Raw genomic sequence first — 72,089 nt, 5'->3', positions numbered from 1 at the left:
CTTTGAAAGTCCAATTAATAAAACACCACTTCAGTGGCATATCTGGTGTCCTTGGACTTATGCATGACCAAGTGATCACTTTGGTTACGACCATATGTAATCAGTGTAACAGAAAGGGAGATCACATGGATTAGCTGTCAATATCTGAATATGCAGTTGCACATACTACACATGTAATTGAGGGTAGAAAAGCTCAGATACTTTATATGTTGAGATATAAGAGCATAATTTTTACTGCAGAAGTTAAATGTTGCAATAATGGTTAGTTGGGGCCATAGTTTGACGTATAAAACTATTATTTTAAAATCTTAAAAAAGGAAAAGAAATTGAAAGTTAATACATATATATTTTTTTCTTTTAAGATTTTATTTATTTATTCGACAGAGAGAAAGTGAGAGGGGGAGTGGAGGAGGGAGAAGTGGACTCCCCGCAGAGCAGGGAGCCCAATGTGGGGCTCAATCCCAGGACCCTGGGATCATGACCTGAGCCAAAGGCAGACACTTAACGACTGAGCCACCCAGGTGTCCCGAAAGTTAATACATATACTAAAGAGAGAATAAATTTGCTAAGTAGTTTATGAAGAATATTTTATCTTTTGGCAGTTTACAACTATTTATTAAATTAAAAAGTAATTAACTTACAAAGTTAAGAAGGTATCACTTCTGTGCTTTATAAAATTGTTTGATATATCAGCATTCATAATACTAAATAAAATAATCTTTAAAAATTGTAAAAAAGACAATAAAAATAAAATAAAAACACTTTTATTGGTAAATAAATGTCATATAAAACATATGCATGCTAAGAGTACAGTTCAGGGATTTTTGATTTCAGAACATTTTCATGATCCCAGACAGTTCCTAAATGTTCCCTTGTGGCTAATCTTTGCTCCTACTCCCCAGCCCTCCCTAGCCAGTCCTGGGCCAGGAATGTGCTTGCTCCATCAGGACCTCAACCTCAGGCAGTAGAGCGACTGCTTCCCTGATCCCCAATTCATTCAGTCACCTCTTTCATCAGTTTCATCAACAATGCCATTGGGCCTGCGGCGCCTGGGTGGCTTCAGCTCAGGCCATGGTCCTGGGGTCCTGGGAAGGAACCTTTTATAGAGCCCCCCAAGGTGTCTTGCACTGAGCTCCCTGCTCAGCAGAGACTCTGCTTCTCCTTCTCCCTTTCCCTGCTGCTTGTGCTCTCTCTCTCTCAAATAAGTAAAATCTTAAAAAAATAAAACAAAAAACAAAATCCAATGCCATTGGGTATGGGGGTCACCATCACCCCAAATGGACTGAACCATCTTCCCTGGAAGCACAGCATGCCCCTTTCTTGGCAGAGCCTCATGCCTACAGAACTGGAACAAGCCGGGGGGAGTGACTGGGGCTGGTCTCATGCAGTCTCCCATTATTCCTTCCTGAAGTTCAGCTGTTTTTTAAGCATAAATACTTGACAGATTATTGTTTACAGTTGTCCAACTGATTCAGATCTCTGTGCTCTGTGATCTACTGCTTTCTGTTTATCTAATCATGTTCATCTCTTTTTCCTTCTGGAGCTTTCCTAGTTGGTCTTTGATCCCACTTATTCTGTTTTGTAGTTGGTGCCATCACACTAGTTCCATTTTCTGCTTTGTGCTGCGCCTCAGCTGTGTTTTAGTTAGCTACTACCATATCCCTTCCTCTATATTTCTTACATGTCCTTGTGATTTACCTTTCTACAGGAGCCTTGTGTCTCAGTGAATTCTTTTTTTAATCATTTTTTCTTAATTTTTAAAGTTTTTTCTTCTGTGGTTTTGAAAATAAAAGGGCTTTCTAAAATTTGTATCTGATTCTTCAGTACTAATAAGAATAAATTTTCCTGAAACACCTGGGTGGCTCAGTCGGTTAAGTGACCACCTTCAGCTCAGGTCATGATCTCAGGGTCCTGGGATCAAGTTTTGCATTGGTCTCCTTGCTCAGCAGGGAGTCTTTTCTCCCTCTGCCTGCCGCTCCTCCTGCTTGTGCTCTCTCTCTCTCTCTGTTTAATAAAAAAATAAAATCTTTAAAAAAAAGAATAATTTTCCCCTGCCCATGTGGAGAAATAATTAATCCTTCTTTGATCTTCAAAAACTACATTTTACATACTTTTATTTTCTGATTTCTGAACTTTGAGTGAGGAAGATTGCTTCCAGTCTGATGTTTGGTAGCCGATAGGACTCCCATATTTTATTTGGATTCTCTGTGTACCAACATCAGTCAGAATTCTCTTTCAAGATGTAAGCCAGAGGTCAAACAGAAGACATTTATCCTGCTCAGTATTACTTTACTGAGGCAGGCCATTTTGTTCCTATTGCTTGGTTTTCTATGAGGTTGTGTATTTACTACTGAAAAATTTCAATCAGTGTGTAGCTCCTGCTTTGTTAGAGGTAGAACATGGGTAAGTTCGGTCTCCCAGTGGACCGCTTCCTTTTTATGCCCCCAGTTACTCATCACGTGACAAGACAGGATGCAATGCCCTACTGCTGGACTCATGACCTCATGGCCAAGTTGAATTACTGGGCATTATAGACTCTAAAGTGAACCCAACAATGAGGGACTGAAGAATTCTCAGGAATAATTCTCTTAGGGAGGAAGAACTTTTCAGGAATTAGGTGTCTAGTATAATAATGAATTTTTATGGCTGTGTTGCATTCATACATGAGCTCCCTGGCCATCATGTTTCAGTATGACTATCTACACCACACTTAGGACTAATTCCTCCCAGTGACTGAAAAACATCATTAATATTGTTGATTTATATCTTTAGTTTCCACCGCTGTTATAATTTCCCCAATATGTTGGTATTTTAAAGTGTGAAGAGGAAATTAGCAGCCTGTTACCATATGCTAAAAATATCCTTATGTTGACTACACTAATGAGATGCTTTCATATTAAGTGGGGCTTTCATTTCCAGGACCCTTAAGATTTTTAGCCCAAATCCATTTATAAACTCTACATTTTCTATTATTAGTCCATACAGTTTCTGTTCCAGTTTATATACCAAGAAATATTTTGGAAGGGTGTGTTCTAGAGTAGTAAATCTTTCTATTTTTTTTTTTTTTTATTAATATACAGTGCTTCTAAAACTTGAACATGCACATAAATCCCCTGGGGATCCAGTTAAAATGCAGGTTCGGCACTTGTAACAAGGTCCCGGGTAATGTCGACACTGCCGTTCAGAGCAGTAAGGTGCCAGACGAGCTGGTCTGCTCGTGATTTGGAGCCCCCATCACTCGTATTTTGATTACCATTCAGGAAGACACAAACAGGGACAATTCTGCAATGTCACATTTCCAGACTCACTGAGGGCCTGGTGCTCTGTGACATTTGCCCCCCAAACGGAGGTTGTTCCCAAGTAGTTGCTCTGTTAATAACTGTGTTCCATTTCATGTTCAAATATTCATGGCCTCTCCGCCTACTTGTGATCTCTGCCTGTCAAATAAATAAATAAAATCATTAACAATAAATAAGTAATTTTTTAAAAAGCTTCTAAGAGTTTGAAGTAGGGTTTGTTTGCAACAGTTGATGTCATAAAAATTCAGACCTTTCTTCCAGGCATGGATAGAGGTCACATAGACCGAGAGGTCACATAGCTCCACAGGGGATTTTTGAAAGGAACGCAGTCTTCCTAGTAAAATAGCCCAGGGTGTATTTGGCACAATGGGAAAAAGAGCCATGCTGAAAAAGTTGGCTCTAGTCTAGAAGAACTGAGCTGTTCATCACGTTTAATGACAACAGCAGCTCCTATTGATCTAGAAGAAATATTGTGGGAGAACCTCCAAACAGATTCCACTGTGGTCCTTTCTCTGCTCCTTTGGACCTTTTTAGGGTGTCAAACCTAAATCAGAGTTAATTTTCAGGACATGACTGCTTTTTTCCCTACTGCCTGCTTCACATCTATTATTTTCCAGGCTTCTCCTCCAACATTAAGTACTTCCTTATTCTTACATTTTCCTTAAAGGACCATCTTCACCATTGGCAGTTTATGAGTAATGCCGACTCTAAGAACTGCGAGGCACATATCTATAAAGGCTTAACTGGCCAACTTGAGACCTAACGGAAAGGACCGATAGTGGTAGCATTTTCTAAGGTGGTGCCTTCTGAAACTAGCCTGCTGGGAGTGTTTGGTCAACAGACGCAGGTAAGAAAACAATGTGCCTGGGAAGCTTTGAGGGTCTTAGATGTTTGGAAAAACAGGTTAATGCAAGTACCACTGACCCAGGTTCTGTAGCTTTGGATAAATCACTGCTGGTACTATTTAACTTTTTATGCTGTGTGGTCTTTGTAAAGTAACTAAAAATTAAATTGCATTTATATTTTCAAATAGGGCAGCTCCTTCCATGGATAATGTTCAAGACAGTCTTTTAAGTATCTTTTATCTTTCTTTTTAAGAAATGCAGCAGCGTGTTGCCAGTTTAACCTGCATCCGTCCATCTGGCCCTTCCTTCCGCCTCCCTGGCCTCCCTCCCTGCCTCTGAGCATTTTTTCTGCTCCACGTGCATTCCTTTTTATTCTCTTCATACATAAAAATCCCTTGTAGCTGCTCCATGGCTGCCTCCTGAATTTCCATCCTTCTCACCCTGCCTGGCTGCAAACTGTGCTTAAATAAACTTTTCCTGCCTTTCCATAGCATTCAAATCAAGTGACATGCACTGGCCCCTGCCCCAGCTGATCTAGCTTCTGACTTCAGTCAGCAAGCTTTGCAGTATCTATCTGGACCACTTGCCTTTTCTTCCCAGCGTGAGCCCATCTGTTACTGTCTTGCTGCCTCTAGCTCTTTAATCCTTCTCGACATTCACCATTGTCCTGTCCTGTCCTGTCTACTGAGTGGTGTCCCACTATTACAGGAAATGTCACTTCGAGACAGACCGAGCAGTAATATTTCTCAAGATTGACTTTTTAATATGAATGTTTCACCACACTTAACTTCCAACTCCAATTGGTTCCATCTTTATGATTATAATCTTCATTATGTACTTACTAGCTTATTAATTTTGCATCCAGGGACTATGTTCTTTTATCATGTGTACTATCAGGCTTAGTCCATAAACCAACAATTCCCCAGACAGTATTTTGCTACAATGAAAACGGGACTACCAATGAACACAACAGATTAGAGAGCAACATAAGGTGATAGATACATGAAGATATATGTACCAAACTGTGCATGTGTTTGAAAAGGTTAAGGAAGTGTTGTTTAATAGAGGGTATTATAGAAAACAGGATAACATTTCAGTAAAATTAAGGTGAAGCCCTGCTTTATCGTGTTTCAAAATCAATCCATTCAGAATAAAAATATAAAAGTCATATCAGTTTATAATAAAAAGTGGCAAAGACTAGGACCTTTAGTCAATAATATACAGCAGGGAACAACTTCATTTTTTAGGAGATAAATTGTAAAGGGATGATTGACAACTTCAACACTATTTAAAATTTCTATACCATTAAAAAAATCCCCAAAGGTGCTGATATATACAATATTTTTAAGAACTCATATTTATGAAGCTGACATTCAAACTTCGAAGGTTCACTAAAGAGGATATGGATGCATTTCACTAGACTTTGAAGTCTGTAAGGAAAGGGACATTTCCATATATTACATTACACACCTAATACATATGTCTTAAATATTGAATGAATAGTTAATTAAAGGGGAACATATGAAATAGAAGAGCTCATCACTCCAGAAATAAATTCATGAAATAAACAACTCTGGAAAACTAAAATAGGCCAACTGAAATGTTTTGTTTTGTTTTAATTTTTTTTCAGCATAACAGTATTCATTATTTTTGCATCACACCCAGTGCTCCATGCAATCCGTGCCCTCCCCAATACCCACCACCTGTTTCCCCCAACTTCCCACCCCCCGCCTTTTCAAAACCCTCAGATTGTTTTTCAGAGTCCATAGTCTCTCAGGGTTCACCTCCCCTTCCAATTTCCCTCAACTCCCTTCTCCTCCCCATCCTGGGTGGCTCAGTGGGTTAAGCCTCTGCCTTTGGCTCAGGTCATGATCTCAGGGTCCTGGGATTGAGTCCTGTATCAGGTTCTCTGCACAGTGGGGAGCCTGCGTCCCCCCCTCTCTGCCTGCATCTCTGCCTACTTGTGATCTCTGTTGAATAAATAAAGAAAAATCTTTAAAAAAAATTATACCTTATAATATAAGCAATGTTATAGTAGAATTGGTACATATTCCTTGTAGTGGCTCTATAAATTGGTTACCTTGTGAAAGGAAAATGATAATTTGCAATGAGAGCTAATCATCCACCATGCAGAAATTTATCTTAATGAAGTACTCAAGGTTAAATAAATCATATGTGTATATTAAATAGATACAACTATTTAGTATTTCCTTATTCATATGTATTTCTATATTAAAGGTGTTCACTTTAACTGTGTTATATTTAATATTTGGGATATGGAATTCTCACTTTGCACAAGTGTATGTTATAAAACCATGCAAATAATAGTAAAGCTAAAGATGCATAGAGACTGTTTAAATAAAAAAGAAGGCATGTTATTATTATATTATGATTGCAATTATAAAACATGCTGTTAGCCGATAGAAGACAATAGACATATATGCATAAATAAAAGCAATTTCACGAGGGTGATGAACTTATGGTCTTACTATTATTGTTTTAATGTATTTTTAATATTATAGCTTTAATTAAAATATATAAGATGATGTCTCTACTATTTATATTATATATGTAACATACATACAATTTACATTCTCATGAATTTAGGGAAGCTGTTGGTCTTCTAGGGAAATTATAATAATTACATATTGACCAAGGACTCTCCACTGAGTATTGATATACTCTGATGAGCCAGGTATAGGGCAGTTTCAACTAAGGGTTGAGGGATACCTTGGAAGAAATATTCTTGAATCACTGTCTACCTTAACACGTCTGTGAAATACAAATACAGGTAATGTTTCCTGCCTATAGAGAAAAAAGGCTTAGAGGCATTTGGGCTGTGTCTGCATTGACAACAGGGTTATTTTGGAGTGAACTCACTGGTGGATACTCACCAGGACATAACTTGCAACACTGAAAATATTAATTGTACTTATTTTTATGTCTTGGACTTATGGTTGGATTTTAAAGGAATAACTGGTTTATTGAGAGATGATTTAAAAACCACCATAAAATTCCCACCTTTAAAGCATACAATTCAACCGTTTTTAGTATATTCACTGAGTTGTACAACCATCACTGCTATCTTTCAGTACCCCAAAAAGAAATCCTGGGCCCACTAGCAATCAATCCCCATCCCCCCTCCTCCAGCCTAGATCTAGCCATACTCATCTATCTTCCATGTCTATGAATTTCACTGTTCAGGATGTTTCAAATAAATGGAATTAGAGGTGTCTTTTGCGTCTGGCTTCTTTCGTGTAACATGTTTTCAAGGTTTGTCTACATTACAGCATGCATCGTTATTTCATTCTTGTTTTATGGCTGAATAATTCCATTTTATTGATATATCACATTTTGTTTATCCACGGACATTTGGTTTTTTTCCACTTTTTTGCTACTATGAACAATGCTGCTATAAGCATTCATGTACAAGTTGTTGTGTGGACATATATTTATTTCCAATCCTCTTGTCTACATACCTAGGAAGGAAATTGCTGGGTCACATGGTAACTACATATTGGACATTTTGAGGTGTTGCCAAATGGTTTTCCAAAGCAGTTATAGTATTTTACAATCTTATTTTCAGGTTGCTTTTACTTTCTTCCTTCATTTACTTAGTCTTTTATAATGGGCATATATCACTTTAATAATAATAAAAAGAGAGGTTTTTTTTTTAAATCTGAGTGCCAATCTGTGTACCACAGTCATTTTGCAACTTCAAATCCATTTGAGTACCATCTTTGTCCTTAAATTTAACAAAGACCTTATCTCCTATCTGTCTATCCATCTATCCAAAGCTACTATGATCAAAGAGGAACAAATTTTTTTAAGATTTTATTTATTTATTTTTAAAGATTTTATTTATTTATTTGAGAGAGAGCATAAGCGAGGAGAAGGTCAGAGGGAGAAGCAGACTCCCCGTGGAGCTGGGAGCCCCACGTGGGACTCAGTCCCGGGACTCTGGGAACATGACCTGAGCCAAAGGCAGTAGTCTAACCAACTGAGCCACCCAGGTGTCCCAAAGATTTTATTTATTTGACAGAGAGAGATCATAAGTAGGCAGAGAGGCAGGCAGAGAGAGAGAGGGAAGCAGGCCCCCTGCTGAGCAGAGAGCTCAATGGGGGCTCCATCCGAGGACCCTGAGATCATGACCTGAGCCGCAGGCAGAGGCTTAATGCACTGAGCCATGCAGGCATCCCGAAAAGGAACAAATTCTTTGTTGGATGAAAGAATCTTCTCCCAATCAGTCTGACCAAAGTGAGGGACTCTTCCCACTAGGAAGAGAGGCAAACTGCATGTTCTTCACAGGATTTCTCTGTGTAAGTCCTTGAGTTCCTATCCCATATGTTCTCTGTTACACTTACCTGTGAAAGTACAGTCAAGCTACCTTAGTTGATCAGGGGACTGAGAATAGGGAGGGGAGAAGAGAGATGAGAAAGCCTGTGTGTGATGGAAAAATCCATTTCAGTACATTAGGAATACAGAGCTGTATCTATATATCTGTATCTATATGTCTGTCTCTATATCCATATCTGTATCTACAGCTATTAAGTTTGGCTATCAGAGTTTTGACTAGCACAGAGACCCAAAGTAATTTGCTTAAATAAATAATACGCTCTGTATGTAAAATAGTGTTTCTCAGTTGCAGAGGGGAACCCAAAACAATGTAAGTATTGATCACTAGTCTGTCATACTAATCATGTGTGATGAATCGGTGTTCAATTTACCTTACTCTTAAGGGCTTCATAATAGCACTGTATCTTGCCATATTGGAACTTGAGGCAAAAAGAAAAATCAGTAATATCAATCCTGCTTTTTTATTGGAAATTTTGACATCAGTTCATTATAGATTTCATTTGCATTAATTTTGATGAAAAAAACTATTGCAGTAAATATTTTATGTGTCGATAACTGAAATTTTGAACACCATCTTCAATATTACATCCAAAGGGACTGTCTCGTTGGCCTCATCTTTGTCCCAGTTGTAACTTTGACTCTATTTAGAGTTCCTTAGGTAAAAGAGCTTGAAAACTGAGTCTGGTGAGTCTTGCCCAGTGTGGGGACCAGAGGGCACTGAAGTCCAGGCATGAACAACTCCTGGATAAACAGGATTTTTATCATGACCACTCCTGTGGAGAGAACCTGCTGCCTTTTCTTCAAGTTTTTATTTGCTTTTTAAACAGTTTCCCATACACATTTAATATTAAAGTAGGTTGTTCTCTGGAGTTTAATAAAGAATTGTAGCTGGAAAATAAAATGGGAGGAAAAATCAAAATAAGAACAATTTATTGAGATACATGCATATTTTATTAAATTTGTATTTCAGTGTCCATAAAAAAAAAATAAAATTTCCCAATGTTACCAGCCTGGGGAAGTCTAATTGAATAGTACTTCGATATGATAATGTGTTAAAAACATGGCAGATGAGGAGTGCGATGTTAATTGGGAGTTTGATATTTTCTCAAGGATCTGTTTGAAACATCATCACTTCAATTCACTCTCTTATAATTTCATAAACCACAAGGCATAGGAATCAGTTTAATATTGTGTTTTGGAAAAGAGTGACTGAGAAACTAGGTATTTGCTTAATTAAAACTGCGGTTGTTTTTGGTACCTTAGCCTTTCTACTTTATAAGAATCTACTAAATTGACTCCAGTCACTGATCAAATTATTGTGAGGAGGGAGTATTAGATGGATTATCATTTATTTACAGAATATCTATCCTTTTACATATTGACATGTTATTCCTTTTTTTCCCCCTCAAAACTTTCTCTGTGAAGTGTTCTTTAAGTAGCAGGACAAAAAATGGAATCATATAAGCCTGCTCATTAGTTATGTGGATTTAGGAAAGTTATATATATTTTCTGAACCCCAGTTACCTTACTTATAAAATATGGGTCATAATGATTATCAGAGAGAGTTGTTATGAAAATTAAGAGAAAGTGTATTTAAAGAAAAAAAAAAACACAACTCTCAGTAACTGGTATTTAGTATGTGCTCAATAAATGCCCCTTTGTTTCAGCCTACACCGATTATCCCCTTCTCTGAATGCCTGTAGCATACACTGTTTATTTCCCAGTATTTCTACAATGATAACCTTGTCTCCATAAACAACTTTTAAAGCAAGACTACCTTTTGCACTTGCAGGATCTGGCACAATACACAGAATAATTTGGGGGAATACCCTGAATCCTCCCAAGGTCAATAGGCTATGAATTGTGTAATAGATTGGTAGAAAAACACACCAAGGAGCATGGCCCTCTGTGATTATAAAAACAAACAAACAAATCAAATCAAAACAAAACAAAGACAGTTACAGCTGGCTAATAAAAACCTCATCAAATTGAAGGCCAACATTTCTTGAGTAAGGTGGCAGCAGGCTGTGGTTTCTCTGAATTATCTCGTTTTTTGAGTCCTTGCCCTTGGATAATCTTGATATATGTCAACTTTAAATGGAGAGATAAAACTAGAAATGAAGTCTTGGCAGGGATTTCCAAAATGTTCCCTGATGGTTTTGAATTTTACCTTCACTCACTCTATAATATTAATCCTTCGGTTTAGAAAAATTCCAGTGTATTTTCCTTGTTTCTTTGTTTTAGGTTTTACTATTTGCATTTATTTACTTCTAACTGTTTTTAATACACAGGTTTGTTTTTTAATAGTTTTAACTTTCTTGCCTTTAACATTTTAGAAAACACTTTCCTACATTATTGAAAACTTGTGATTAAAATCAGTTTAGTGTTTCCAAAATTTATTATCCATCTCTCAAATGTTGAATAGTTAACAGTTTCTAATATTTGAAAGTAAATACAGTCCCAGTGATGTTTCTGCATGGAGATTCCTACCTCTCCTTTTATGACTATGTATTTAGATTAGAATATCCAAAGGGAGATTTCTGGGTCTAACCTCAGGAAAATACTGTAAAATCTTGATTCACATTTCCAGATGATTTCAAGGATTCCATCAAGTTATACTCCATCAATGGTAGAACAGAATGCGAGCTCTTAATACTCTGGCCAGTCACTCTGTTGTTTGGGATGGGGTGGAGAGTTGAGGGCTGAGGACAAATTGAGCATCACGGATATGTTAGGGAGAAAAAGATGTTGCCTGATTCCTTTAATACTCCTGTTTTTCATTACTTGGTTTTATCTTGATTCATATGTTAGCTCTTTGCATTTCTTCATGTGTACATTTTCCATTCAAGTTCTCCTGAAGGCATAGTGTTTTTTAATAACAAAGATTTTGTTCTTTTAAGATAACACAGTTCTTTTCTCTGTAGATATTAGGTTATTATATCTATATTTTATTTTATTTCTTCTATATTTGTTGAAAATTGACTCTTAAATCCAGAGGGATTTTTAAATATAACACTTATTTTTATTTTATTTGTAAAAGGTTTTATTTATTTATTTGAGAGACAGAGAAAGCAAGAGCAGTGGGGGGAGGGAGAGGGACAAGAAGACTCCACATTGAACATGGAGTCCAATGCAGGGTTCAATCTCAGGACCGTGAGTTCACAACCTGAGCTGAAACCAAGAATCAGATGTTTAACAGACTGTGCCACCCAAGTGCCCCGCAATTCTTATTTTTAAAATATAAAACAATGTATATTTTTTAAAAAATTAAAACATATAGAATTAGATTTAAAAAAATTAAAATGGCCCTTAATTCTACTACCCTGTGAGGAGCACTGTTCACATGTGATCTATTTCTTTCAGTCTTTTTTCTACATATTAAAAAAATAATTTAAATAGAACCATGATCACTAGGATAGTTTTGTAGTTTTTATTTTCATTGACTGCATTGAAAGAATATTCTCAATTCATTAAATATTCCGTGAAAGAATTACTTTTAATGGTTTCATAAAATTTATGGACAAACTCACTAACAGATATTTGGATGATTTCTGGATGTTTGTTATTGTATGTAATATGATGAAAAATCTTAGGATAGAGACTTAGAGGTGGAATTACTGGATCAAGGGCATGAACATAAATATTGCAAAATAGCTTTCTAGAAAGTGGTAACAGTATGTATTTCAGCAGAATGTAAAAATGTCAATCAAACCTCATTTTACTGGCATTGAACATTATTATAATTTTAAATAAATTTTTTTGCTTCTTAGATAGAATTAGGTTATATTTAACCATTTTTTAAAGATTTTATTTATTTATTTGACAGAGATCACAAGTAGGCAGAGAGGCAGACAGAGAGAGAGGAGGAAGCAGGCTCTATGCTGAGCAGAAAGCCCGATGTGGGGCCTGATCCCAGGATACAGGGATCATGACCTGAGCTGAAGGCAGAGGCCTTAACACATTGAGCCACCTAGGCACCCCATATTTCACCATTTTTATTTGCTTCTCTTTGATAGCAGAGTTAAAAATTTAATAGAATTTTTTTTTAAGATTTTATTTACTTATTCAAGAGAGTGAGAGCATGAGCATAGGGAAGGGCAGAGGGAGAGAAGCAGGCTTCCTGCTGAGTAGGGAGCCTAAAGCAGGGCCCGATCCCAGGACCCCAGGATCATGACTTTAGCTGAAGGCTAAGCCTTCAGACTGACCCACACAGGGGCCCCAATAGAACACTTGTTTATCCCAAGTTTATTATTTGCTTCTCTTCTGTGAAATATATGTTCATATTTTAGAGGTTTTATTTCTTTTTAAGAGCTCTCGATATAGGGGTACTAACTTTCCATTACAGCTATTTTTCTAGATTGTCACTTACATTGGAAAACTCCCATGTTCAGATTTATAAAAACTCTTTAATTATATTAATCTCCTTTATGTTTTCTTCCATTGTTTTTAGTTTAAAAAAAGTGTCAAAAACATGAAAAAATGTTCATCATCACTAGCCCTCAGGGAGATTCCAATTAAAACCACATTGAGATACCACCGTACACCAGTTAGAATGGCCAAAATTAGCAAGACAGGAAACAACATGTGTTGGAGGGGATGTGGAGAAAGGGGAACCCTCTTCCACTGTTGGTGGGAATGCAAGTTGGTGCAGCCTCTTTGGAGAACAGTGTGGAGATTCCTCAAGAAATTAAACATAGAGCTTCCCTATGACCCTGCCATTGCACTCCTGGGTATTTACACCCAAGATACAGATGTAGTAAAAAGAAGGGCCATCTGTACCCCAATGTTTATAGCAGCAATGGCCATGGTCGCCAAACTGTGGAAAGAACCAAGATGCCCTTCAATGAACAAATGGATAAGGAAGATGCAGTCCATATACACTATGGAGTATTATGCCTCCATCAGAAAAGATGAATACCCAACTTTTGTAGCAACATGGACGGGACGGGAAGAGATTATGCTGAGTGAAATAAGTCAAGCAGAGAGAGTCAATTGTCATATGGTTTCACTTATTTGTGGAGCATAACAAATAGCATGGAGGACATGGGGAGTTAGGAGAAGGGAGTTGGGGGAAATTGGAAGGGGAGTGAATCATGAGAGACTATGGACTCTGAAAAACAATCTGAGGGTTTTGAAGGGGCGGGGGTGAGAGGCTGGGGTACCAGGTGGTGGCTATTATAGAGGGCACAGATTGCATGGAGCACTGGGTGTGGTGAAAAAATAATGAATACTGTTATGCTGAAAATAAATATTAAAAAAATGAAAAAAAAAGCATCAAAAGCCCTGAACTTAATATTTGTCCACTTTTTCTATTTTAAAATGTGTTTTCTCAATTAACTCATTATTTATATTTATATTTATTTATATATATATTTATAAATATTTACATATATATTCATATTGATTTATATTGATTTTATTCTTTGGAAACTAAAAATGTACTAAGAAAATACAATTACCTGTATTCTTAACACCCCAAACTATCTTCTCTTAGTATTTATTTTTTTGCCTTCCTTTTTCTTATCTTTTCAAAGAAAAAGTTGTCTTATTTGCAAACTCATTGTGCAGAAATCATTTTGCTCCTCAGATTTTCAGGAATTGCTGCTAATTTCAGCATTTTGTTGCCAGCACCAATCGTGGGGCTGCAGGTGGGACTGGGAACCAAGTCATACTGACCCTTCTTGGCTCCAGAATCTATTTATTTCCTTTTAAAGGTGTTTTATGTGTATTACATTCAATGACCTTTGCTTTTGGGGGGTTTGTTGTTGAAGAGCTGTGGATGTTTTCACTTTTCTCAGGTTTTGGTCATTCATTTCATTGGTTACTAGGAGAAGAGATTCAATGTTAAAGATGCAAGAAGGAAAAATCCATTCTTACTTATATCAGTCACTAGTGTAAAGTGATCATTTGGAATGACTTCTGTGAGTGGGGCCAGTCTTCTAATACCATTTGCTAGATAGTATTAGGTATGTTTCTAAATAGTATCTTGTTGGGTTAGAAGCTTTATTAGATAGTAAGCTTTACTCCTCATCAGAATGCATAGAAAGTCTACCCATTCTATTACATTAATGTGTCTGCCAATTCTTGTGTTAACCTCACATTTCTCTATTATATTTCTATTACATAAAAAGAGAATGCTTCATTTTATTTTAAAAATTTAATTCTCCATCCTTTCCTGTTCCATTTTTCTCGATTATATTTAGAATGTTTTCTCAATTTCCTCCAAAAATTCTCTCTGAAATTTTCTTATAAAAATTTTTTTAAGTGTTATGTTAACTGGGAAGATCAGTGTCTTGTCAAATTTGAAAACGTTTGCATTCTGCATATAACCTTCAGCTCAATTTCTAGCTCCTTAACTCTCCCACTGCATGCCCTTTAATCCATCAATTGAATTCTACATTTTTAAGAAAGATTTTATTATTTATATCCAGAGGGAAAGAGAGAGAGAGCACAAGCAGGGGGTGCAGCAAGCAGAGGGAGAAGCAGGCTCCCCATTGAGCAAGGAGCTAGATGAGGGGCTGGATGCCAGGACCCTGGGATCATGACCTGAGCTGAAGGCACACACTTAACCTACTGAGCCACCCAGGCATCCCTCAATTCTACATTTTAATTATTACGTTTTCATGCTTGAATTTCTTTCCTTCCTTCCTTTTTTTTCTTTTTTCTTTCTCTTCCTCCTTCTCTCTTTTCTTCTTTTCTTTTCTCTCTTCAAATCTTCAGATTTGAAGAGAATTTCTTTGGAAATATCATCATATACTCTTATTTTATATTCTGTAACTAAAAATTCCAGTATCTTCAGCTTCTGTGCATCTGACTTTGCCACTTGTTGTTTCTGGCAATTCTTGCTCATGATGCTTTTTTTCTCATGTGGCTTCTGAGTTTTTAATGTGAGCTCATGTTTCAAGCTCCTTTCAGAACACCAGGAGGACAGGGCAAATGTACATTTCTCCAGTAAGAATTTGCCTTTTTTCCTTCCTGGTTCTAAATCAGAATCACCTTAAAAAAATCTGGACTTGGACGTGGGGTTTTTTCAGATCAAACAAGTGGTACAAATTTAGGGCACCATGCAGTGTGAGGACCAACTTGTGATTATAAACTGAAGGGTAGATGGGCACTTTCTGTGGTGTCTCCTTTTTTGGGGTGGGCCCAGTTTATTCTTTCACTGAAGGTAGAGACATTTAAGATCCTGGTTCTATGTGCACATTTCTGTTCTGACTCCCTTCTTCTTGCATCTGCTAGGGTGTTAGATCCTGTCCTCTGTGTTGCCATTAAAATACAAGGTTTGAGAAAATACCCCCATTTTCATTCTAAATTAAGATGCCAGACCACCCATAGAGGACATGCTAAGAGAGTGTAAGGTTAGTTTTGCAGGATTGGCAGTTACCCTCAGTCTGTAGGAGACGTAAATGTTGTAGAGCTGGAGAAGGGAATTTGAGGAGTAAGTTAGCAGTATTCTCTAAGAGGGAAGTGTACCTTGACTTCAAGTCATGGGGGAAGGGGTGGAGAGCCACTTTGAGAGTTTGGCCCATGTTCCCTGTGCCTTAGGAGCCATAGGGACTAGTGTCAGTCTTAAAGAAGCCATTTTGGCTTCTAAATATGGTTGCTCTGATAGTCATCATTTGTCCACACTGAGATGGCCACTTTGCATAGGCTGATCTATGCCAATTGCTCTGAAGCCTTAACAATTCTAACGACCACAAATGAACTGTCATTTTAATTTGAACTGACATTTAATTTTCTTTAAAAATATAATTGCTATGCTGGAAAGAAATTAATTTAAAAAATGAAAAAAGGAACGAAAATAAAGTAAAGATGAATAGCAATATTAAAAAAAGGTAACATAAATATATCTTGTATAAGTCATATATATCACTGTATCATATAAATATATTGTATATACCTGCATATTATACATGAATTTTGTGCTAAATCTCTATCATTCATTTATTAATTATAGTTATTAATCACAGAAATAAACAGTCACAAAAAACTTGTGAAAAAAATATAATTGCGTGGGTAATGCTTTTATGATAAACTTAGGAGGTCCGTGTCAGCACAGATCTGTGGATTGTTATTGACCTGATACCAAAATTAGCAAATGTATTCAGAAATATATTCCTTCCACTTTGGTGTTTGATTCACTGGAATTAGAGCGATTTACCCTCCTGATGAACCCATAAAACCTTTTTACTGTCAGGAAAAAAGCATTCAATCTCATTGAAGGGAGAATATATAACATGGCATTTGAGAAGAAAATAAGATAGGCTAAAGCCTTGCACAATGATAGAAATGACAATTTTTTGATTAGCAAATTGTCAGCATGGGGCACATTCCTTCAATTTTCAACAATTTGAGATCCTAGCATTAATCATCTTGTGTAGAATGCTGCCCACTGTTCGTACAGCAGCTAGGAAGGCAGTAATGAAAAACTGTAAACTAGCATTAGATCAGAGATCATGTTGACTAGAGTGTTTTTATTTTGTGTGAAGATTCTTTCTTATTATTCTTCTTATTATAATCATTATTATTATTATTATTTAGGAATTGCTCAAAACATGCCATGTCCTTCTTAAATGACTCTGTGAGTGCTTTCTTTTAGGACAATAAGTGGTATTAATAAGTTGGCAGAGCTCCCACAACTAGACCTTTGATTTATGTTGTGTGAGCCCATTAATATGAAATAAGCATTACAGAAACACAAGGGGTGTTCCTCACTCATAATTGTCTTTTTATGTAATGCAAAATGAATTAAACTATCGTGTTGCTCCCGGAAGACTGAAACACATAAAATAATGACTTTTGTTTTTATAAATTAGTTTAATTTATCCATTTCTTTATTGCCTATGAGTTTTCTACAACGTTCAAGGTGCTGCAGGAGCTGAACAGATGTGTGGGGATGACCCTGCTGTGCAAGAGCTCAGGGTATCCACATACACGCCATCATTTGGTCCCCATGTTTTTCCTTCCTCTCCATTCTTGGTCTATTGACTAAACATTACAATATCTTCACATGTGAATGTGACATTGCTCACCCCTGTCTGTAAGCTATCGCTTTGTGCTTTTTTTCTAGTATTGAGGCTAAGGACCATCAGTTCATCACTTCTGGTGTTCTTGGTCTACCTTGGTACCAAACTAGACATTTTTAGAAAAAATTCTAAGGTTAATTAGTATATAGACTGTCACCTAGAAAGAGAACAAAATATGCTGACTGATGCAGGACTAGACATGGCAATTTAATTTTTTTATTGGCTATACCCTGAGTAGTTACATGGAGAGAATGAGAATGTGAAGAGGAAGTTCAATCATTTGTGGTTCATAGAGCCAACGTGTGGACTCTTCTCAGTACAGTGGTTTAGTAGATGGTGGTGGAAAACTCAAACAGGAGGTCTCAAGTTGGGGATGATGACTGTGCTTCTGAGGGTAGAACTTCCTGAAATTATAAGGAGCATTTTATATTTAAGAACCTGTATATTTTCTTGAGGAAATGATCTATAGCTTTCACTGGATTCTCTGAGACAAATGTGAATCCCCCAGAAGTTACAAACTATTGCCCCAGGTCAGTACTTGGCAATTTTTTTTTAAAGATTATTTATTTATTTGACAGAGAGATCACTAGTAGTCAGAGAGGCAGGCAGAGAGTGGGGGGAAGGAGGCTCCCTGCCAAGCAGAGAGCCTGACGCGGGGCTTGATCCCAGGACTGGGCTCAATCCCAGAACCCTGAGATTATGATATGAGCCAAAGGCAAAGGTTTAACCCCCTGAGCCACCAGGTGCCCCACTGGCAAATTTTTTATGGAAAACACTAGATAGCAAATATTTTAGGCTTGGAAGAACATATAGTCTCTATAAACAAACTGGTGTGTCTGTGTTCCAAATCAACTTTTTTGTTGTTGTTTTTGAAATAAATATGGTGAGTGTAGGCTCTGGTTCTCTGACCTCTGGCTTAAGCCATGACTTGGTAGTGTGAACATTCAAAATACTGTGCTGAAGTAAGTTTATTCAAGTTTTCCCTTTTATGAAACTCAGATTTAATGCAATGATTTTTATTTATTTATTTTTGTCTTAGTGAAGTATAATTTACATGGAGTAAAATGAACAACGCTTTAAGTGTACTACTCAAAGAATGGGTCTACATCCACATAAGCATCAGTCACATTAAGATATATTCCAGCACTCCAGAAAGCTCCCTAATATTTCTCTTTAGCTATCATCTCTCTCCCTGGAAGTAATCATTCTTTATTCTTCTATCACCATAGCTTAGTTTTACATTTTCTTGAACTTCATTTAAATACAATTATAGAGCAGTGTATATTTCTCGTGTGAGTTTGGCTTCTTTCCCTTAACCTAATGTTTTGAGGTTCACCTGTGTTTTTGAACACACAGATTTTTAATATAGATATTTGGTTCTTTATAGTGTTGTTGCTCAAGATCCCACTTGGTTCACTAGCAAGACTCTGTTGGTCCTTTTGGTTTTTATAGTGTTAGATTAGGGGTCACAAGGAGATCTAGGAGAATTCCTGTCTCTACCCTCCCACCACCTGGAGTCAAATCACAAACACAGAAACTGCAATTCAAGAACTCTTAGTTACAAATAACATCAACAAATTGAAGCACGAACTGAGTACTCTTCCTCATTGAAGAATTTAAGGATTTAAATGTATTCTTAACAAGTGAGGGCTCTTGGGGTGCCTGCGTGGCTCAGTGGGTTACACCTCTGCTTTTGGCTCAGGTCATGATCTCAGGATCCTGGGATCAAGCCCTGAATTGGGCTCTCTGCTCAGTGGGGAGACTGCTTCCCCCTCTCTGTGCCTGCCTCTCTGCCAAGTTGTGATCTCTGTCAAATAAATAAATAAAATCTTAAAAAATAAAACAAAACAAGTGAGGGCTCTTCTTTCCTTTACCTTTAGATCATAACAAGCTAATTTGGTTTACGATACCACTGGCCCATAAAATTGCAAGAAAGTTTCCAATGTCCTTTGGTCCAGTGCTTCTTAGACTTGTATGTGCATAATTTAATCACATGGTTGGTCCTTCTGGCAACTATCCACCTCTTGGGGCGGGGGGCATCTAAAAATCACCTTCATTAATAAAGAGAGTCCCATTATAGCCTTATGGCTTTGAAAGTTTTAAGGAATTGTGGATGAAGACCATATATGTCTAAGAAATGCATTTTGGGTCATCTGAATGATATATGTTTCATAAATCATACTATCACACCCTTGGATTGTGAGCTTCGAGGACTGACCTCAGCCATGACCCAATTTTCATTTCTCAGTTTTCCCTGCACTGTCTCCCGTAAGACAACATTTCTGTCCATGAAGTTTCCACACCACGCTGCTTTCTCCCTTTTGGCTCTTTCCCCAAAACACAACCCAGAGATACACAGGAGATAAATACCTACTTCTTTCTAACTCATTAAGGCAGAGAAGTCAAGAGCATTAACAGATCGTGATGATGGCCAACATTTATCAGTTCCCTGCAGTGTGCCTGGATTGTGTGTGCTTCGGTCCAGGTGAATTACGTTATGTGGAAGCTTCTATCACTTTCCTCACTTTATGTCTGAGGAAACTGAATGAAGCACAGGAGGCTAAGTGTTTTGCCCTGGTTCGCAAAGCCAAGATGTGAGGAGGAAGCATTTGATCTAGCCAGGCCATTACACTTCCCCCAGGCATTATTCACTCCTGACTGAAGCAGCCCTCAGCGGGCTCAGTGTGCCCTCCCCAAACCTCTAGCACCATGTCTCTTGCTGTTTCTGTCTTCCTCCCTCCATTGGCAAACTCCCAGTAACTAAATGTCAGTGATTTCAAACAGGAAGCAATTTGCAATTTGAAATGTTGCTAGACTTTGAATCATCTTCCAGGGAGTTTCCATTTTAAAATCTTGGCAGGAATGCTACCCATCTAAGTACTTCGGGAAGTAAAATACGTCTCAAGGCCATGGGAATCCCGAAAGAATGTTACCTGTGGGAGATGTATTTGGGCAGGGGGCCTGGGTGCAGCACTGGTGGTTGAACACCTGGGCTGGACCATCTTCTGAGCAGCAGCATAGCAGAGCCAAGGAGGGCCCGGGCCACTGAACTGGCTTGTCTCTGTGGGATGGTGGAACCAAGCTGAAGAGACCATTATTTTCTCTAGAAGGGAGAGTCAGGTAATCACTTTGTGACTGAGTTAATGACAAGCAAGAGCTTTTGTGAGAACACAGACCAGAATCACTTCCAGTTAGAGGTGGCTGGCGTCAGGCCAATGGTGGGCAGAGAGGCACACACAACACACCGTGTCTGGAAGGAAAGATGAGAACTTCACAAAGAGAGCTACTGCCGCCCTGTTGTAGGGGCAGAGCTAGATTTAGTTGTTGGCAATTATTTTCCAGTTAGTTGGGGGTTGGTCCTGAAAGTATGTAATAAAAGTATGTTTTGAAGTCAGGACTTTTATCTAACTTGTGTGAGAGTAAAAGGATAAGCCTTTCCACTTAATGACAAATGACCATATCATTGGCTCAGGGCATCTAAAAAGATCAGCTGGTGTCACCTAAGTAGGAATATATCCATTTTTCTCACCCCAAAAGAGAAATAAACTGTCAGGTAAAAAAAAAAAAAAAAAAGATTTATTTTTTAGAGTAGTTTGAGGTTTGTAAAAGAATTAAGAGGAAAGTATAGAGATTTCCCATATAATTCCTTCCCCCATACCTTCACAGCCTCCCCCATCATCAGCAAACCCTTATCAGAATGATATATTTGGGGGTACCTGGGTGGCTCAGTGGGTTAAAGCCTCTGCCTTTGGCTCATGTCATGTTTCCAGGGTCCTGGGATCGAACCCCACATCAGGCTCCCTTCTCAGCATGGAGTCTGCTTCCTCCTTTCTCTCTGCCTGCCTCTCTGCCTACTTGTGATTTATGTCTGTCAAATAAATAAATAAAATCTTTTTAAAAAAGAATGATATATTTGTTACAATTGATAAACCTACATTTACACATTATAACCATCCAAATTCCTTATTTTACATTAGGGTTCACTCATGTACATTATATGGGTTTAGGCAAAGGTACAGTGATACATACCCATTATCATATTATCTTACAGAGTATCTTCATTGCCCTAAAAATCCTCTGTGTTTCACCTATTCATCCTATCCCCTCCCTTCCAATCCCTGGAAACCACTGATCTCTTACTGTCCCCAAGTTTTGCATTTTCCAGAATGTCATAGAGTTGGAATAATGTAGTATGTAATCTTTTCAGATTGGTTTCTTTTGCATAGCAATATGCATTTAAAGTTCCTCTATATCTTCTCATGGCTTGGTAGCTTATTTTTCAAGTGTTGGTTAATATTTCCTCATCTGGATGTACCATAGTTTAACCACTCACCCCACTGAAGAACATCTTGGTTGCTTCCCAGTTTGGGTGGTAATGACCGAAATGGCTGTACTGGTTCATATGCTGACCTAAGTTTTCAACTCCTTTGGATAAACACCAAGAAGCACTGATTGCTGGACTGTGTTGTTAAGAGTGAGTTTGGTCTCTTAAGTAATTGTCACGCTGTCCTCCCAACTGACTACCATTTTGTATTCCTGACAGCAATGAATGAGAGTTCCAGTTGCTCCACAACCTCACCAGCATTTGACGTGGTCATGTTCTGGAATTTGGCCATTATAATAGGTATGTGGTGCTATCTCATTGTTTTAATTTTCATTTCCCTGATGCCATATAATGTGGAACATTTTTTCATATGCTTGTCATATGTATTATCTTCTAGAAGTTTTATAGTTTTACATTTTATGTTTAGGTCTATGATCCATTTTGACTTCATTTTGATGAATGACTTAATGCTTGTGTCTAGATTTGTTCTTTTACAAGAGAAAGCCCAGTTGTTCTAGCACCATTTGTTGAAAAGACTGTCTTTGCTCCTGTGTTACCTTTGCTCCTCTGTCAAATATCTGTTGACTGTATTCAGGCAGTTCTCTTTATGGGCTCTCCATTCTGTTCAGGTGATCTGTTTATATGATCAGATTCTAATTGTCTATAATTTTACACATTCTCTAGCAAAGAAAAGTCAAAGTTCATGAAAACTTCTGAAGTGTTACATCTCTGGATTCAATGACACTGGGTTTAGATTTAGTTTTATCCCCCACAGACTTGTTGCAAAATCCTGTGCTTATTTCTCTGCTTCAGCCAAAATTTTATGAAGATGGGAGTAGTTAAGATGCAGACTTGATCAAGTCATTGTTTCCATGTAACACTCCCAGTGGCCTCCCACCCTCTCAATAACTGTCTCCTCCCATGTCTTTGCTGTGCCTTCTGGCTCCTGCTGACTTCTCACCCCACGTCCACGTCTGATGCTGTTTCTGCCTCCCCTGCTCCTGGCTGTCCAGCCCCACCAGCTTCTTCTGGTTATAGGAGCAGCTGTCTTACCCCTGCCACCCGCCCCCTGTCCTGGCACTTCAGCCTGTGGTTATTGGTGCCTCAGATTGGCCACCACGCCCTCACCCCTTTCCCACTGGCTGCCTAATTGACATCTACTCATCCCTCAGCTTATCCCCCAAGTGCTAGTCATGTTCTCCTGTCTGTGCTTCCAGCATATCTTGTACTTAATCTTCATGGTGGGTCTAATGGGGAAAAAAACCCAGTCTGTTTCTTAGCATTTTACTTCCAGGATCTAGCATCCATGCCTTAGGTGGCATGGATATTTTAATTTCCTGCACTCAGATGGTGGGGTCATAATGTCAGTTTTCTTATGCCAGATGCTGGTGTAGGATGATTCAGACATTGGGTACTTTATACTGTTAGCTTTTGTTCATAGAAAACTGTCTTGAGTTTTAGATCTACTTGACTTATGCTTGAATGACTACTTTAGCCCCCTATTTTAATGCTTAATGCAGTGAGACTTGGGATCTAAGAGACAGTTTTCCTAATGATCTTACTGGGTCACCGTGTTACTTAGTGTGCAGTGGGGTTATCTGTGCTTGACTATTGCCCAGAGGTGTCTGTAGAGCTGAGGTGTCCAGGCATTCTCAGTACACTACTCCGGTGTATACACGTTGATGTAGGTATATCTGTACGAAGTAAGTCAAGTGTCAATCCTGTGAAAATGTGTCACCCTTTTATAATTTGTACACATCCTAAGTGGACCTGGTTTTCTTCTAAGTTTGTGTAATAGCCTTTTCAGCCTCAGTAGGAATATTTGTGACTTAAAATGCTTATTCCCCCCGGACCATTGTAAAATTCTAAGTTGTGAATTGTTCATCAGTAATTACCCACCACCAATGTGTTACTGTCTTTCTTTTTTTTTTAACAAATCATCTTGTAATTTATCAATTGAGAAGCATAGGCTCAGATTTTTTTAATATAATTTTTTTATTTAAATGCCATTAATTAACACATAATGTATTATTGTTTCAGAGGTACAGGCCTGTGATTCATCAGTCTTATACAACACCCAGTGCTCATTACATCACATGTCCTCCTTAATGTCCAGCACCCTGTTACCCCAGCCCTCCAGCAACCCTCAGTTTGTTTTCTATGATTAAGATTCTCTTATGGTTTTTCTCCCTCTCTGGTTTTGTCTTTTATTTTTTCTTTTCTTCCCCTATGACCCTGTTTTGTTTCTTAAATTCCACATATGTGTGAGAACATAGGATAATTGTCTCTGATTGACTTATTTCGCTTAACACAATACCCTCCACTTCCATCCACATTATTTCAAATGGATAGATTTCTTTCTTTCTTTCTTTCTTTCTTTCTTTCTTTCATTCTTTCTTTTTGATGGCTGTGTAATATTATAGGCCCAGGTTTTAAATATCCAAAGCTAATTGGTGATTCAGGGTGTGTTTTTCTCTGATCTGCATTTTTCCAATGTCTTTCTCTGCCTTTTGTTCTCTCTTTTCCTTCAGACATAAATTAGATTATTTTTAGTATTAGAGACTCTCTTGGCACAGAAGGGTAGAGAATATGTGTTGTCTTGATAGACTAAAGCCTATGGCTTGACCCTTAATTTTTACCGAGTGTTTGTCAAATGCACCTGTAAGCCTCTCTGGGTGGTATTTGTGACCAAATGTAACTGCGTGAGATGAGGCCCCAGACTCAATTAGTCAAAAGCGTTTTGGTCCTTGTCACCACAAGCCATGATTCTCAGTCCTCACATGTGCCATCTGGAGTCAGGCCAGAAGGAAACAGAGCTGTATGTGGCATTGTGCATTCTCTGCTTGCTTAACCTTTGACATGGGGAGCAAGGACACCGGGGGGAGGCTGGTGCCTGCAGCACTCTTAGGAGCAGGTCTGTTGAGCGGAAGGACCCGCATGTGTTTAGCTGCCTGGGCAAGGCATAGCATTTAAAGCTCACAGAGAGGGACCAGGTATCATCTCTTGCTGCAGTAAGGGTTGTTTTTTTTTTTAAATTTTGGGGTTTTTTTTCTCCATTAGATGTCAGAATAGCCAAGTGTGTTCTGTTGGCTGTCTCTTGGCATAATCCACATGGTTCTCTAGTTTCACGGAAACAGACCAAATGAAATACACAGATATATGGGGGCTGGGAGGGTGGGAGGAAACCTCATTGTTTTCAATAGTGCTTCCCAAACAAATAGCTGTAGGTAAACCAAATTTTACAAGATTACCTCATTTTAATCCTCATCATGCTATCATCTTTTAAAGGAGACCCTTTGTAACGTGGACTGTCCTTGCAGCAATAATGCATAGCCTCCTCCAAAGCAATTTTTAAAAAATCTTGTTATTTTAAGTTTTCTTTAGTGGAGACCTGCCCTTGGGGCCCCTTAAGACCAGTTCAGCATTTAGTTCCGGCACAAAGAGCTAGTTCTTCTGTGGGAAGCTGGACTCTGGAGCCAGATGGGCTGAGTTGGAATCCTGACTCTGCTACCAGGATAGTACTTAACTGTCTCTGCCTCAGTTTCCTCTTTGGTAAACAGAATGCTGCTGATAACTTCTTTGTAGGGTTGCCGTGAGGATTAAGCGACTAGTGCATGTGACTTCTGGATCACTGCCTGGACTACATATGTAAGGTGCCTAATAAGTGTCCACCTCAGTATACGATGCTTCTGAGTAGTCTTTTGTTCCCTGAGAGAGAGCTGGTGGTGGTGCTAAAGATTTATCCTGGTCATAGAAGCTTTTACGTAGTTAAGAAGCTATCAAGGAAAAAGATGAGGAAGTAATTTAATCTGGAAGAGGATAATTAAAAACCCCCCAAACAAAATAGGAAACTATTATGCCAACCTTATAAGTTCAAACTGACTATAACAAAGAAGTTCCAAGTCCTAGTAGCTTTAAAAATACAAACATTTCTTTCTTGTATGTCATTCAGATTGAGGCGACCAGACAACCCTGCAGAGCAGTTAAGCTCAGGGTGGTGATTCAGGAAGCCAAGCACATTCTCTCCCATGGCTTTGCCATATTGGAATTCTTCACTTCAGCTGTGGGGATGAGGAAGAGAGATGCAGGGAGGTAGAGAAGGAGCGGGAAGGGGGATGGAGGGAGAGATGCTGAGAGAGAGAGAAAGAGGGAGACTATGAATGAAGAGAAGCTCAGAATCTAATGAAGGATTTTAGGGAACAAGTGTGGAAGTGGCCAACATACCATTTCTGTTTCTGTTCCATTTACCAGAACTAGTCACATGACCCTCGTCTACCTGCCTGAGGTTCTGGGAAGTGTGCCCTGTAATAGGAAGCAGGATAGATGAGTATTCATGTAGTCTATAGCACGATGATTAACCATATCACATATTTTCTGCTAATGGCAGACATTTTTCATAATACCATTTCTGAAACTATAATGTCAAGACCAGCAAAAGTTTTATAAATTATTGTGTTTCTTTCTTATTTTTGAAACTTGCAGAAAGTCCTGAAATCTGGTGACCTGTACTTGTGAACATTTTGTTGTGCTGTTAGTCGAGAAGCAAGGACTCTAGGTGACAGTATCTTAATAGTCATCTCTGACAGGCAGGTTCCTATTAAGGAGAAAGTTTTTATGTTTTGTATCTTGCTGGTGATCAGTAACTGACAAAAGGCAAGAAGTTAATGATCCTGTTATGCATAGAAATTGCATGGGACAGTCCAAGAGTATTTTTGTTTTGTTTTGTTTACTGCTCCAGTAAATCTAGCTCACTATTGCAACTAGTGTTTGTATTCGGCTCTGATGGGAAGGATGATGGCCGCTTCCTGCATCTTATATCAAATGAAGTGACTTAATCCTGCAGCTTTATTAATAATATTTCACTTGAGCAGCTCTTTTCAATCATAATTGGCCTCTGCACAGATGGAGAAGTTTATTTATAAGCGTAAACCTGGGGGAGTTTACAGCTCATGGACACACCTTGAGGCCATGCTTAACTAAGCCTCTAGGTTAATATGTAACTCACATTATTCAGGGTTTTGTAGTTCTGTGAATTGATTTTGGATCCCATTTCTTCTGCCACGGCTCAGATGCTTTAACACAATTGGGAAGCAAAATAACGTTCTGGCGAATCATGTGGTCTTTAGCATCAGATGGGGGGTGGAAACCCACCTCTGCCACTAAGTCACTCTGGGACCTTGGACCTTTTGTTGTTTGTTGTGATTGCCTAGGAATTTCTAGTAACAAATACCAGACTGGTGGCTTAAACAGCTGAAATTTATTTTCATACGGTTCTGGAGGCTAGAAGTCTCAGATCAAGGTGCCTGTGGGGTTTGTTCTTGATGAGGCCTGTCTCCTTGGCTTTTTGATGGCCACCTTCCTGTGTCTTCACAGGAAACAACAACAGTGCCGCAGCATCACTGCCTGCCTGCTCTTCTTTCCTGTATGGTCCTTCTGTGATTGTTGCTTTTTTTGGTTCTTATGTGTCTCATTCCTGAAAGTATTCTGAAAATTTTCCTTTTTATTTTTTATTTTGTTTAATTTAGGTTTTAATTTTAATTAATTAATTAATTTTTTTTTTTTGGCAGAAAAGAGCAAGTTAGTACTTTGTATCTGAACATCAACCTTGTGGAGCCAAGACTAACTCAGTCGTACGAGCATGTTATAAGGAACTTTATCCGTGAGATCAAACTGCAGAGCACAGAAATGGAAAACCTGGCCATTGCAGTGAAGAGGTATTAAAGCCCTTCCTGTCTTTCTTCCTCTTCTTCTTCTTTTTTTGTTAAAGATTTCTTTACTTGTTTGACAGAGAGAGACAGTGAGAGAGGGAACACAAGGAGAAGTGGGAGAAGAAGAAGCAGGTTTCTCGCTGAGCAGGGAGCCTGACATGGGGCTCGACCCCAGGACCTTGGGATCCTAACCTGAGCTGAAAGCAGACGCTTAACCGACTGAGCCACCCAGGCACCCCTCTTCTTCTTCTTCTTCTTCTTTTATTTTAATAGAGAGAGATAGAATGTGAGTGGGGGTGTGGCAAAGTGGCAGAGGGAGAGAGAATCCTAAGTGGGCTCATATGTGGACGTAGAGTCCAACACAGGGCTCAAGTTGATGACCCTGAGATCATGAGCTGCACCAAAATGCAAAGTTAGATGCTTAACCGACTGCACCACCCAGGTGCCCCAAAGCCCTTCCTTTCTGAATGGTATGGGGAGGTCCTTTAACTGACTCTGTGTCCAGGAGGCACGTGGACTGAACTGCACAATTCCATTATGATGTGCATGGACTTCCCGAACATCAGGCATCTGGAGCTTCCTAAGCTGGGCCAGTACGAAGGCTGAGCGGGGCAGGACGCTGTAAGGACCACTAGCAGTCCATCAGTAGGTCGCCGTGATCCTATCCTATAAACTTTTCAAGACCAATGATTCCATACAGAACAGTTCTGACAGGTTTCTTACTGTATATCCATCCTCTTGAAGCCTACCGGAAAGTCTCATCTGGAGAGGCAGGACAGCCCTTGAAGCCTGGCCTGGTCATGGGCCAGTGTGTGACTTTGGGCAGGTTCCTGCATCTACAGAACGAGACTGTAAACGTTCACATTCTCAGGGTGTGGAGGCCCAGGAGATGATGTCCCGGATGGAGCCCCCCGCCCCAGGCTGACCACATGGTGGGTGCTCAGTGGTGGGGTTCTTCCTGTCTCTGGCCCTCCTCACCTCCTCTCTGGAAGACAGAAAGCTGTAAGCCCGTACTGTCCTATGGCTTATGTAAGCCGTAGCTGGTTTTCACAGGATATCTTACTGGTCTGACCAGTAGCTCAGGGCAGAGGAAGGGATTCCGTGTGTTACAGTCCAAACGTCAGCCTCTTTGTTCCCCAGAAGGACCACAGTCCTCTGGCTTTAGTGGGAAAGAGTGCATTTTGTTTGTTGTAATTTCCTGCTGTTATGTTTGGTAGTGGCTTCTCATGGTGGCCATCTCACCAGTGTCTCTGAGTGTGAGGCGTGTCCCTGCTGGCCTCTGCCCAGAACTTGTAAAGGCCCCTTTGATAGGATGCACCTCATCTTCAAGGGGGCAGGAGAGAGTATGCCTCGGTCTCTTTATTTTTTCCTTCCACATGATGATCAAGCTATCTAGTTAACCTTTTGGAGTTTAAGTGAAGGGAGTTAAAATATAGGAGTGTTTTCAAACATTGATGCTACATACGACTTTTTATAGTTCTGGAGTCATTTGAGAGTAGAGGTATCATGAACATTTCAGTTCCTCACTCTGAAATTTTCTCTCAAATTTCTCTTCTAGGGGTTTTCAGTAGGAGAGTAGGGCGGTCCTATGAACTCCAAATTCTGTAAACTAGGGATGATTCACAGACCCTCTTATTGAGTTTTTAGAGTGTCCAGGAATATCTTAAAACAGACAAAGTTCCATGCACACGCATGTGCACACAAACACACACGAATTTATATGTGACCTTTAAGGATAGTACCATATAAACCTACAAGAGAAAAAGAATGTCATTCTTCATGTTGTCCTCACCAGCTAGGCTGCTGTCCCTCTGTGGAGGGAATGTCTTCCCTGTGCTGAGCTGTGTTCCTGCTTGTCTCCTCCCTGCTGCTCAGCTGTTGGAGTGGGAGCCAAAGTCAGGCTCTGTCCCAACTACCAGAGACCTCACTGAAGTGTTTCCGTGATGACTGTGAAGTTCTCCTGTGTTCTTAGCTGAGGACCCTCACCCTCACCTGGGTTGTGGACGGGGGCGGATCTCTATCTTTTCACTCTGCACTTGGACCTGAAGAATGGGCAGTGTCCGGAGGGGAGCCCTGGACCAGGATAGAGTGGACAGTCTTCATCACACCAGACATTTCACTATGAGCTAGGAATTGCTGGGGCAAACATGGTGTCATGATAGACTTATACCTGACTTATTAAAAAAAAATGTTGCTCAGAAGTGAGGAAGGCAGAAAGAACACATTCAGGAGTACCTCGATATTGAGAAGGAGTGGTTGGAAAAACGGTAATGGGGGAAAGGGGATGTGGGACTTGGCTGTTTTATAGTCCCAGAGTTGAGCAAACCAAACATACTTTCTGTGGAAATATGTAGTTCTTAGATGTCATATAGCAGGTATTTATAAACAAACCAGAAATAGCTAACTTTTGAAATGAGGTTAACATCTCTTTAGGCGGGCTGTCAGGTAAGAATGAAGAAAACACAAGGGGAAAATAGCAGTAAGTCACTCAGAATTTTATTATGGGGTCTTCTCCCCATCCCTCAGGACTCACTTGGCACTTTACATAGATATTAAAGTAATGTATGCACAGACCGTGTTAACAAGGGAGCCAGCAAGTGGAAAGCAGGAAAAATGGTGTCCCAGATCCATCAAACTGGAAGACAAGAGATCTTCTGTTATGTTCTTTTCTTTTTTTTTTTTTTAATATTTTTAAGGTTTTATTTATTTATTTGACAGAGATCACAAGTAGGCAGAGAGGCAGGCAGAGAGAGAGGAAGGGAAACAGGCTCCCCGCCAAGCAGAGAGCACCATGCAGGTCTCTATCCCAGGAGCCTGGGATGATGACCTGAGCTGAAGGCAGAGGCTTTAAACCACTGAGCCACCCAGGCACCCCATATTAGGTTCTGTTGTCTATGGCGGCTCTTGTCATCTGGTTGAATAGGCAAGATTTATGAATGAGAAACTTTAGAGATGATTAGAAATAATTGTTGAGGGGCACCTGGGTGACTCAGCAGGTTAAAGCCTCTGCCTTCGGCTCAGGTCATGATCCCAGGATCCTGGGATCGAGCCCCACATTGGGCTCTTGGCTCAGCGGGGAGCCTGCTTCCTTCTCTCTCTCTACCTGCCTCTCTACCTCCTTGTGATCTCTCTCTGTCAAATAAATAAATAAAATCCTAAAAAAAAAAAAAAAGAGTTGAGATTCCTTTTATCACCTTCTCTTTTTTGTTTTTGTTTTTTAATTTTTTTTATTTTTTATAAACATATATTTTTATTCCCAGGGGTACAGGTCTGTGAATAGCCAGGTTTACACACTTCACAGCACTCACCAAAGCACATACCCTCCCCAATGTCCATAACCCCACCCCCCTTCTCCCAACCCCACTCCCCCCAGCAACCCTCAGTTTGTTTTGTGAGATTAAGAGTCACTTATGGTTTGTCTCACTCCCAATCCCATCCTGTTTCATTGATTCTTCTCCTACCCACTTAAGCCCCCATGTTGCATCACCACTTCCTCATATCAGGGAGATCATATGATAGTTGTCTTTCTCTGCTTGACTTATTTCACTAAGCATGATACGCTCTAGTTCCAACTATGTTGTCGCAAATGGCAAGATTTCATTTCATTTGAAAGCTGCATAGTATTCCATTGTGTATATATACCACATCTTCTTGATCCATTCATCTGTTAATGGACATCTAGGTTCTTTCCATAGTTTGCCTATTGTGGACATTGCTGCTATAAACATTTGGGTGCACGTGCCCCTTCGGATTAGTACATTTGTATCTTTAAGGTAAATACCCAGTAGTGCAATTGCTGGGTCCTAGGGCAGTTCTATTTTCAACATTTTGAGGAACCTCCATGCTGTTTTCCACAGTGGCTGCACCAGCTTGCATTCCCACCAACAGTGTAGGAGGGTTCCCCTTTCTCCACATCCTCGCCAGCATCTGTCATTTCCTGACTTGTTGATTTTAGCCATTCTGACTGGTGTGAGGTGATATCTCATTGTGGTTTTGATTTGTATTTCCCTGATGCCGAGTGATATGGAGCACTTTTTCATGTGTCTGTTGGCCATCTGGATGTCTTCTTTGCAGAAATGTCTGTTCATGTGCTCTGCCCATTTCTTGATTGGATTATTTGTTCTTTGAGTGTTGAGTTTGCTAAGCTCTTTATAGATTTTGGACACTAGTCCTTTATCTGATATGTCGTTTGCAAATATCGTCTCCCATTCTGTCAGTTGTCTTTTGGTTTTGTTAACTGTTTCCTTTGCTGTGCAAAAGCTTTAGATCTTGATGAAATCCCAGTAGTTCATTTTTGCCATTGCTTCCCATGCCTTTGGCAATGTTTCTAGGAAGATGTTGCTGCGGCTGAGGTCGAAGAGGTTGCTGCCTGTGTTCTCCTCAAGGATTTTGATGGATTCCTTTCTCACATTGAGGTCCTTCATCCATTTTGAGTCTATTTTTGTGTGTGGTGTAAGGAAATGGTCCAATTTCATTTTTCTACATGTGCCTGTCCAATTTCCCTAACACCATTTATTAAAGAAGCTTTCTTTTTTCCATTGGACCTTCTTTCCTGCTTTGTCAAAGATTAGTTGACCATAGAGTTGAGGGTCAATTTCTGGGCTCTCTATTCTGTTCCATTGATCTATGTGTCTGTTTTTGTGCCAATACCATGCTGTCTTGATGATGACAGCTTTGTAATAGAGCTTGAAGTCCGGAATTGTGATGCGACCAACGTTGGCTTTCTTTTTCAATATCCCTTTAACTATTCAAGGTATTTTCTGGTTCCATATAAATTTAAGGATTATTTGTTCCATTTCTTTAAAAAAGATGGATGGTACTTTGATAGGAATTGAATTAAATGTATAGATTGCTTTAGGTAGCATAGACATTTTCACAATATTTATTCTTCCAATCCAGGATTATGGAACATTTTTCCATTTCTTTGTGTCTTCCTCAATTTATTTCATGAGTACTTCATAGTTTTCTGAGTATAGATTCTGTGTCTCTTTGGTTAGGTTTATTCCTAGGTATCTTATGGTTTGGGGTGCAATTGTAAATGGGATTAATTTCTCTTTCTTCTGTCTTGTTGTTGGTGTAGAGAAATGCAACTGATTTCTGTGCATTGATTTTATATCCTGACACTTTACTGAATTCCTGTACAAGTTCTAGCAGTTTTGGAGTGGAGTCTTTTTGGTTTTCCACATTTAGTATCATATCATCTGCGAAGTGTGATAATTTGACTTCTTCTTTGCCGATTTGGATGCCTTTAATTTCCTTTTGCTGTCTGATTGCTGAGGCTAGGACTTCTAGTACTATGTTGAATAGCAGTGGTGATAATGGAAATCCCTGCCATGTTCCTGACCTTAGCGGAAAAGCGTTCAGGTTTCTCCATTGAGAATGATATTTGCGGTGGGTTTTTCATAGATGGCTTTGATGATATTGAGGTATGTGCCCTCTATCCCTACACTTTGAAGAGTTTTGATCAGGAAGGGATGCTGTACTTTGTCAAATGCTTTTTCAGCATCTATTGAGAGTATCATATGGTTCTTGTTCTTTCTTTTATTGATGTGTTGTATCACATTGACAGATTTGCGGATGTTGAACCAACCTAGCAGCCCTGGAATAAATCCCACTTGGTCGTGGTGAATAATCCTTTTAATGTACTGTTGAATCCTATTGGCTAGTATTTTGCTGAGAATTTTTGCATCTGTGTTCATCAAGGATATTGGTCTATAGCTCTCTTTTTTGATGGGATCCTTGTCTGGTTTTGGGATCAAGGTGATGCTGGCCTCATAAAATGAGTTTGGACGTTTTCCTTCCATTTCTATTTTTTGGAACAGTTTCAGGAGAATAGGAATTAGTTCTTCTTTAAATGTTTGGTAGAATTCCCCCGGGAAGCCGTCTGGCCCTGGGCTTTTGTTTGTTTGGAGATTTTTAATGACTGTTTCAATCTCCTTACTGGTTATGGGTCTGTTCAGGCTCTCTATTTCTTCCTGGTTCAGTTGTGGTGGTTTTTATGTCTCTAGGAATGCATCCATTTCTTCCAGATTGTTAAATTTGTTGGCGTAGAGTTGCTCATAGCATGTTATTATAATTGTTTGTATTTCTTTGGTGTTAGTTGTGATCTCTCCTCTTTCATTCATGATTTTATTTATTTGGGTCCTTTCTCTTTTCTTTTTGATAAGTCTAGCCAGGGGTTTATCAATTTTATTAATTCTTTCAAAGAACCAGCTCCTAGTTTCATTGATTTGTTCTATTATTTTTTTGGTTTCTATTTCATTGATTTCTCCTCTGATCTTTATGATTTCTCTTCTCCTGCTGGGTTTACGGTTTCTTTCTTGTTCTATCTCCAGCTCCTTTAGGTGGAGGGTTAGGTTGTGTACCTGAGACCTTTCTTGTTTCTTGAGAAAGGCTTGTACCATTATATATTTTCCTCTCAGGACTGCCTTTGTTGTGTCCCACAGATTTTGAACCGTTGTATTTTCATTATCATTTGTTTCCATGATTTTTTTTAATTCTTCTTTAGTTTCCCGGTTGACCCATTCATTCTTTAGAAGGATGCTGTTTAGTCTCCATGTATTTGGGTTCGTTCCAAACTTCCTCTTGTGGTTGAGTTCTAGCTTCATAGCATTGTGGACTGAAAATATGCAGGGAATGATCCCAATCTTTTCATACTGGTTGAGTCCTGATTTAGGACCAAGGATGTGATCTATTCTGGAGAATGTTCCATGTGCACTAGAGAAGAATGTGTATTCTGTTGCTTTGGGATGAAATGTTCTGAATATATCTGTGATTTCCATCTGGTCCAGTGTGTCGTTTAAGGCCTTTATTTCCTTGCTGATCTTTTGCTTGGATGATCTGTCCATTTCAGTGAGGGGAGTGTTAAAGTCCCCTACTATTATTGTATTATTGTTGATGTGTTTCTTTGATTTTGTTATTAATTGGTTTATATAGTTGGCTGCTCCCATGTTGGGGGCATAGATATTTAAAATTGTTAGATCTTCTTGTTGGACAGACCCTTTGAGTATGATATAGTGTCCTTCCTCATCTCTTATTATAGTCTTTGGCTTAAAATCTAATTGATCTGATATAAGGATTGCCACTCCTGCTTTCTTCTGATGTCCATTAGCATGGTAAATTCTTTTCCACCCCCTCACTTTAAATCTGGAGGTGTCTTCAGGCTTAAAATGAGTTTCTTGGAGGCAACATATAGATGGGTTTAGTTTTTTTATCCATTCAAATACCCTGTGTCTTTTGATTGGGGCTTTTATCCCATTAACATTCAGGGTAACTATTGAGAGATATGAACTTAGTGCCATTCTATTGCCTGTAAGGTGACTGTTACTGTACATTGTCTCTGTTCCTTTCTGATCTACCACTTGTAGGCTCTCTCTTTGCTTAGAGGACCCCTTTCATTATTTCCTGTAGAGATGGTTTGGTGTTTGCAAATTCTTTCAGTTTTTGTTTGTTCTGGAAGCTTTTTATCTCTCCTTCTATTTTCAATGATAGCCTAGCTGGATATAGTATTCTTGGCTGCATGTTTTTTTTCATTTAGTGCTCTGAAAATATCATGCCAGCTCTTTCTGGCTTCTCCGGTCTCTGTGGATAAGTCAGCTGCCAATCTAATATTTTTACCATTTTTTGTTACAGACTTCTTTTCCCAGGCTGCTTTCAGGATTTTCTCTTTGTCCCTAAGACTTGTAAATTTTACTATTAGGTGACGGGGTGTGGGCCTATTCTTATTGATTTTGAGGGGCGTTCTCTGCACCTCCTGAATTTTGATGCTCGTTCCCTTTGCCATATTGGGGAAATTCTCCCCAATAATTCTCTCCAGTATACTTTCTGCTCCCCTCTCTCTTTCTTCTTCTTCTGGAATCCCAATTATTCTAATGTTGTTTCATCTTATGTTTTCACTTATCTCTCGAATTGTCCCCTCATGGTCCAGTAGCTGTTTGTCCCTCTTTTGTTCAGCTTCTTTATTCTCTGTCATTTGGTCTTCTATATCACCAATTCTTTCTTCTGCTTCATTTATCCTAGCAGTGAGAGCCTCCATTGTTGATTGCACCTCATTAATAGTTTTTTTGATTTCAACTTGGTTAGATTTTAGTTCTTTTATTTCTCCAGAAAGGGCTTTTATATCTCCCGAGAGTGTTTCTCTAATATCTTCCATGCCTTTTTCGAGCCCGGCTTGAACCTTGAGAATTGTCATTCTGAACTCTAGATCTGAATATTACCAATGTCTGTATTGATTAGGTCCCTAGCCTTCGGTACTGCCTCTTGTTCTTTTTTTTGTGATGAATTTTTCCGCCTTGACATTTTGTCCAGATAAGAGTATATGAAGGAGCAAGTAAAATACTAAAAGGGCGGCACAACCCCAGGAAAATATGCTTTAACCAATTCAGAAGAGATCCCAAATCGTGAGGGGGGAGAAAGGGGATAGAAAGAGGTTCAAAAAGAAAGAAGGGAAAAAAAATAAAAGAAAGAAATTAAAAAAGAAAACAAATAAAGAAAAGTCTAAAAAAGAAAAATATATATATTAGATAAACTAGTTAAAAAACGTTAAAAAGGAAAAGGGTAAAAGTTAAAAAAAATTAGCAAAAGAAGAGAAAAAAATGAAAAAGAAAAAAATTACTTTAACTGCAAGACTAAAAAATTACAGGGAGAAAGCCATGAGTTCCATTCTTTGCTTTCTCCTCCTCTGGAATTCTGCTGCTCTCCTTGGTATTGAAACCACACTCCTTGGTAGGTTTACTTTGTCTTGGCTGGATTTCTTGTTGATCTTCTGGGGGAGGGGCCTGGTGTAGTGATTCTCAAGTGTCTTTGCCCCAGGCGGAATTTCACTGCCCTTACCTGGGGCAGGGCTGAGTAAGCCGCTTGGGTTTGCTTTCAGGAGCTTTTGTTCCCTGAGGCTTTCCGTAGAGTTCCGGAGGGCGGGAATACAAATGGCGGCCTCCTGGTCTCTGGCCTGGAGGAGCCGAGAGCCCGGGGCCCTACTCCTCAGTGCGCCCTCAAAGAACAGCGCCCAGTTACTCCCGTCTGCCTGACCTCCAGCCGTGCTCCAAGCTCACCGAGCCTGCGACCGGTTCAAGGTAACCCCGAGCTGCGAGCTTACTGTCGGCTCTGTCTCTGTAGCCGGTTTTCCCGTTCCAATACTTGCAAGCTCTGCAACACTCAGACACCCCCGATCCTTCTGTGACCCTGCGGGACCTGAGGCCACACTGACCCCGCGTGGGGTTCACCCCGGTTTAGCCTCTGGAGCGATGTCCCTCAGCGGAACAGACTTTTAAAAGTCCGGATTTTGTGCTCCGTTGCTCCGCCGCTTGCCGGGAGCCGGCCCCTCTCCCCAGGGTCTATCTTCCCATCGCTTTGGATTCACATCTCTGCCAGTCCTACCTTTGAGAAAGAGGTTGTTTTTCTGTTTCTAGAATTGCTGTTCTTCTTCTCTTTGATCTGCCGATGGATTGCAGGTGTTTGCAATCTTTAGATAAGCTATCTAGCTGATCTCCTGCTAGCTGAAGTAGTCTCAGCCTGCTACTTCTCCGCCATCTTAACTCCTTCCCTTCTCTTTATTTTAAATTTATTTTTTATTTATTTTCAGCATAACAGTATTCATTATTTTTGCACCACACCCAGTGCTCCATGCAATTCGTGCCCTCTCTAATACCCACCACCTGGTTCCCCCAACTTCCCACCCCCCGCCTCTTCAAACCCTTCAGATTGTTTTTCAGAGTCCATAGTCTCTCATGGTTCACCTCCCCTTCCAATTTCCCCCAACTCCCTTATCTTAACTCCCCATGTCCTCCATGCTATTTGTTATGCTCCACAAATAAGTGAAACCATATGATAATTGACTCTCTCTGCTTGATTTATTTCACTCAGCATAATCTCTTCCAGTCTAACCATATCATATAACACTGTGTGTTTTCTATAAAACATTTCAGAATTCTATCCAAAGATCTGTTTGCTGTGGGGTTCTTTTTTTTTTTTTTTTTTGGTCCAGGATTGTCACTCAGTCTGGGGAGGAAAAAGGATTTTCAGAATTTATGGAGAACTTCCCTGTAATTTGATATCTTTAGCTGTTCTTCGCCCTAATCTAGGTTAACACTATTTTGTCTAATTTATACCATTTACAATATCTAGTTTTAATGTTATTTTACACCCAAATGGTCAAAGTTCCAATCCTGTTTTATAATGCGGAAGAACAGGGAATATTCTTTAAAATAGTGTGTTTCTCCTCATCTGTAACATAGGGGTTGAAATAGATGAGGTTGAAGTTGTCTCTGCATGTTGCAGTGAAAATGCACCCTCTTGAATGTCAGAGCCCAGGACAAGACAGCCATGCAGCTGAGTGAGTTGGAAGAGGAAATGGATCAGAGGATTCAGGCAGCAGAACACAAGACGTGTAAAGATGTGAGTCTGTGGGATTGGCCCTTTCTTCCCATGATTCCTGATGGATCGCCTTTTACAGACCGGGCACCGGGCAGGGTTTTCCATGAGGGCTATTTTTGGTAATGGTTTTGGGGGGAAAGCGAGGGGGGAGAGAGATAATAAGTAATCAAATAAAGTAGATAATTTCAGTAGCTACGAGTAAAGAGCAAGTGTGGTCAGCAACGATGGGGAGAAGCGGTCGGCGGGTCAGGGGCCTCTCTGTGGAGGTGCTGTGAGAGTGGAGGCCCGAGGAAGAAGGCAGCGCACCCCTGGGATAGAGAAGGGTGTTTCAGCTCTTATGCCACAGTCTCCCCGACCATGCCCACTGCCAACTTTAAATCTAGATTGCAGGGAAATTAAAATTCTGTCTGAGAACTTCAGTGTTTTATAATAAAAAGTACTTTTATTCAGCACTGAGTAAACACTATAGTTGAAACTTGCTTACCTGCAATGATTTCCATAGAAGCAATGTTTGTCTTTTTTCCTTATAAACTACAACTAGGTGATGCATGTTTACTGGAAATGGAAAATAGACTTACCTGTAAGGCTAATGTTGGGTTGAACACTTTCTTTTCATTTGCCCTGTTAACTCCAAGAGGCAGCAGGATGGAGTGAGAAGGGCCTAAGTATTGGCATCTGATTGTCATTAATGTGCTTCCTGGCTCTGCCTTTGACCAGGCAGGTGGCCCTGGGGAAATAACCGGACCTCTGACCTTGGTGGTGCCATTTTTAGAATGGGGTAATGCACCAGCCTGCTTCACAAGGCCCAGCCTGATGATGGACGTGAGTGCCTAGCACCGGGCCTGAGGTGTGCTGACTGCATCCTGGCTGTGGCCGGCCTGCTCTTTTCCGTGGCTTTTCGTACTTTGTGTCCTTCCAGATCCTTTGCCTTGGTCTGCTGTACCCCATATATGACTTCAGGTCTCTTCGTTGTCTTATCTCTTACTGGCAAGTTGAGTAACTGTTGGAATGTCATGTTCAACAGAGTCAGTGGCTCAGAGTCCGTGGGCCTGCTTTAGGGCAGTGGAGATCCCATTCTTCTGATAGCACTCCATTCGTTGTAGTCTAGAAACAGGAAAATCATATATTCTTTCTGCCTTTTTTCCCTCTCCATGCATTTTATCTGGGTGCTCATTCCTTCATCGAACACTTAGGCTTCTTCTTAATCAGCAGACTTGTGGTTGGTGTTAGAGCCCTTACCAGGGCCCCACACCCTGTAACTTCTTGTTTGGCTCAGCTCGGCTCCCTGTGGTTCTGCACCGCACAGCTCTGGTCCGGCGTGATCATCACTCTTCCTTCACTCCATCTGCTTTCTTTGCCCCTCCTTTCCATTTTCCCAAACTCAGCAAAGCTTAGAGAAAGTCTCCCCATCTCCTTGATGTTCCCTCGCAGTCCTCTGGTCATATCCACCTCTTCCTGACCTTTACTTCTTTTGCCCCTACAGTGTTAGTCCATTGCTCCACGTAAGTATTTTAGGCTGTAATGGCTTTCTTGAAATAGAATTGACACACAAGGAGCTGCATATTTACAGTACAGAACAGGATAACACTGGGTGTGCCCATAGTTCAGGAATCCACCACCAACAGGCAAGATGATGGGTGTATCCGTCCACCATCTAAGTTTCCTCAGGCCCCTTTGTCATGCTTCCCTTCCTCCCTCCTCTGCCCTCCTTGCCAGGCAACCACTGTGTATCCTCTTCCATGAAATGTCTGTTAAAATCTTTTGTTCACTTTGAAAATTAGGTGGTTTTCTTACTATGCAGAGTTTTATTTGTTTTTAAATACAGTTTTCTTTTGACTGATTTATTTATTAGAGAGAGAGAGAGAGAGCGCACAAGCAAGAGGGGCAGAGGTAGAGGGAGAGAGAATTTCAAGCCGACTCCATACAGAGCCCGACCCCAGGACCTCGAGATCTGATCTGACCTGAAACCAAGAGAAAGACACTTCACTGACTGCATGACCCAAGTGCTCCTGTTACAGAGTTTTGAAAGCTCTTTATATATTCTGATTTTAAAATTCTTTCCCTATGGTGACTTGTCTTTCCATTCTCCTAACAGTGTATTTTGAAGAATAAAAATTTTTCATTTTGATGAGATCTGATTTGTCAATTTCTCTTTAATGGATCATGTTTTGGCATCTAAGAAATCTTTGCCTAACACAAGGTCACAAAGATTATTCTGCTGTTTTCTTCTGTAAGTTTTATTTGTTTTAGATTTTACATTTAGGATCCATTTTGCAAGATGTGGGTCAAAGTTCATATTTTTTTGCAGGTGGATATCCAGTTGTTCCAGCACCATTTGTTGGAGACTATTTGTTCTCCACTGAATTGCCTTTGTACTTTGTCCCACGTTGGTTTACTGTATTTGTGTGGCTTTATTTCTGGGCTCTCTGGTGTGTTCCTTTGATTGCTTTATGCCAGTATGACATTGTTTTGGTGACTATTGCTTTATAAGTCTTGAAATCAAGTAATATTAGTTCTTCAACTTTGTTTTTTTTCAAAGTTGTCTTGGCTATTTTAGATCCTTTAATTTCCATAGTATCAGCTTATCAATTTCTTAAAAACAAAAAAACAAAACCCAAACCTTCTGGGGGTTTATTTGATTTCATTGCATTTATAGATCAATATGGTGAGAATTAGCATCTTAACAATAATGAGTAATTTGATCCATAAACCGGATATATTCTCCCCTTATTTAGGTCTTCTTTAAATTTTCTTAGCAATGTTTGGTACTATAGAACGTACAGATCTTATAAGTCTTTCCTCAGATTCATTCCTAAGTATTTGATATTTTAATGCTACTCTAAACAATGTTGTTAAAAATTTCAATTTCTGGTTTCCCATTGTGAATATATAGAAATACACTTGATTTTTATATACATATCTTATACCCTACCATATTTGTTTACATTGCTTACACTCAGTAGCCTTTTGGGTTGATTCCATAATATATTCTAGGTAAATGGTATATAATCTATGAATAAAGACAGCTTTATGTCTCTCTTTCTGACGTGAATGATCACTTCATTTTTCTCTCCTTTTTGCACTGGTTAGAATAAGAAAAGTGAGAGCAGACATCCTTATCTACATTCTCTCTCTTAACAAGAAGTATGATGTTAGTGGCATATTGTTCATGGATGCCTTTTATTGAATTTTGAGCATGTTCCTGGTTGGCTAAGAGTTGTTGTTCTAATTAGGAATGGAATGTTGGATTTCATCGAATGCTTTTCCTGTAACTATTGAAGTGATCATGGCTTTTCTCTTTTTTCGACCATCAATGAGGTAATTACCTGGATTTTCAAGTATTAAAACACACTTGCAGTCTGGGGATAAACCCCACTTAGTTATGATGTATTTTCATTTTTATATCTTGGTTAATTCATTTTGCTAAATTTTGTTTATTATTTTTGCATCCACATTCATTAAAGATATTAGCTTGTGGGTTTCTCTTAATGTGTTTGATTTTTGTCTCAGGCCAGTGCTGGTCTCACAGAATGAGTTGGGAAGGTTTCCTGCCCTTTCACTTTCTTGGAAGTTTGTGATGAGTTGGTCTGAAGCACCACCATTTCTACCTAAGTTACTGTAACGACCCCCCATCCAATCCCTTGGTGTCTGCCCGTGACAGGTTGGGAATGGAAAGAGTTACATAGTGATGATTTCCTTTATTAAGCTCTGAACCAAATATTTTCACACCATAAAAGTTGTTATGTTTAGCATCATGATACTGGTTTTAGCGAGAAGAATTGCCAAGATGCCAGGAAGGCTGTCCGAGGTAGATGCTCATTGGAAGACTTCATGTCTTCGTCTTCCTATGAGGGGGCAACACATGCTTCCTCACCTGTAAAGCTCAATAAACTCAAGAGACTCACTTAAAACAAGGTTACCAAGAGTGAAGATGTTGTTCTCCTCCAGATATTTCCTCCTAAGCATATAATATTTCATTTATATGGATTATTTAATTTACTTGGATAATTTATTATACTCCTCACATTAATCCAATAAGTAAATGAAGGCTTCAAGTAAGTTGTCTCAGCTAGACAGCCAGTAAGTGTGATGTAAGACTGTGTAACTCCGGCAGGTGTTGAGACATGGGGTCATGTCTCCCCTGCAGAGAGTCCTTACCTTACCTCCCAACTCACTTCCTGTCACATCTCATTGTTAGCTTCTTCTTGTATTGCTTCCTGAGATCATCTTTGCTTCCTGTCTTCTCCCACCAGGATGTCTGTTGGTCTTCATGGCTCCTGCTCTGTCCCTCAGTGCTCAGGACTATTGGCATATAGGAGGCTATCAGTGCATATCTGAACACTCAATTTCACTGGCTATTATCTAAAAATTTATTTGAGTTCTAAACATAGGGCATAAAGTTCCATGCTTTGTGAAGAGGGAAGGGAAACTTAAATATATCTGGGCTCCTGGGAGCTACAGCCCTTGACCTCCTGGTGTGCCCCTTGGCATCCTCTGATCCAGGCAGGATACATCTGAGAAGAGCCAGCCCAGGCAGAAGCACTTAGCATAGAAATTTGCAGGTGATGTTATTTGAATTCAAGTAAGGTGTAAGCTCTTGGAAGAAGGATACACCCACTGGACCTTCCTGGGCCTTGATGCCATGATAGGGTGCAGGCAAGCACTTGGGCCCTTGGATCTTGCTGTATCTTTTAATTAACAATAGCAGTAATTAATTAAACTAGTTAATAGATGCTCCCTGGCTTCCTGTTACAACATGAGTGATAGCCTTATAGGCGTCTTTCCAGGTGATGTGTGCATGTTGGCTTTCACTTGCACAGGTTTCAGTTCCAGAAGAGTGTACCTCGAGAGTCATTTGGTTTACTTCTGCCATCACTTCTTGCCTTCCCTGTGTGGGAGACTTGGGATCAGCCTTAGTTTGACACAATACATTTCTCGCTTAATAGGGTTTTGAAAAATCTATTTATATCAGTAAAATCTTTTTTTCTTTTTTTTTTTTTAAAGGAAAAATGTAAGGCTGAGGAAGCCCTCAGTGACCTCAGATGTCAGTATGAAACAGAAGCAGGAGATTTACGGGTGACAATAAAGAAACTTAAAAAGGTAGGTTTGTGGCAGTGAGGCTTCTAGGAATAGCCTCAGTATATCCGGGTGTTTCAGTTTTTAGCAACTGAAAACATTGAGAATCATATTAAAGCAGCAGTTGGAATCAGATTTCAGAGTCAAACTGGGCTTCCTGAAAGATGGTTTTTTAAAGGTCCCTGATTTTCTGTTTCAAGGGCAGCCTTTCTTCTGCACAGGTCTAATAAATATTTCTGACCCCTTGAACAGTTGTCCATCAAACCCCAGTTTTCCTTCCTCGGGTACCCTCAGGACCCACATGTTTAGTGGATTCTGCTCATGACAGGAGGGATCCTGTCTTTACTGGTCACATATTCTCATATCCTTGCCCCCAGCTAACTGCAATGGCCAGTATTCAGTGAATATTTATTAAATAAAGTAAATATTCTTGTTCTGTGCAGAAAGTTCCACATGTATGGCACCCCCGATCAGCAGGAGGTAGGAGAGAACTTGCTGAAATGTGAGCAAAGGTGTGATTGGGTTTGGCCTTTGCTGTGTTTGGTCTCTAATGAGTAAGGTATTCTTCACCCTGTGATATGCTGGTAGCTACTTAACAACAGGCTCTGGAGAGGGTAGGGGGTCAGGCACAAATCTGTAATATTTACTGACTTCCATGGTGTTAACGCTTCCATCATTACAATTTTAAGCTGCCAAGTTGACATCACTGAGAGCAGAGTTCGGGAAGAGGTACGTCCCATTGGCTCTCTGCTGCTGGCCCAGGCTGTCTGCAGCTTGGTACTGGATCCACCGCTTGGGTGTGGGCTGTCTCTGTAGCGAGTGGAAATACCTTAGCTAAAGTGAAAACGGATACTTAAAAAAGAATCATTCCTGAAAATGGCACTGTGGCACTTTGCTTCTCTGGTTGTTCATGTGATCACATTTAATGCTCTTTCCAGTGTTTATAGTCAATGAGATTAAGTGACGATTAGCTGTATTTTATAGTCTATTGCAGTTCAAACCTCTGGGATTATTAAGAATTCTCCCCAATAGCCTTCTTGGGAAATTATGATCAACGTCAACCTTTTCTCTAGTTGACAGAGGCCATTAGACAGACATGAGATGCTTGAATTGCACAATTTGAACAGACCAATGTCTTGTTGATGCCAGAGTCACAGATCTCCTCACCCTGGTCCTTAGTTATTTTCCTGTCTTCTGACATCTTTAGGCTAAAAGCAAGTTACGCAGAAAAGACACACAATTTCTTGCCACGATGAGGCATATGATGAGGACCACATAGGCCCTGAACAGTAAGAGTCAGAAGTGATGGGACCAGAGTCCTCATCGTGACTCTGCCACTTTCTGCCAGTTACACCTAGGACAATTGCCTTCGTTATCTTATCATTTCGTTTCTCATTTGTAAAATGGGATTAATACTTGACTGTCCCACCTCAACATAATAGCTGAGACGTTACTGACTTTATAGTTTAATAAGCTCTTTTTCACAATTTTTCAATTTAATTCTCAAGCTTTCTCTGAGGAGAGGTGAATATGCTGCTTTCACCGCTGAGGACAGAGAGTGCTCGAGTCACAGAGCCAGTAAGCCCTGGAGTGGTCTTGCTGCGCAGTTTGCGCTTTCTCACTTGTACCAGACTTCCCGCCTGCTGGGGAGGCTTTTTTATAAGAGAGCAGATGGGGATTTACCTGAGGGAATGTTAAAGGCTTAAACTATGGAAAAGATTACAAATTGATTATGACTGCCGTTACCCTAAGCCATGGATTCTGAGGAACCTAGTTTTTTTTTTTTTCCTTAAGATTTTTATTTACTCATTTGACAGAGATCACAAGTAGGCAGAGAGGCAGGCAGAGAGAGAGGAAGGGAAGCAGTCTCCCCACTGAGCAGAGAGCCCGATGCGGGGCTCCATCCCAGGCAGAGGCTTTAACCCACTGAGCCACCCAGGTGCCCCAAGAACCTAGTTTTTCCCTCCCATTTTTCTTCTCTGAAATTGGCATGCATCTGAAAAAATCAAGGGCTCTTCTCAGAGCTGGCCAGGGGGCAGAGCCACGGTCTCGTGTGAAAACTTTTTTTTTTTTTAAAAGATTTTATTTATTTATTTAACAGAGAGAGATCACAGCAGGCAGAGAGGCAGGCAGAGAGAGGGGAAGGGAAGGAAGCAGGCCCCTGCTGAGCAGAGAGCGGGATGCGGGACTCGATCCCAGGACCCCGAGATCATGACCTGAGCAAAGGCAGCGGCTTAACCCACTGAGCTACCCAGGCACCCTCGTGTGAAAACTTTTAATAGAAGCATCTGGTAAGATGAAGAAAGTCCAGCATCAGATTACTTAGGCTTTGACTTAGTGTGATGAAATTTAGCATTCATTTTGGTCACTGCGTAACTACTCAGTTAATGGAAACCCACGGATCCCCACCGTTTCCAGGGACTGTCGGCTCTTTGTAGGAGAGACATTTTAGTTGTCCATGTTAGAGATGCTCCTGAGCTGGTTTAATCTGGTGATACTGACAAGTCACCCAGAAAGCAAGCTCAGGTATATATCCATAGAGTCTGGGTGCATATGTCACTAGCTTCCTATCACACTTAAATGTTACTGATTTCAGTTATTCTAATAAACACTTACTGGAATCACTGTGAAAAAAAGAAGTGAATCTGATGCTAACACTGCTGTTAAAAGTCTTGGACTCTGGTAGGAGAGGTAAGGCATTCATAAATAATTATAATACAGGGTAGAAAGTGTTAAGTACAGATAAATTTCTAGGAGAATATAAAGGTCCAGACTCAGATGCAACGTAACTGAAAAGGTGAAGTTAGGTCACTTAGTAGTTGAATGGCCTCCCAAAGGACTGTTCAGTTGTTTCAAAGGAAGTTCATTAAACCAAAAAAGCAAAACCAAAACCAAAACCAAAAAAAACAACCCTTTTTAAATGCTTAAATTATTGAAACCAAGTTTTCAAATCCTCATGGATTATATGTAGCTTAATGATTTACAAAGTTGTATCATGTTGAAAATTGAAGACTTTTAGAATTCCTATAGCTATATATTCAAGGATACTAATAAACTTAACTGAATCTATCCAAAGTGAGTTTGTACATGAACAGCTTTTATTTGTTCTTTCAGCTAGAAGAACAATCAAAACAACTAAGTCAAAAAGAAGATGTGGCTGCCTTAAAAAAGCAAATTTATGATTTATCAATGGTAAGAATCACCTTTCATTCCCAGAAATACATTTTCTCTTCGACGACTAGACATGGTTGGGCTGTTTATCGGTGTTCCGGGGATCGAGAGAAATTAATACTGCAGTGAAAGAAAGCCTTTGATGTACCTTTGAACAAGCATGTTACTCAGGCTATTATCCTCAATGATTCCCCACCTGTGGTGAATGCTTTTATTTATTTCTTATTCACAGCAATGGTGGCATGGCCCTTGCACTTCACATAGTTAACCCTGCATTCCCGCAACTTCAGCTCTGCTCTGTGGGGTGAGGGGATAATTGCCCTTTTCTTCCTCCAGAGTTCCTCTTTCTGTCCCTTTCCCACCTTCCTGACCCTGCCTTTGGTCTTTCTGCTGCCAAATTGACAGCCTTTGTGTATGTTTTATCATCATCATTAAGTTGTCTTTATTTTGTTTTTAGGTGGACTCTCGAAAAGTTAAAAGCCACTAGCGAACATTTCCTTTGTTAGGACTCTAAATATTCTCATTGCCGAGCCCAGAAGTGAGCCAGCTTGCTGCCAGTGCATTTCTTTCTCTCCATTCATTATCCCCATACCACTCAGAAGAGAAGGCTCCTAGATTCATGGTCAAGTTGGAATGTGCCATCGGTTTCAAATTTTGCCACATCTTAGTTAGCTCTGTATTTGGATCATGACTTTCTTGTAGAGTTGCTAATTTTTCTTGCATTTCCTGGTTGAGTTTTTGGTTTCTTGTAAAAAGAAACTCTGGCATCTTCAGGATATCATTCACTGATGCCTTCCAACTTCTTATTTATTCTTCCTGATGCATGGAATTTGTTTTTTCTCTTGGAAAATGTTAATTTTGGAGTCTCCAAAATTTCAGTTCTTATTGGACTGATTGTTTTTGAAACTCACTACCCATACATCATCCTGGAGTTTCTGAACATTTTAGGTAGCTGGTGTAGGATTCCTGTGCAGCTAGGTAAATACATCTGTTTACCTGGGGACCTCCCCTGAGAGGGTGTCTTCCTAGGAGCTGTGTGTGTGAAGCTGGCTTTTGGAATGGGGGACCGCTTATGACCAGAATTAGTGGGATATGGATAAGAGGACTTAGGACACTGTATAGGGGTCATTCAGTTCTTTTTCTTTTTAAAGATTTTATTTATTTGTTTAAAAGAGAGAGAGAACAAGTGGGGGCAGAAGGAGAGGCAGAGAATCTGAAACAGACTCCAGCTAAGCACCGAACGTGAGGCAGGACTCTATCTCATGTCCCTGAAATCAGGACTTGAGCCCAAACCAAGAGTTGGATGCTTAACTGACTGTGCCATGCAGGCACCCACTTCAGTTCTTTTCAAAAAGACAAGCCCTGTCTTACTGCCTTGGGAATTGACTCTGACTATCTGCTATTCTTTGCTAGTGTAAGAGAGGATGGCCTGGGGGCTGCGGGCTGTGTGCCTTAATACACAAATTTAATCTGTTTTTAAGCTCCATTTCCACCTGTGGGGGAGCAGGTGCTGCCTAGCTAATTGCCTCCTCCTTTGCTCTGTAGCACAACCTTCCCCACGCCTCTTCCAGACCTACTGTGCTCCTGCTCTCTTCACTTCTGTCAGCACATTTCCATCCAGTTTCCATCTTCCAGGAATGTATTTAATTCACTTGAGTGTTGGGGGCCCCTCTTGCATTCTTGTAACCTGTATTAGTTTATTTCATGTTATTTGGTATTTCGTAGGAATATGGTCTTCAAAGGGAAAGAAGAGTGTTCAGTCCATCATTTTGTACTGGAAGCCTCCAGTGTTTTTTTCCTTCTTTTTTAAGAAAAACATAGACTTTTTTTAAAAAAACCAAACTATTTTTAAGTGCAAAAATCACAAATGTTAGGTGATGAGATTTATTGTAAAAATTAGCCAGTCTTCCCGGTGATAAATACTGTTAATTCCTCAGCGTATTTGTCAGTAGATTCATAGCTCTCATTGAGTAAAACAGATGTTTACATGTTTGATCTGAGTTAATTTGCCAGTAACATGTTAAAGTACATCACAATCCCATCTTGACTGAGTTTTTTGGCACCAAATGTCAAACGTTTAAGAAAAAGAACAATTTCAAAGATTTAGCTTTTTGAGACTTTACTACCTTATGATATTTTCAAATCACCTTGAATTGGTAACTAGTTCTTCGAACACCCACGATTTGAAGGACTGTGGAGGTGTGGGGGTGGGGTGTGAGGTTCCATTACTCTTGACTCTCCCGGGTGGAAGATGCCCAAAATCTAATGCTTGTGCTGTTCCTTTCCTTCAGGAAAATCAGAAAGTTAAGAAAGATCTTTTAGATATTTTAGAAGCACAGAAAAACATAGCCTTTCTTCAGAGTGAATTAGATGCTTTGAAAAGTGATCATGCCGATCAGACTCTGAATTCAGAAAGATATGAAACTTGGCATTTTATTCTTTAGTTTGAGTGGGTTGTTTGTCTAGATGGCCATCCATGTGAATGAAGTCAGCTACGTAATCATAAAGGGTTATTTATTGACCTTACTGGTATGTTCTTTGCTTTCCAAAGATTTCATTTTCAGTGTCCTATTTCCTGGTAATTTTTTGTGCTAAATTTTTTTTTAACAAAAATATTAATTAGTATAATTATTGACTGCTTTGGAGAGTGCAGGGCTTAATAGATGTTTGAATTACTGGGAAGAGAAGAGTATACCTAACATGTCAGCGGTCAGTGCTAATTGAAGTGCACACACATAGAGGTACATATAAACATGTATATGTATGTATGCATATACATACATATGTGTGTGTATAAATATGCAAATTCCTATGTAAGTATCCATATATATCCATATACCCATATATGTCCAAATATATGGATACTTATGTGGGTATTTGCATTCACAGATTTGCATACAAATGCATATATGGAGATATATCGTCCCCAAATACATACATGTGTGTGCATGTGTCTATATAAACTTGTACACTTGGGGAAAATGTCATGCTTTTTGTTTTATTTGCTTGTAAACTTTAATCACAATTAAGGTCCTGTAATGGTCAGCAGTGAAACATTTAAGTACTTACTGTATACAGGTTCCTGACTTATAGAAGGAGTAATGAGTGTGGAATATATGAAAAAAAGAAAAGAAAAGATGTGGTCTCTGCTGTATGAGAAGTTCAGGTTCTTTGAGAAAGCCACAAAGCTGAAAGGTTACGGAGCTTCGTAGGAGCTGAGCAGTGTCAGAAACAATCCCAGCAATGTTGCTGGTTGGGTCCATTGCCATGTGATGGTAGATAAAGTGTCCTTTTTATTGAGAAAAGGTGAAGAGATTTATTAGAGAGGAGACGCTTGAGGTCAGCTTGGGAGGAGCTGGCCTGTGCTGATCGGGGTGGGGAGGTCAGGGGCAATGTCAGTGAGGTTACGCAGGCGGCCCTGCCATCTGGCAGGCACTGTGCATAGGACCTTCCTAGCATTGTCTTGCAATCCATAGAATGTCCTATGAGATACAGACTTTTAGTCTCTCCATTTCAGAGACTCTTAAGAGTCTCAGAGTTGCTCTAAGTGAGCAGTAAGCAAGGCAGAGGCACGAACAGAGGGACAGGTAAGACTGGCTTGGGGCAAAGTGCTCACACATCTGGATAGGAAAAGGTATTTCAAATGGAAGAGTAAAAGTTAAACACAATCTAAAAATTTAAAAGCCAGTTTAAGGCTATGATGCAAGGGCCCAGCATTTTTGGCTAAGGAGCTTGAATTCCTATCGTCAATTGGGAACCTTTTATTTTATTTTATTTTTTTAAAGATCTTATTTATTTATTTATTTATTTGATAGTGAGAGAGAGAACACAAGCAGGGGGAGTGGAAGAGGGAGAAGCAGGCTTCCCCAGCAGAACCGGGAACCTGAGGTGGGGCTCGATTCTAGGATCCTGGGATCATGACCTGAGCCTAAGGCAGACGCTTAATGACTGAGCCACCTAGGCACCCCAGGAACCTTCTCGCTTTATCACCAAGAGAGTGAGTGGACAGGTTATTGTGGATGACAGTTCAGGGCCTGAGAGTCTTTGAAAGCTAGTGATGGGTTTTGTCTGCTTAGACATGAGGCTGGGGCCAAATGGGGGCTGGTGGTGAGTGACTGAAGTTCTCAAGGGGCCTTAGCAAGAGGAGGCCAGAGCTTTGTAATAAAGCAACAGGAATCACTGAGCATGGTTTTATGACAGATGGAGAGAGCCTGATCCTATGGACTTCTCTTTGGTTTACGGTGAGGAGGGGAGAGCCAGGCAGGGAAAGGAGAAGGAAACACAAGGAGGGAGAAAAACAGCTGGGCTGGGAATGTGTTAAAGCAGAGAAAGAGCAGGGGAGGGTCAAAGTAGAGAGAGCAGGCTGGGTTGAAGGGGCTGGTAATGAGTGCCTGGGGAGAGGGGGGTTAGCAGAAGGTGAAGGGTCGTGGTCCTGTGAGGAATGGAGCTGGCTTTGGGAGGGAGAACAAGACCTCGCACAGGAAGCAGAGGGGGATATGCAGGCGTGTGGGGCTGCTGACCACATGGAGGGACTGAACGATAGAAAACCATGGCCAAGGACACAGATCTTTGAGAAAGGTGAAGGGGGTTCTGGAGGATAGGTGTATGGCAGGACTGCATACCTAATTCTGGTTCAAACATAAAATACGGTTTTACAGGCATCTGGAAATAATCCGAGAGTACACAGAAGATCGAAATACTCTTGAGAGGCAAATGGAAATACTCCAGTAAGTTCTCATATAAAACACTCATTACATTTACATTTTCCTAATGTTTTGTGAATGAGACATGTGCCCCATGTCACACGAGTGGTCATATTCTCAAGACTGGGTTTGCAGGTCCAGGTGGGTTTCTTCTCGCTGTGGTGCATTCAGCACTTGGCCTTCGCCTGCTTTTAATCCTAAATAAACTATTCAAATCCAGGGACTAGAGTATAATTCTCTCTAAGTCCTCGCCATTCAGGTGAGATGTTGTTACACCTCTATAAAGACTCAGGGCTCAGACCTCAGCGGCTGTCTCTGCAGCTTAGCATACCGGGAGGCTGTCAGGAATCTCCTGTATGCTCATGGCAGAGCACCGGACACCTATGATCATTCTTGCCCAACATATTGTTCTTGGTGAGGCAGCTATTTTTCTTAGTTTTTTTTTTTTTAACGCTACTGGAAATATTACACCTGCTTATCAACTTCACACCCAAGTTACCATAATTCCAGCCTCTGAGGGCCTTCCCCACAAGAACCCCCCTCCTCTACCCCAGCGCTCTCTTCTACCCATGTAAGTTCTGGTTTGTCTCCCCACATGAAGGAGGATCAGACTTGGCAAGTTTGTTTTCCCCATTTTGAATGATTGTGAGGTCTCACCTGTGGCAGATACAGAGTTGACATGTTACAGTGATCCTGCTCATTCATTTATTCATTCGTCCAGTAGACTTTATTCAACACCTTTTCCAGGTCAGGTATGCCAGGAACTGAGCATAGAATGGCAAGTGAAAAGAAAAGAAAAAAGTCTCTCTGTCTCTTTATGGGGCTCATCTAGGGGAAGAAGATGGATACTGATGGCTTATTATAGAAATAAACATTAAAATGCCAAAGAAGTGGGATGAGGGGAAGGGGTATGCCTACTGGGGGCATATAGTGTAGAGCTTCCTCCTAACCAGGAAGGCCCAGGAAGTGTTCTGGCGGATGCAGCAACCAAGCTGAGATCTGAAGATGGATCAGCTTTCAGTAGAGACAGAATGGCCACTCTCAGGTGAAGGCTCTGTTATTGTCCTCGGTTTTTAGCAGAGGTTGCCGCCGCTCTGACAGGTCAGATGACTCCCATCAATGATGTGGAAGGTACATGCCTGCACGGGATTTGAACCCAGAGTCAACATCAGAACATTTCATCGGTACCTGACAGTGCCCGGAGGGCAGCATCAGGCCACGGGGAAGACATGGGAGTAGCCGGGAGAAAGAAGTGTGACATAACACATTACATCTACGCCTGGCTGGGACACATGCACAGGGACAGAGAGCAGCACATGGGGCCACCCGGGTCCAGGCATTTAGGAAACAGAGAACTTCAAGAAACCTATTGACACTGCGGAGCTACCTGAGGGAACAGCGGGTTCCAACAGCATAGCTAATTCCTGAAATGCCTTGAGACCTTTAAAAGAGAGGTAATCCATTAATTAAGTTGTAGTTCTAGTAGTGAATTATGGTCTCAGTTTAGGAGGTTTGAAGAGGAGTGGTAGAAATTTGCAAGAGGAGGTAAGTAACTCAGTATTCTGAACTTTGCAGCCTTTGAAGAGGGTGGCTTTTACCCCAACTTCCCTTATCTTTTTGTTTGTTTATTTGCTGTGTAGAACAGCTAACCAGAAGTTACATGACAGTAATCATGGCCTTAGGAACCCCCTTGAAAACAGTTACAGCAAGTTCAACAGATCTTTGGTAAGTAGTAGAATTTTATAATACATTCTTTTCTTTCTTATAGTAGAGTGTTTTGATGAAGATCATGTATTTTCTTATAGGGGGAACTTAGGAAATTGCAGAACTATTCCATTTAAAATAGAAGAGGCAACATTTTCCCAAATTAAAGAATATGCTATCCTTCTGCTGAGATAAATGCCTAGATGTTCACCAACTATCTGTTAGCTGTTCAAGGAAACCAGAGAAAGATCTATAAGGTGGGACCTAGGTCCTGGAAGAGTTTATAGTGTGGTAGGGAGTTCAGATGTGCACAGATAGCAATGATAGAAGAAAAAAATGGGAAATCTTATCGAAGTAAGAAGAAAATACTTCTCATTTCAGAGGAAGGAGAAGGTGCTTCTGGCTGAGGAGTATGGTTAGATACACTGAGTATTCTTTAGGTCGTGAGATGATCAGAGTGGGGGCCTTGGATTTAAAACCCTGCTACAGAAACAAGCTAAGCCCATCTTGGAATTTTGAGGAAATTTTCCTGACTGCATTTGTCAGAAATCCTCTTCTCCCACTTCTGGGGGTCAGGTTCAAGTTTAGGGTTCCTTTGCCTTAGCTTTAGGCTTTAGACTTTAGCTCAGTCACTGAGCCAAATTATGGTTTGAGAAGAGATAAACCTAAAGACGTTGGTATTCGGAGTCCTAGACAATGCAGGTGACCAGGATGCCCTTTATGGCTCATGCAGTGGGATTTGGATCTAAGACACAATGCAAAGAGAGTACTACAGGAGTTATCTTGGTGTTTGTGCTCACATTTACTCATGTAGGGTACCAAACTTTTAATGACATTGGAAGTTAATTAGTGTGTTATATATATGTGTATATGTATTATGTGTTTATGGAATAACAAAATGTTGCTTATATATTTTATGTATTTCAGCACATAAGTAATATATCACGAGGGAATACGATTTCTAGGAGCAGTCCCGAATTTAATGGTCATTCTCCTCATCCTCTGAGCTTTGACAGGTATGGTAACACCTACTTACTTTTCATTTGATTTCTGGATCAGAGTAATAAGGAAAGTAAATTTCCTTAGAGGGGAGTTAAAATAGTAGAATCTACTTTGGGCACTAATTTCTATTTTCTGCTATCTTATTTAAAATTTCTGAAACCTATAAAGATGGAAAGTAGAAATGTCTCAGAGAGGGCAAAGTGATTTCCTTAAGACATTGTTATGACATGATTTTACGTATGCTTCCCCTGACCTCGTTCTCTCGTTACATCCTGTTCCTGAGAAGTGAACTCTGAAAACTTTTAGAGGGAAACAAGCAGACTATAGTGTTGGATGTTGCCATATTCGTGGGATAGGATGTTGAGACTCTTGGCATGATCTGCAAATGTTTAATAGCTCGGCATAATATTATGTAAGCTGTGTTCGAGGAAACTTTCAAAACAAATAGAAACATGACTAGCAGACGTTTGTGAGCTGTTGTATTGAAAGAGTCAGAGAGATTTAACAGAAGTGAGAATTTAGCTCTATTTTGAATCCAATGAAGCGCTATATTGGTCCTATGTAACCTGAGATCTGGCGACAAGGACTGAAAGATTACATGTGTGTACTTGTGTGTATAAATACATATGTCCATTGTTATTAGTTAAGTTAAATTTGGGGGGTATCAAACCTTGAAAGTAGAAGTTATGGCAAAGGCTATGGGCTTCTAGCTCTCCATTTCCAATGCAACTTTCCAATTTATATTCATTCCCTTTGCATTTGAGATCTTCTGTTCTAAAGAATAAAAATGTATTGAGAGTTAAGACGGCAGAGCAGTAGGGGCACCCTGTGCTTGCCTTGTCCCTCAAACACAACTAGATAAAATATCAGATCTTCCAAGAATATACTCAAGAATAGATCTGAATACTGAGAGAACAAAATGCAGAACTAGAGTGAGAAAACATTGTAATAGGTAGGAGGTGCAGAGGCATGGTTCTGCAGATCCTTCCATAGAAACCTGGCAGGCCAGTGGAGAGTGGCATGATCTATTCAACATGCTGGGAAAAATATGCAGCCAAGAATACTTTATCCAGCAAGGCTAGCATTCAAAGTAGAAGGAGAGATAAAAAGCTTCCCAGACAAACAAAAACCAAAGGAGTTCCTGACCACAAAATCAGCCCTGCAAGAAATACTAAAGGGGACCGTCTCTGTGGGACAGAAAGACCAAAAGCAACAAAGACGAGAAAGAAACAGAGAATCTCCAGAAGCAGTGACTTTATAGGAACACAATGGCACTAAATTCTTATCTACCAATAATAACTCTGAATGTAAATGAGTGAAATGCTCCAGTCAAAAGATATAGGGTATCAAAAGATAAAAAAACAAGACCCATGTATATGCTCCTAACAAGGACCACATTTTAGACTTAAAGTCCCCTCCAGAGTGAAAATGAGGGGATGGAGAACCATCTGTCATGCTAATGGACATCAAAAGAAAGCTGGAGTAGCCATACTTATATCAGATATGATAAATATTAAACCAAAGACTATAACAAGAGATGAAGAAGGGCACTCTATCATAATTAAGGGATCTATCCAACAAGAAGATCCAACAATTGTAAATATTTATGCCCCCAACTTGGGAGCACCCAAATATATGAATCAATTAATAACAAAGATAATGAAACTCAATGATAATAATACAATAACAGTAGGGGATGCTAAAACAATCCTCATGCAGCAATGGGCAGATCATCTAAGCAGAAAATCAACATGGAACAGGTGGTTTTGAATGACACACTGGACCAGATGGACCTAACAGATATACTCAGAACAATTAATCATAAAGCAGGATAATATATATTCTTTTCAAGTGCCAATGGAACATTCTCCAGAATAGATCACATACTGGGTCACAAATCAGGTCTCAACAAGTACAGAAGGATTGAGATCATACCATTCATATTTTCAGACCACCATGCTATATCAACTTGAAGTCAACCACAAGAAAAAACCTGGAAAGATCAGGAATATCAGGGAATTAAAGAAGAAATTTAAAAATGCATGGAAGCAACTGAAATTGAAAACATGGTAGTCTAAAATCCTTTAAGATAAAGCAAAAGCAGTCATAAGAGGGAAGTAAATAGCAATACAGACCTACTTCAAGAAGCAAGAAAAGTTCCAAATGCACAATCCAATCTTACTTTTAAAGGAGCTAGAAAAGGAACAATAAATAAAGCCTAAAGCCAGAAGAAAAGGGGAAATAATAAAGATTAGAGCAGAAATAAACAATATGAAACAAACAAAAAACAATAGATCAATGAAACTAATAGCAAGTTCTTTGAAAGAATTAATAAAATTGATAAACTCTTATCCAGACTTATCAAAAAAAAGGAGAAAGGTTAAATTAAATCATGAAAGAAAGAGGAGAGATCACAACTAATACCACAGAAATAGAAATAATTATAAGACAATATTGTGTATTATATATTATATGCCAACAAATTGGGCAATCTCGAAGAAATGGATAAATTCCTAGAAACATACAAACTACCAAAACTGAAACATGAAGAAATAGAAAATTTGAACAGACCCATAACCAGGAAAGAAATTGAACCAGTTATTAAAAACCTCCCAACAAAGAAAAGCCCAGGGCCAGATGGCTTCCCAGGGAAAGGGTTTGCCAGACGTTTAAAGAAGAGTTAATACCTATTCTTCTCAATGTTCCATAAAATAGAAATTGAAGAAAAACTTGAAACTAATTCTACAAGACCAGTATTACATTTATCCCAAAACTAGACAAGGACCCCCCCCAAAAGAGAAGAATTACAGGCCAATCAATATCCCTGATGAACGCAGATGTAAAAATTCTCAACAAGATACTAGCAAATTGAATACAACAGTACAGTAAAACAGTTTTCCACCATAATCAAGTGGGATTTATTCCTGGGCTGCAGAGGTGGTTCAATATTCACAAATCAACCAGTTGATAAAATAAAGGATAAGAATTATGGAATCCCCTCAATAGATGCCAAAAAAGCATTTGATAAGATACAGCATACATTCTTGATGACAACCCTCAACAAAGTAGGCATAGATGGAACATACCTCAACATCATAAAGGTCATATATGAAAGACCCACAGCTGATATCATCTTCAAAGGGGAAAAACTGAGAACTTTCCCTCTATGGTCAGGTATAAGACAGGGATGCCTGCTCTCACAGTTGTTATTTAACATTATACTGGAAGTCCTGGCCTTAGTAGTCCGACAACAAAAACAAAAGGCACCCAAATCAACAAGTAAGAAGTAAACTTTCACATTCACAGTTGACATGATACTTTAACCAAAAAAATTACTAGAGCCAGTAACATGAATTCAGCAAAGTCACAGGATATAAAATCAATGTACAGAAATCTGTTTCATTTCTATACACCAATAATGAAGCAGCAGAAAAAGAAGTCAAGGGATAGATCCCATTTACAATTGTACCAAAACCGTAAGATACCTATGAATAAACCTAACCAAAGAGGTAAAAGATCTGTCCTCTGAACACTATAGAACACTTATGAAATATACTGAGGAAAGCACAAAGAAACGGAAAAACATTCCATGCTCATAGATTGGAAGAACAAATATTGTTAAAATGTCTATGCTACCCAAAGCAATCTACACATTCAGTTCAATCCCTATCAAAATACCACCAGCATTTTTCACAGAACTAGAACAAACAACCCTAAAATTTGTATGCAAAGAGAAAACACCTCAAAGAGTCAAAAGTCTTGAAAAAGAAAAGCAAAGAGGTGCCTGGCTGGCTCAATTAGTTAATTGTTTGCCTCAGCTCAGGTCACTGATCCCAGGATCCTGGGATTGAGGCCTGGGTTGGGTTTCCTGCTCAGTAGAGAGTCCACATGACCCCCTCCCTCTGCCCCTCCCCCACTATGCTCACATGATCTTTCCCACTTGTGCACTCTCTCTCAAATTAATAAAATCTTAAAAAAAAATAAAAGAAGAAGGAAAAAAACAAAAAAAGCTGAAGGCATCGCAATTCTGGACTTCAAGCTCTATTACAAAGTTGTCATCATCAAGACAGTATGGTGCTGGCACAAAAGCAGACCCATAGATCAATGGAAAAAATAGAAAATCCAGAAACAGACCCACAGCTATGTGGAATCTAATCTCTTGACAAAGCAAGAAAGAATGTCCAATGGAAAAAAGTCTCTTCAACCAATGATGTTGGGAAAACTGAACAGCCACATGCGGAAGAATAAAACTGGACCATTTCCTGACACCACACATAAAAATAGACTCAAAATGGATGAAAGACCTGAATGTGCAATAGGACCATCAAAATCCTAGAGGAGAACATAGGCAGAAACCTTTTAAACCTTAGCCCTAGCACCTTCTAACTAGACACAGCTTCGGAGGCAAGAGAAACAAAAGCAAAATGAACTATTGGGACTTTATCAAGATAAAAAGCTTCTATACAGCAAAGGAAACAGTCAGTACAACTAAAAGGCAACTGACATAATGGGAGAAGATATTTGCAAATTACATATCTGATAAGGGATTCGTATCCAAAATCTATAAGGAACTTAATCAAAGTCAACACCCAAAAATAAATAATCCAGTTTAGAAATGGGCAGAAGTCATGAAAAGACATTTTTCCAAAGAAGACATACCAAATGGCTAACAGACACATGAAAAGTTGCTCAAGATCATTTATTATCAAGGAATTACAAATCAAAACCATGATGAGATACCACCTCACACCTGTCAGAATGGCTGAAACTAACAACACAGGAAACAAATGTTGGTGAGGATGTGGAGAAAGGGGAACCGTCTTACACTGTTGCTGGGAATGCAAACTGGCATAGCCACTGTGGAAAACAGTATGGAGGCTCTTCAAAAAGTCACAACAGAATTACCCAGTGACCCAGCAATTACATTACTATGTATTTACCCAAAGGATACAAAAATACTGATTTGAACGGGTACATGCTCCCCAATGTTTATAGCAGCATTATCAATAATAGCCAAATTATAGAAAGAGCTCAAATGTCTGTCAACTGATGAATGGAAAAAGAAGAGGTGGTATATATATATACAATGAATTATTGGCCATCAGAAGGAATGGAATCTTGTCATTTGCTGCAATGGTGATGGAACTAGCGTGTATTGTGCTAAGCAAAATAGCTCAGAAAGACAAATACCGTATGATTTCACTCATATGTGGAATTTAAGAAACAAAACAGAAGAATATAGGGGAAGAAAAACAGTCAAAAGAGAGAGGAAAAGCAAATCATAAAAGACTGTTAACTACAGGGAGCAAACTGAGGGTTGTTGGAGGGAAAACAGTGGGGGATGAGTTAAATGGATGATGGGTGTTAAGGAAGGCACTTGCTGTAAATAGCACTGGGTATTACATGTAAGTCATGAATCATTAAATTCTACTGAAACCAATTTACCATATATGTTAACTAACTACAATTTAAGTAAAAACTAGAAATCAACAACAACAACAACAAAATAATGTTCTTAACTATCCTGGCAATAGCAAAATGGTCAGGAAGGTTTATTACCAGGGCTTATTGGTGATCACTTTTAGGAAAATGCTATACAGGTATGAGATGTTTTTATTGTCACTGATTTGTGAAATAACAAATGTTGATGGTTTGTAGACATGTAGGCAGCTCAGTTGCTCTGTTATTAAGAAAAATACATTACTTTTAAAAACTGTGTGGATGCAGTGTGATTTTTCTGGACTGATATTTAAGACCAATTCTAAGCACATAGGGGAAAAGATACATTACTGAAAATTATTTCAGAAATTTTACCATGGTTCATTTTGGGAAAGGTTACACACCATGAATAAGGCTCTTGGTACTGGATTAAGAACTCCTCAAGAGTAGGTTCTAAGGGACAAAGTCATCACACCCAGTGGCTCAGAGGGACAGAAGTAGAGCACTCTTGTTCTCATCCCCGTGAATAATAACCAGTGGGCTACCAGGGTCTGGACTGATGTCCTCTTTGGAAGGTCATTGTTTTAATATCAGAAGTTTAGTATCAGAAGTTTTTGATGCTAATATAAAAACTTAAAAGCATATTTTAAATTTAATTTTATTGCTTTTGTGACTTTACTGGATTTTAACTTGTATACTTGTTTTAGTTTTGTGTTTTTCTAAGATTTGTAACAAAAAAATAGCTTGTTCTATATTTGTACTGTTGGGTCCATTATCAAAGGAATGAGACTGAGACAAAGTGAAAGTTATGCAAAGCCTTATTCTACGCTAAGCATTAGAAGTTAGACTGACTGGCCAGGGGCAGACTGACCGGCCAGGGCCACCTCTGAAGAGAGCAACTACCCCTTGGTCTTACAGGCTAGTTTTATAGGGCACAACTGCAGACATCTACATATGTGGCTTTGGCTGACTGGATGTATCCTACCTGTGTGTTTTAGTAACAGTTACCCGGAACCAGTACTAGTAACTGCTGAGGCATTTATTAAACAACAAAATGGCTACCTAGGCAACATGGAGTCACTATGGCTAAGTAGGCCCAGGCAGGCCCTAGGGGTTTAACAGGTTTTAATGTGGAATCAGCCCCAACAGTATATACTTACTTATGAAAATATTTTTGGGGAAGGTAAGAATAGTTTAATTTTTTAAAAGGTATATATATGTTGACTTTGAGAAAATCTGATGTGTACCTGTATTTTAAATTAGGAGTCTAGATATTCATGGAAGTGATTTCTCAATTCTGTATTTCACTTCTTCCCTTCTTATCAAAAATCTGAATGTTTTTAAAAACAGTTGTGATTAATAATGATATGGAGCTGAAGTAGTTTGTACTATGTTATAGTGAGAATGGTTTTCTTAGGTTCCTTATAGTGTGGCTAAAAGTTTTAGAACGATAATTTCATAAATGATGAAACAACAAAAAAATGTATGTATGCACACAGACACACAGAGCTAGCTTGTAAACAATATGGTCTGAATATGTGCCCCCAGGATAAAGACTTTGTAATTAAGTAACATATTTAGGGAGTGTTTGGTGGTTCATACTTTTTAAGTTAATTTTAAGCATTGGCTAATGGTACTGAAATAGTTTTTTTAAAGATTTATTTATTTATTTTGGGGAGAGAGCACATGAGCAGGAGGGGAAGAGGGAGAGGGAGAGAGAGCTTCAAGCAGACTCAGAGCTGAGCACAGAGCCCAACATGGGAATCCATCTCACAACACTGAGATCATGACATGAGCCAAAACCAAAGAGGCCAACACTTAGCCGACTGCGCTACCCAGGCACCCTGGCACCAAAATATTTTTGACTTCTCAGACTTATGTCACTTATACTTATTTATATTGAGATCACCCTCTGTTTTCTGAACATATTCGTCTCTTTCTCTTTTTATCTCTGTGGACTATGTACTCTGCCATTTCCTCACTCTGATGAGACAGTGTTTGCCAAGGGACCCAAGGTGTTGCTCCAGTGTAATGGAGGCTAAACAGGCTGTGGCCCTTGTTTTTCTTCTTTTCTTTTCTTTTTTCTTTCCTCTTATCTCCTCTCCCCTTCCCTCCTTCCTTCTTTCCTTCCTTCCTTCTTTCCTTCCTTCCTTCCTTCCTTCCTTCCTTCTTGTTCTTGTTGTTCCTCCTCCCCCCTTTCTTCTCCTCTTCCTCCTCCTTCTTCTTTAGGACTTACGATGCGGGGGGAGGTGCAGAGAGAGAGAGAGAGAATCTCAAGCAACCTCCACCCTGAGCACAGAGCCCGATGTGGGGCTCAATCTCAATGCCCATGAGATCATGACCTGAGCCAAAATCAAGAGTCTGACACTTAACTGACTGAGCCATGCCCGCACCCCACTATTTCAGTATAAACAGGTTTTTGGGAAAATCAAATGGAAAAGCAAAAGTAAATAGGGAAATAATACGGTTTCTTTTGATTCTTTTGTCGGATGTTAATTTCTCCCTCACTTATAAGATGTTAGAGAGTTTCACAAATGAAAACATCCATAGAAGCCAGAGGTTCCTGCCTTTATCCGGGAGACCTCCCTGTCAAACGTAGAAGCTTCTTACTAGCCTATGTATCAACACCTAGTGGCAGAAAACTCCCTGTGTCATATTCTGGTACCACACCTTTCTAATTTCCTGTCATTTTTATCATGTTGATTATAAATATGACTCCCGGGATGGCTGGGTGGCTCAATGGGTTAAAGCCTCTACCTTCAGCTCAGGTCATGAACCCAGGGTCCTGGGACTGAGCCCCGCATTGGGCTCTCTACTCAGCAGGGAGTCTGCTTCCCTTCCTCGTTCTCTGCCTGCCTCTCAGCCTACTTGTTATCTCTCTGTCTGTCAAATAAATAAATAAAATCTTTAAAAAAAAAGAAATACGACTTCTAGAAAAGTTTCTCATTTGGCCCTTATTTTGTCTTGTGCAACCTAAGAGAATGTATTCTTTATCTTCATATGTCAGCTTCTCTGAGGATTTGAAGAGGGACACCAATAAGAAGTTGAGCTCATGGCACAGTTTCTTGTGTCTGAAGGTTTTGAGTCTCATGGTCATCATGGTTATGTTTCCCATCTAGGTTGTCAGCATCCCTTTTAAAAAGTAGAGCTGTTATCCGGAAATGGACGAGCTATTTGGAGTATGGTCTGACCACATTAGAGTAAAAGGGTTCACATGTCCTGCATACATTTTTCTTAACTTGCATTTATGCTCTGAACACTGCAATTCCTTTCTTGTTAGGAAATACAGAATGTGATTTTTTAAAATGGCTTCATTTTTATTAAATATGAGACTTGAGTGTCTTTATCTTAATTGGTTGTTGCGTAGAATGAGCTGGTGTTGCTCTGAACATTTTGTTTCCCCTGATGCATAGTCATGGAGTACATTGTGATTCTTGGCAAAATGGAGAGTTGTTAGTCTTCTTGAGTCCATTGCTGTGTAGTCCTGAGCTTTGTGAACTCTCGGGTAGAGCTATCTTCTTTATCACCAGGTCATCCCACTCCTCCTACGTGGATAAGGACTGTGACTTGTTGGCCCTCTGTGACCCTATGCAGACGATGAATTGTGAGGTGGACAGCCTTCCTGAGAGCTGCTTTGACAGCGGCTTGTCTACCCTGAGAGATTCCAACGAATATGACTCGGAGGTGGAATACAGGCACCAGAGGGCACCTCAGAGGTCACGCGACATGCAGGAAGGTCACACGACATGCAGGAGAGCTTTGGGGGTGATGCTTCAGACATAGACATAAGCCCCAGAAATCACTGTCTCCTGGGCCTTCGATGGAAATCTATCATTTCCATCTGTTACCAACAGGTAACAGATACCTGTTTGACTTGTATCTGTCATGGGAATACGACTTAAAGGTTATAAATATGAAACATAGTCAGTAGAATGTATTTTTCTTCATCAGGGTAGGGAGAAATTTTCACAGATTGCCATTTAGGGCTCCTCTGTTCCATAACAGAACTGACTATAGATTCATCTGCGTATTTTTCTTCTCTTTAATCCATAATATATATGTGTAATGAGAGACTTTGTTTTTTAATGGCTGACTAAAAAAAAATAATAATAACAAAAACCAGGTTCCTTATATAAGGGATGAAGAGACGTTTGGTGCCGAAGGTGTGGCTGCCATCTTAGACTGGAAACCCCAGGGGTCCACTAGTGAGGGCAGCATCATCAGTTCTTTAAGAAAGCCCATCTCAGCTCTGTCACCACAGGTAGGTAGTTTCTGGGATATTTTATTCACGAACACTGTGAATTTTTGGTACCTTATAACTTATTAGGAAGACAACTGGCCCAACCTTTGTCACCCATTGTGGCTTTGTCCCCCTAGACAGACATGGTGGATGGCAACCATAAATCTTCCAGCTCACAGAAGGTTTACAAGATTGTGCTTGCTGAGGATGCTGCAGTGGGAAAGTCTAGTTTCCTCATGAGGCTCTGCAAGAATGAATTTCGAGGAAATACAAGTGCCACCCTGGGTAGGGTTCCTTCTCCAGGTGGTAATGGGGAAATGACCTTCTTTTAGCTTGATTTTATTTTCCATAGAAAATATATACACAGATCTCTCTGTATACATATATAATATATAGGAATGTGTGTGTGTGTGTGTGTGTGTGTGTGTGTGTGTCCTTATCTACAGAACGGTCTTCTGTTTTGGTGAAGGCCCAACTTTAGGAAAAGAAGGCTGACAAAGGACAGAGGTATCCACTTAGCCAGTCAGAGCAGCCAGACCAAGCTTAGAGCCAGAGATGACGGATTCATTTATTCAGCAGACATTTCCTGAGCTCTCCTAAGAGCATGATACTGCTGTAAGTGCTCAGGACACACAATGAACAGAGGCAACCAAATCCCAGCCTGCAAGGAAACTTCACCCCAAAGGACAGCAATGGATGAAAAAAAGATGAAGTTTGGAGAGAGGTGCAGTTCTACACAGGGTGACCGGGGAAAGCTTTTCTGATAAGCTGTCACTTGGCAAAGTGACATTGTTGGTGGCCACTTTGTCATGGTCAAAATCATAGCCAGGTGTATGATCCTTCCCCTCCTTTACAGCGGAATCCATGAGTAAGCCATTCTGAGAACAAGAGAGGAAGTGTCCTGATTTCCCAAATTTGCATACTAATCAGTTAAAGGAGTTGAAGGTTTGCAAGTTATCGTTCACCTTTCTTCTTTATCTAAAGACTTCTTATTTTGATGATGAGAAATATTAGAACAGATTGATTATGCCCTCTTTACAATGGACGTCTTTGTAAATTCACAGTCCTTCATCATACCCCTGAAGATAACAAATTGCAAGTTCTCTTTTATTTGGTTCCTGAAAAGCCCACCACGTTTTGTTTGGTTGCTCAAGAGTATTGTGTATATGCACACCTCCCACATATCCTCACACAGATACATACACACGTACAAGTCCACATGCACACAAGCACACACATAAACACGCAGAGACATACCGACTTTGTATAATCACACAGACAAACAGAACGTAGATTTTCCTTTTGTCTGTATCATCTAAAAAAAAGGTTTCACATCCTGTAGAAAGTTACATATAATGTAACTATGTTACGTTCTCAATTTAGATCTTGCAAGACAATTACCATCACGGCTGCTTTCATGCTGTCTCATGTCATAAAACATGAGCTAGACGAGTTTATGGATTTGCACTGTCTGAAACAGAATTCTGTTTTGAGGGGAGGCCATGAATGTTTGATTAACACCCTGAACTACTAGTATTGCTTTTTTCTAGAAACCTCTCAATCCCAGGAAAAGTGTTTCCTAGAAATGCAGTTTCCTCGCAATGCTGACAGGACTTTTATCACAATCATTGTCCATTGGCAAGTGAGCTTGCCAGCATCAGAACCACAAGCTTTGTACATTTTGCAGTAGATTCAAGTTCCAAAGTGTTTAATTTATCAATGGTCTGAGATTTGGAAGAAAAAAAAAAAACAAACCAACCCACAAAAAGTGCTCAGGCTGATATTTCCATTCAGCCCAGGAGCTGAGCCTGTTGGGAGGAAATCTGCCAATGAGACAGAGTCACCTTACATGCACTTGCCAAGCATATGGTAGTTTTGGTGAGAAAGTGTAGTTTTCCCAGGCTTACGCCTATTGTAGGTGTTTGAAATATCTGATTTCCTTGAAGTGGGAGGGACATGCCTGGATTTATGGTGGATTAGAGAACCGAAAGGCCAGATGGACCATGTGGGTATGTATTTTTTCCTCCCTAATAGTTGCTTTCAGGTTCAATAAAATGTCTGCATTATTGTGAGCTCTCAGCCTGTGGAGGCCCCATACATGGTTCATTAGCGGTATCAAGGAAATGAATATTTGCAGGCCATGCAGTGTAATGAGAAGGGGGCACAAAAGAGAGAGAGAGAGAGAGAAAACATTTGACCAGACAGTCAGATGATTGTAGCTGGTAGAGGCTATTGGACTGCCTAGAAGTGAGAGACGTGAGTTGTCTTGTGAAGGCACTATGATTAGTATACCCATTGCACAGATAAGAAAGTGGAGGACTAGAATGCTTAATCAGCCTGCTCAAAGTGACACAGCTACTAAGTGGCAACACTGGGACTTGTTGCCACCACTCTGGCGCATCAGCTTGTTGCTTCCCTGTTGGCAATCTCAGGATTGCATTCCACATTCTCTTCTTCTTTACTCTCTCTCTGCATAATGTCATCTCTCCCCAGGGCTTCTAGAACTGCCTCTAGCTGATGACTTCTCCAATTTCTGTATTTTTTACCTCCACCTCTTTTTAAAATTCCATAACCACATCCCCACCCACCACCTAGAGGAAATTCCAGAGGCATGACTGTATCCAACATGTGCAAACCCTCACAGCCTGGCCTCACCCACCTTTCTGGTTGCATTTCTTAATCTTACTTTCCAAAGGAATGATAATCTGTAGACACAGAAAACTTAATTCCACTTATGGCCAAGCTCTTTATGTCTCCTTGCCTTTATGCAGGCTGTCCCTTGCACCTAGAATCTCCTTTCCTCATTTAGCGAGGGTCAATTCCTGTTCTTTCAAGAGGTCCCTCCTGTGTCAAAGTGTCCACGCAGTCCCAGCTCCACAATGCCTTCTTTCCCCGCAAACCAGTACGACTGGTGTACCGTGCTTCTGTGTTAGCAGCTGTCTTGGGACCTGGAAATGATTTGTTTAGCCTTCTCTCCTTCAGTGCTCACTAATAGAGGGTCCCAGTGTTTGGCATAAATTGAGCATTTGTTGAATGACCAAATGTCTGAGATGATGCAGTTGGCAGTTGTATGAGTTCTCTGTTGTTGCTGTAACAAATTCCCACAAGTGTTGTTGCTTCAGCAATGCACGTGTATCACGTTCCAGTTCTGGAGGTCAGGAGTCTGAAACGAGTCTTATGGGGTGTTCTATGAGGGTGTACCTTCCTTCTTCTCCTGGGTCTTTGTTTCCTCGTCCGTGAAGTGAGGATAATAATTCTACCCTGTCACCTGTCAGGGTTGCATGTGTGTTTGTGTTGTGTGATTGTTTATGTGCATTAAATAAGAAAAATGTGAAAACATATAGTATAGCGTTTATTAGCTGGCCTTCAGCAAGAGTTAATTCCTTCCTCTTTTTTTTTTTTTTTTTCTTCTCCTGAGATATCTCCTTTCCAACTCACAGTATAGAGGTTTTCAAAAGTTAGCACATATCAGCACATTCTGGAGTCCCGCTGACCAATTTGGCCTCCATGGGCCACCTGAATGTGGCAAACCCAAATTGAGATGTGCTATAGGTACTGAGTATGTACTAGATTTTTAAGACAGTATAAAATCATAAAATACTTCATTATTATTTTTATTGATAAAATGATAGAATGATATATTTGCCATATGGAGTTAAAATATATTAATAAAATTAAATTTACCTCTTTCTTTTTACATTTTTCAATATGGCTGCTAAAAAATTTAAGATTACATGTGGATTGCATTATATTTTGATTGAACAGTATTGCTGTACTAGGAATATGCCAGTTTTTAGTAGGTTCAGTTATCTGCTGCTCTGCAATAAACCAAACGTGGTTGCCTGAAACAACTACCACCTTTTAGTTTCTTGAAATTATCAGAATTGGCTAGATCTCAGCTGGAAGGTTTCTCTACTTGGAAGGTTCTTGCTTGGGGTGTCTCATGCATTTGCGGTCAGGCGGCCATGGGGGTAAAGCTGAGGCTAGGTGTCTGCCACCAAGGTCCTTGACCTTCTGGCCTCTCTGCTGGTCCTCTCCACTGAGGACCCTGGCAGCTGAGAGCAGCTAGGCCTTATTAACGCTTGGCTTGGAGTCCCAGCCCACCATTTCCCCTGCATTCTTTTGATATAAGCAGTCACAGAGCCAGTATTGTGAAGGGACAGCCCATAGTGGGAGCTCCCCAGGCTTGATGGGGAAGGTAGGATTGTTTGGAGGCCTCCTGGGGATGAGCTGTCAGAGTCAGGAGTGCCATTCAGGGTCTGCATGTTTCACAGGTATCCCTGGGAACACGCTTAGAAGAATACTATCCCTAGGAGGTTTTCACTTGTGAAAGTGAAGATCTTTTGTCATTGTACCCTCTAGTTGTTAATTCTAAAGGAAAGTTAGGAAGAGGTGGAAGGAAGATTTTTTTTTTTACTGGATTTTAAGCATTCATCATTATCTCCATGATCCTGTATAATTAAAGAGTGGTCTTGAAGTCATCATTGCTCTTGTTAAGGTCAGCAAGTACTAGTCGGCGATGGAAGCCAGGTTCCAGAGTGCTAAGGAGTGAGCTGTGCGTGGGGCAGACTGTAAAGCATGTGAGACCACAGGAGAGAGCAATAGGGTGTGTGTGTGTGTGTACGCGCATGTGCGTGTGTGTGTGTTCCTGTGCATGTGTGTCTCGTGTGTGCCTGCCTCGTGCATGCGTGATTATGGCTGGTGCTCAGAGTTCAGGTGTGGTTCCAGGCCCGTTTCTGTGGCTTCTCCAGCCACATGACTGAAGGGAACTTCCTTCCCCTTTTTTTCTTTGCCTTTGCTTCTGCACATATAAAATGGGGCCCAACAAATTCACATGGTCCTCGCGAGAATGGTGTCTGGATGACATACAGCAAGTGCTCAGCCGTCTTGTTATTTCTACAGAACCATTTGTGGTTTAGTTTTGTACCTCAGTAATGCATTCTCTCTCTCTCTCCCCCTCTTTCTCCTGCCCCTTTCCCGCAGGGAAGTGAAAAAAAGGACCAATGAAGATGACAGCAAATCCATCACCAATCAGACCAGGACCAGATCCAAAAGGTCAACGCAGATGAAGAACTGTTGTAGTTAAATCCCAAACATCCTTGGCCTGTCAGGAGAATGTTCTGGAATATATACTTTGATAATGGCTGCTAACTTGGTAAAAACATGAAAGAACACTGAATTGTTAAAAGGGGAAAGGTTATGGGATGTGAATTATATCTCATTTAAAAAAACAACACACTACCACTTTAACATTTGCCCAAGGAAAATGTGCATGATTGTTTCAGACCTTCCCATGATTTACAAGCATAATCTCCAATATGGTACAAATCTCTGAACTCTGTCATGGCCAGCATCCACTACCTGAAATAATGAACAGTGAAAAAAATGTTACGTATAGTTTTGGAAATTCATCTCTTCACAAGAGGTACTGTCCTTAGGAATGGGAGATCAGAGTCTTTTGTTTAATATGACTAGTGACTCCTCACCAACAATGTGGTGGGTCTTGCTCTCCTTCTAGAACCTGCAGTGCCCCCCAGATTTCCCCACTGAAAGGTCTCTAACAGCTGAAGGAATCAACACTTGACCCTAGGGAAGCCTGGTTTTTGGTTTTTGGCTTTTGGTTCTCAGTGGCCTTGAACCAATTAAGTTATTCCCAACTAGAGGTTTGAACTTACCTTGGTTCATATAGTTCCAGCTTCCAAGTAGTCTGCTGGAAAAACCTTAAATAATAACTTATTTATTGTATTACACAAGCTAATAACATTCCTTTTTGTTGAATTAAAACAATTCCGTGGAGCAGTTTTTCCCCTGTTTATTTTTATGATCAAATCTTTTATTCCCCAGCTTCATTTTCTTTTAAGTGAAAACTGACCAGATATGTTACACACCAAGATTATAAAGAACCACAAAATCCTCAAGTTTGCAAAAGCATGCCTTCTCTCTATTGACATCTAGGTGTTTTTACCGCAAAGTTTGAGCTATCCCTGGCAACTCTACCATGGATTTCTGTTCAATGGCTTAGGTTGCACCAAGTATACATTTTTGACCAGAAAGAGCACCTCCCTGGTAGAATAGTGTCAAACTAAGCGGTGCCATCATGAGATGCACGTTTTGCCACTGCTGGTTGCCTCTGCGGCATCTTTCGAACCTGGATTAGAAAGGATCTGTGTGTTGACATATGGGACAGTTGTTCAGGTGTTTGGTGCAGTTGCACAAAACTCTGTGAGTATAGTTGTTACTGTGTTGCCTTTATTTCCCCCCAGGGTGTCTCTCTGTATTTGTCTGATGGTTTTTACTTAGAATGTATCTTTGATACAGAAGTATTGCCTTGGCTTTTGTGTCTGGCTTGTATGGCTAGTACACCCAAATTGACTTGGATGGAGATTACATAGACAAAAGCACTCATCTTTATTCAAACCTGGATAAATATTTTGGCAACAAAATCCAAATCACAGAGGTAGAGTTCTGGTGAGCAATCTTCTTTAAAGAAAAGCTACTTAGAAGCTCTCAGCTGCATTAGTGGGAAATCATCATTATCACCGACATTTCATTTCAGGAAGGTGTTTTCCAAGTGTATTTTTTGATTCAAAAATAATGTTTTTAGCCTAGAATTAATGTGGCACATTCATATAATCTTGAGCAACTAATTCATCTTGACTCAGTTTTTCCTTTAAGGGCTTTTAAAATCACAATTATACACTGCTCCTTTTTTTTTTTTTTTTAATGTATCCGGACACACTTGGTAATATTTTATTTTCATCATGGAAAAGAATGTTAGATAAGGAGACATTTTTCACTGTTAACTTTTAGCCTCATGCATTTTCATACAAGACAGGAAACAACATGTGTTGGAGGGGATGTGGAGAAAGGGGAACCCTCTTACACTGTTGGTGGGAATGCAGGTTAGTGTAGCCTCTTTGGAGAACAGTGTGGAGATTCCTCAAGAAATTAAAAAATAGAACTTCCCTATGACCCTGCCATTGCACTCCTGGGTATTTACCCCAAAGATACAGATGTCGTGTAAAGAAGGACCATCTGTACCCCAATGTTTCTAGCAGCAATGACCACGGTCGCCAAACTATGGAAAGAACCAAGATGCCCTTCAATGGACGAATGGATAAGGAAAATGTGTTCCATATACACTATGGAGTATTATGCCTCTATCGGAAAGGATGAATACCCAACTTTTTGTAGCAACATGGATGGGACTGGAAGAGATTATGCTGAGTGAAATAAGTCAAGCAGAGAGAGTCAATAATCATATGGTTTCACTTATTTGTGGAGCATAACAAATAGCATGGAGGACATGGGGAGTTAGAGAGGAGAAGGGAGTTGGGGGAAATTGGAAGGGGAGGTGAATCATGAGAGACTATGGACTCTGAAAAACAATCTGAGGGGTTTGAAGTGGCAGGGGGTGGGAGGTCGGGGTACCAGGTTGTGGGTATTATAGAGGGCATGGATGGATTGCATGGAGCACTGGGTGGGGTGAAAAAATAATGAATACTGTTATGCTGAAAATAATTAAATTTAATTTAAAAAAAGATAAAAATTTATTTTCATATTTGTACAGTGATCGGCTTCAAAGTGAAGGCTTTTGTGGGCTTTTATTGTAAATGTGTGTAAGAAATTTTATACGTATATATTAAGTAGGCCTCTGAGTATAGAATAATTGTTTAGTGATTTTGATTTACATGGTTTACATTTTTGTAGTATTGGCCATATTTTGTTTATACTGTTTATTTCTCTTCAAACCATTAATAATTATACCATAAAGTATAATTTTTATAGCAATGCAAATGTCTAAGGAGCTACAAATATTTTCTGCATTGTAAATTCAATAAAGCATGCTTACAAAAACAAAAACAAAAACACACAAACAAAAACATTCTTCCTTTGGTCTTTGGGCTGTTCCCTTCAGTTTCACCGCAGGCAACCCTGAAGTAACTTGATTTCTAGGGTGTGCCTGCATGAGACCATGGCTTTAAAACAGTTGTCTTTTTGGGCCTGGGCAGCTCCTGGTTGGAGAAAAGAATGAATATGTGGCATTTGGTACTGTGGCCCAGCCATGTCACCTTGGCCAGCGGGGCATCAGGTTGACCAGCTTGGTGTGTGACAGCTAGAAACAGTGAGGCTTTTGTAGAAAAATTTCAGGACGTGTCTTGGCCATCCTCAGGACCTCAGGGGTTAGTCCCATTCTCTGCCACCCATCCTGCTCCTTCCATCCCCCACATGGCCCCAGCTCCTGCTCATCCCCCTGTTTTAGCTGAAACATCACTTCCTTCAGGAAGTCTTCCCTCTCCGCCCCTATAAGCTAGGATGAGGCTGCCTGCTCTCACCTGTGCGGCACCCTCTTTAACTGAACAGCGTCCTTACTGCCCTTGTACTTACTGAACTAGACGTATACCTGGAGCCCTGAGCCCTTCATCCTCTGCCTCCCTTCTGCTTTATGCAGTGCTGAAATGGCTGAGCAAATAATTACCTTTAAACGAGGCAGGCTTTGCAGAGCCATGTGTTTCTGCAAACACACAGAGGCACATATGCAGTAGTCACGGATGGTGTAATAAGAGGCAGCATATTTTAGTTGCCACAGGTCTGAGCTCTGCAGCCAGCCTGCCTGGGTATGAACCCAGCCTCATATCCCACTACTGGGGTAACAGTGAACGAGGGGCTTACCCTCTGTGTACCCCAGGGTTTTCTTTGGTAAAATAGAGATAAAAGTACCATTCTCATGGGGTGTATATGAAGGGTTTGGAACAGTACCTGGCACTTGGATCACCCTCAATTAAAAACGATGTTTTGGGGGCACCACAGTGTCCCAGTTGGTT

At 40.0% G+C, this 72,089-nt stretch overlaps 1 protein-coding gene across 1 annotated transcript; it reads left to right on the top strand.

Moving 5' to 3' along the window:
• Nucleotides 1-19,953: 19,953 nt before the first annotated feature.
• On the top strand, nt 19,954-69,884 carry LOC131812156 (ras and EF-hand domain-containing protein-like). Its single transcript, XM_059141245.1, is given in 12 exon segments — nt 19,954-20,120; nt 27,418-27,564; nt 37,860-37,950; nt 42,934-43,029; nt 46,120-46,197; nt 48,468-48,619; nt 50,835-50,903; nt 52,520-52,604; nt 53,511-53,599; nt 62,555-62,756; nt 62,759-62,878; nt 63,148-69,884. Coding segments are annotated over 12 exon segments (1,500 nt in total). The 3' UTR covers nt 63,352-69,884.
• The last annotated feature ends 2,205 nt before the right edge of the window (nt 69,885-72,089 follow it).

Source organism: Mustela lutreola, chromosome 12 (genome assembly GCF_030435805.1).
Source record: "Mustela lutreola isolate mMusLut2 chromosome 12, mMusLut2.pri, whole genome shotgun sequence".
In the NCBI taxonomy this organism is placed as follows: domain Eukaryota; kingdom Metazoa; phylum Chordata; class Mammalia; order Carnivora; family Mustelidae; genus Mustela; species Mustela lutreola.
The sequence above is the reverse complement of the archived record's forward strand: the minus strand, read 5'-3'. Positions and strand labels throughout refer to the sequence as shown.